Source organism: Amblyomma maculatum, chromosome 1 (genome assembly GCF_055883805.1).
Source record: "Amblyomma maculatum isolate TAMU_Amacu chromosome 1, ASM5588380v1, whole genome shotgun sequence".
Taxonomy (NCBI): domain Eukaryota; kingdom Metazoa; phylum Arthropoda; class Arachnida; order Ixodida; family Ixodidae; genus Amblyomma; species Amblyomma maculatum.
This window is the reverse complement of record NC_139344.1, coordinates 421,500,923-421,572,566: the sequence shown is the minus strand read 5'-3', so window position 1 is coordinate 421,572,566 and position 71,644 is coordinate 421,500,923. Positions and strand designations below refer to the sequence as shown.

General features: G+C 45.2%; 3 protein-coding genes across 5 annotated transcripts; 2 read left to right on the top strand and 1 right to left on the bottom strand.

The window, feature by feature from the left end:
• Positions 1–16,056: 16,056 nt before the first annotated feature.
• LOC146209237 (uncharacterized) lies at positions 16,057–31,283 on the bottom strand. The gene is made up of 4 exons (XM_084597770.1): positions 31,167–31,283; positions 23,176–23,449; positions 21,674–21,870; positions 16,057–16,477 (listed from the first exon to the last, which is right to left on the bottom strand). Exons 2-4 carry the CDS (start codon positions 23,360–23,362, stop codon positions 16,130–16,132), a joined length of 732 nt encoding a protein of 243 aa, XP_084453896.1. The 5' UTR covers positions 23,363–23,449; positions 31,167–31,283; the 3' UTR covers positions 16,057–16,129.
• LOC146209236 (E-selectin-like) lies at positions 23,463–38,676 on the top strand. The gene is made up of 6 exons (XM_084579858.1): positions 23,463–23,508; positions 24,771–24,971; positions 27,512–27,700; positions 28,074–28,262; positions 31,115–31,280; positions 38,488–38,676. The coding sequence occupies exons 1-6, from the start codon at positions 23,463–23,465 to the stop codon at positions 38,525–38,527; spliced, it is 831 nt and encodes a 276-aa protein (XP_084435984.1). The 3' UTR covers positions 38,528–38,676.
• On the top strand, positions 38,675–67,949 carry LOC146209235 (uncharacterized). Of its 3 annotated transcripts, XM_084597787.1 has the most exons (4): positions 38,675–39,679; positions 52,173–52,237; positions 58,623–58,674; positions 64,502–67,949. In XM_084597787.1, the coding sequence occupies exons 3-4, from the start codon at positions 58,646–58,648 to the stop codon at positions 64,689–64,691; spliced, it is 219 nt and encodes a 72-aa protein (XP_084453913.1). In that variant the 5' UTR covers positions 38,675–39,679; positions 52,173–52,237; positions 58,623–58,645; the 3' UTR covers positions 64,692–67,949. The 3 variants fall into 3 exon arrangements, with proteins under 3 accessions (XP_084453913.1, XP_084453920.1, XP_084453907.1); XM_084597794.1 differs by lacking the exon at positions 52,173–52,237; XM_084597781.1 differs by lacking the exons at positions 38,675–39,679; positions 52,173–52,237; positions 64,502–67,949 and adding exons at positions 41,362–41,438; positions 61,659–62,016.
• The last annotated feature ends 3,695 nt before the right edge of the window (positions 67,950–71,644 follow it).

Sequence of the window (71,644 nt, the reverse complement as noted above, 5' to 3'; positions counted from 1 at the left end):
GGACCGTACCTGATCATCTCTAGGTGTCGTTCCTCGCCTTATACTCGTTAAAGCGGTTTTGATTTCTCCGACGGTGAGTTCTGCATCTAATTGTAGGATTGTTTTCTTAAGTGTATGTTAAAAATTTCTTATCTTCGTCTACGGTCGTACGTAAATATTTCTCCTTTAGTTTGTCCGCGAGCTTATTTTCCTTGTCATCGAAGTCATTGAAGTGCCCTCCTTAATTTCCTGCTCTGTTCGCCTTTGGATTTATTAGGTTCAATGTGGCACCTGAAAAGCTTACATGTACTTTTCGTACTGAGGGTGCCTTGGAGGGAATCGCATATGGATGTGTAGTTGGTTTTAGCTTGAGACTATGCGTATGCTTACGCCTGTTCGTTTAGCTGGGCAATTCTTACTGTTGTGTTTTGTTTTCTTCACCTCTTAGTAAGAGATCTCCTGGCTTCCCAGAAATGTAGGAGGTGGTTGTCTATTGCCGGGGGGCAAACTCGAGACCACCGGCGGGCCTTCGGTGGTCTGGAGTTTGCACGTGCAACGGCATTGCTGCTTTGAATTAGCCCTTTGGCCCAATACTCATATTTTGATACGTCGGCGCCACATGCCGGCGTCGCCACTTCCCTGAACTTTGTACAATCGATGACCCAAGCTACTCCCCTCTTTACAAGAAGAGCGACAGGCTTTCGCAATTTAAGCTTTTACGCAGTCTTGACTGAACTCTTGTAATATTTCATGCGACATCGCTTCTGCAAAAAAAAAAAAAAACAAAAACAAAAAAAACGATGTTTGCTTCGTCACAGCCCATGAATAGCAATACTGCTGTTAATGCCTGGTATGTGCTGTGGAAACAGAATATGATACTTACGGAACATCCTTCCATCGTTTATGTTGGGTCGTTTTTTTCTTTTGCCGTGGTCTTTTTGCGCTCCCTAATAATACATTCAAGCTAGATAATTAAATGTATAAATTTATAATCTCCAGGGACCGTCCGTCGCTGTATAAAAACCCTCTGCATGGCAGTATCTATAGTTATATTCCTCTCTGCTTTGTTCCTCCGTCCGCGTATCTTTTTAAAACTAAATTTCTTACCGGAGAAAGATTTTCACCATTACGAGATCAATGTGTCCTTCTGTTTTTACATGTTGAAAATGGCACTAACTCAATTACACTCATCTGACGACGCGATGAAACTCAACAGTGCTGTCCGCTTCTCCGGCAATGGCCATTGACGGTGTTCCACACGCGAAGATAAGCCACCCTGCATTCAACTGGGGTGCAAGGAACAGAGCTGCATACACTTACCGCTCATGCGCGGCGTGCTCTTCGCATCATGCTGCTTCGTTGTGCGCTCATGATTCAGTTTCAGTCGCAGGCTTTAATTTTAATTTACTTCTTTCAGTTTTAAACCATTTTACCTTTCTAAGAATTTGTGTACATGCCTGTAGACTGTTGGTTGTCTATGTTGCAGAAATATTCAACTTTTTTTTTGGACCTACACATGCTTCTTTGAAAAGTATGCATTCATTTTTACTTGAAAAATCAAGTTGTTATAAGAGAGGCTGCACCAACTTCAGTTAGGTACAGCCAATATCTCCTGACCCTTATACATAACCGAACATTTTTATTTTTACTTCGCAGTTGCCTTCACAACAATGGCTCTGTTGCTGTTCGTCTCGCCATGTCATCCAAGTGAGAAACCATTTTCTTTTCATGTGGCCTCCATTGTGGCCATGTTGTTATTCTTTTTACCGTGAACTCACCATTATTGCTATCCTCCTCAGAAAACCTAGAGCACGGCAAATGAATATCACACAAGGCTCCACACAAACCTCACTATCTGCCTATCCTCGCGAACTAGCGAACTAAGTAAGGTGAAATTGTTTTACGGCTAGTCAGCAATAAAATCCGGGGGCGTGAATAAATGGCAACAGCACAACCTGCATTGGTCAAGGGCTGTGACGTTAGAATTAGGGGCAAAATTCCAACGGGTCTCCGGAACATTTAAATTTTGCCCTGCTTTGAAAAATTTCCTTGAAAGGTTTGTGAAACAAGAGGAGAGTACCTGAGCTGAAAAGAAATTAGAGTTAATTGTAAAAGGGTCAGAGATATGACAAGGCGTTCGAACTACGAAAAGTGTGCGCTACCTACAGGCTAAGAATTTTTGCTAATCCGCGCATGGGGCATCAAAGTACGCTTTGCGCATGCGCAAACGTCTCAGTAGTTGTGAACAAGGATGAGTGGTGAGAAAGAGCAAAAAGAAAATTGAAATAAAGGAAACAAGCGAAATAATAATAAGACAGTCATGCTTTCGCTTTCAGAGCAGACAAGCAATCTTGAGCGTCGTTTAAATTTTGACCCTCAACGGCCAATCAGGCTATCATCTGTATTCATTCACACCTTAGATATAAAAAAATTGCCAAACATTCTTAACAGAAGCGCTGTCTGCTTCCATTTTCTATCTGGGTTGAAGCAACGATGTTTATTCCCGTAACTATTCTAACTTCTGTTGTGTGTTCTGAACGAAGTGCTACGATTTCAGCAGGATATCGTTCAGGGCTCAGTTCTTTAGACAATCTAACGTATACTGTCGGTCCTCTGAGCGAAATTTTACGGCCTTGCCTCTGGAAGGCCGTAGTTTGCTAGCGGCATACCCGGTACTGATTTGTTATGGATTGTGTGACGCCAAAACGCTACGTGAGAGTGAGCTGAAAGTATTTACTGCGCTGTTGTAGCTACTTCGAGATGGGAGGGTGACAGCAATATTGATGTCACCGGGGCTCTTCGCTCCCCAATCAGAGCGCTATCACTAAGCCACCCAGGCACGTTTTTACCACATTAACTGAAGCTTGATTCTATGTGTATATGGAATGTTATATGCCATGGTATGATAGCTACTGTTTGCTAATAATATGTGTGAGATTAAGAAGGAAGAAATAAAAGGGTTGGTGGTGACTAAGCAAGTGGCACGCACGCAAACGAGGATACGTTGTGGGAGACAGGCGCAAATGACACTGTAGCACACTGAAAGGCACAGCTTAAGTGTGCGCCACATGTTCCCCCTCTTGTTAGGCTCTGCATTTCTTGGTCAAATAAAGCGCCGTAATACATGGTATGGGATTCTTTACCAAGTCCACACTACCTGTTTAGCCTAAAAATGGCAGCTGGTAGATACCGCTTGAACCTTTCACCTGTCTTTTATCCCTGTCCCTGCTAGCCGTAAGCCGTGGAACACGTACCCTCTAATCGTTTTGTGCCTCTTTTGAAGTCTGCATACTGTGAGAACTCGTAGTAGAAATATTTCAGTTGATATAGGCTTAAGATGTACAACCAAGAAAAGGTTAAGTGGCGCAATGTGATGCGCTGTTAACCTGAAAGAAGCGCGTTTCGACTGTGTAGAGGAAGCGGAAGGTACTGATTTTTGTGCCAGTGTTGCGTGCTGAGTCCGCACCTAGGCAGGTTTGAACACGAAAAGGTCGGTCTAGTGTCACGTGTGCATGCCTTGGAAAAAGAACTAAGCATTGTAATCCCAGAAAATGAGAAACTGGTGGAATAGTTTCCTCAAATGGAAGAACACAGCCGACATGTCTTTGCAAGCAACAAGGACTAACAATCCAATGTGGGCCACGTGGCTGGGACCGGTACTGGTATGGACAGCCAAGGCAAAGTAGGTCAGGACCAACCAACCATCGTCGTTGCGCTCGCCCCCGCTCACTTTACCAGCTGTGTCACATGCCTGATAACATATCGAAGGACCGAAATGGAGAGCTCACGTGCGCCGGAACCGCAGTTGAGGCAGTTCCGGCAGTTCCGGCGCAAGTGAGCCAATGAAACAATACGCTTCCTTCGCCGCACAGCTACCCGCCATCGTGGTATGCGCGAGCATGTCCTCAGACGCCTGGTACAGGCTTTTGTCCCGAGCCGTGTTGTATACTCCCTCCCCTACCTCTTCCTCACGCGGGTGGAGGAAGACGAGGTTAACACTCTCATCCGACAGGCGTAAAAGGCCGCCCTCAACTTACCCCGCTACACCTCAAATGAATGCCTTCTTCACATGGGCATCTATAACTCCCTGGATGAGGTCACGGAAGCCCACCGCTCAGCTCTGTTGGAGCGGCTATCATCTACCCTCACCGGCCGCAATACCTTTGCTCGCATCCATCTCTCACCACCCGGTCACTGCTCTACACAACATACACTTCCGCCAGGCATACACCACGTTTTTTAAGATGCATCCCCTACCTAAGAATATGCACCCAGAACACCATGTAGTTCGCCGCAAAGCACGCGCAGAAGCTCTTCACAAGCACTATTGCTTCCGGCCAGGGACTGTTCCCGCCCTGCGTTCGCTCTCAGTGCTGTTTCCAACCCTTTGCAACTGGTCGCGGCCCGTACAATTCTTGCTTCCTCTTCACTGGAGGCCGAGGAGGCGGCGGTTGCCCTCGCCATATCTACTACCCGAGCCACCACTATCTTTACGACCCTAAATTCACTGTGCGGAACTTTGCCTGAGTCGGATCTCTGGCCCAGCCGTCCGGTTCCTCGCCTTCCTTCCACCACCCGAACACCCCATTCCATAATTTTGGGTGCCCGCTCATACGGATCACCCAGGCAACTGAGCAGCTCACTCTTCTGCTCGAGGATACGTCAGGCGAGCAGGGAGCGATACCGCCTGGGGAGGTTCTCGCGAGCGCATGGTGTTGCATCAGAAAATCTCTCTCCCTCCCCGTGATCAATTAACCATCTACGCTCCTTCGCATGAATCTCTAAGCTTCAACAGATCACCTGGCGCCAGCTTCAGTACCGTTTAATCATATCCCCTGCTTTCTTAGCTTTCATTCACACGGGACTGTTTTCTCCACAGTGCATCCTGTGTGGGGCACATAGGCAGCGGAGGTGACTCATCTACTGAGCCAGTATCAGGCCCGTGCATTTTCGTTTCTTTCTTCCTACTGCATCACTGGGAAGCACCAGGTTCCGTCCACAACGCGTAGCCAAGAGCCGACCCGTCATTAGGATGTAACCACTTAAAGCTCCCAACATTGCATAACGTTTTTCACCACCACCATGAAGAGGAAACGAATCGCCCAGGGAACAGAGGAAGAGCACACCGAACGATTACTAAACGCCGTGAATATGCCTCCACGAGTCTCGCCTTTATTGCAACAGCATAGCTAGACAACCAGACTAACCTAAGCTTACAAAGTTAACCGGGCTAACCATTCTTTGCATTACTTTTAGCTACGTATATCCTGGCACAGCCGAGCTAAGCCACTGCCAATTTTATGGGTATGTAGGTGTTTGCAATGCACATTTATCAAGGCACTTTAACTGATAGGCTTCAAAATGATATAGCATATTCGGCCGCAATTTTGAAGCGAAAGCTTCACTCATGCTGTCAGCAAGGAAGCAAATTCAAGCTTGAAAAACGTTGAAGGTTAAAAAGAATTCCAGGACCACATTCTCTCCTTTCTGAAGTATAAGGAGAGAAAGGAATGCCATAGTCTTGGGGTCCGGTGTAATTTAGACCACCTGAGGATGTTTTACGTGCACTGACATCGCATAGCGCATGGGCTCTTCTTCGTTTCGCCTTCATCGAAACGCAGCCAAGTATTCAATAATAATAAAATTAGTAATTCGTTGACGGGAAATAAAGGGGAGTAGCCAGATTCTTTATTATTTGTACAGGTCGTCACTCAAATCATATTGCTCTGACCGGGCCTCTAAGAAAGCCATACTTGGCAAATATCATCTGTGTGTTAGCATCAGTTTCTAGAAGGGAACGGTAGTTCAGGCGGTAGGGTTCGATGTCGGAGCGTCCAGTAGAAAAAGCAGGGCAATCTCAGGGTAGATGAGATGCCGCCGCGCGTTAGAGTCGTACAGTGGGGCCACGGAATCTTTTCTTCTGTATACTGATACCAGCGGGCCATAATACGTGGCGTGTAAGCCTCATGGGCGATGAGCTTATTGGAGAAAACTGCTTGATTTCGGGTGAGGTGGGTTTTCGCGTAAGAGGTGGATCTGATGTGGCCACCTGCATGCGATGCTGACGGATGCTACGTAGACAGGTCCGTGTATAGTGCATAAGGGCAAGAGAAGGTGTGTGTTGCCCGCCCAACGTCAAGTAAAGATGAAGAAAGGGGGGGGGAGGGGGAAGTAAATGTGTACATCCCACCTGCCAAGGCAGGCGCGGCCTGTTGCCGCCGTATTGCCCCCTGGATTCGTCCAAAGGACCTGGGGTCCACTGAAGAACGACAGTTCTGGTCGCGGGTTGGTGGCGTTTAACGAGGCTCTGTATGGCCGATGCAGTTGCATCTGGCGAACCCGGAGTTGCGATTTTCTTGTAGGCTTGATAGGAATCAGAAGATTACGTATTGAATCAGTTCCGGTGCAAGGCACTCCTGACAAGGCTCCCCAAATCGCGCGTTCAGCATAAAGAGGGGTACCTTGAGGTAAGTGGCAAGCATAAGCGCCTGAAAAGGAAGGGTTATCATCGCATGACCAGCCCATCGATGCGAATTTTCTAGTAATCGAAGTGTCGGTGTATATGTCAGCCATTATAGAGATTCGCTCTTGTCGGTGATGGAAGTCCTCCACTACGGCGTCTCTCATAGCCGGAGTTGCTTTGGGACGTTAAACCACACAAAGCAGAACCAGAACCGGCAGCGAGGAGCTCCCGGGCAATGAAAAAATTGTGGTTTATAGGTCGGCGACAGAGTCGTGTGACCACTGGCATCTCCCGATGGGGAAGAGATGCATATAGGGCTGGTGCTTTGTCGTTACGCTGTCTATTCCAGGCCAGCAGGCGAGACCCTTGAACAGTGTTCTCTAAACGTATTCTATGACGGGACTATGACTCGGATTCCATGGTAGCGAGCGGTGGAAGAGCGGACAAACGCTCAAGTATAGCTATAGGAGTGTGCTTAGGTAAACCGGTAATAGTGCATAAAGTTGCGCGATGAAGGCGTTGGAGCATAGCGAAATCAGTCTTTGACAGTTGAAGGACGGGTGTGCCATTATCCATAGCCATGAGCCTTCCTATTCAATAAAGGACGTTCAATAAATAAACCAATCAATCAATCAATCAATCACGGGAAAAGAAATATAGATTATTCCACTTTTTCTGTGAACATCTGACTGCACTGGAAGGGAAGGGAAGAAGTTCGGAGCGAAAGTAGAAAGAGAGATAAAGAGGAGTCGTAGTGGAGGGCTACGGAGTAATTTAGGCCACGTGGGGATCTTCAACATGCACTGGCATCGCGGAGGAGATGCACTCCTCTCAATTTTGCCTCAATCGAAATGTAGCCGCCGGCGGTCGGGTTCGAACCCCGGTACTTCAGCAGAGTAGTCGAGAATTTTAACCACTGGACCACTGCGGTGGGGCTTTAGTAAAAATAACAATAATAATAATTGGTTCACAGAAAAGATCAGCACGTGTGTCACATGGCTTGATTGCTCTAGTGTGATTTGTTCTGGTGCTCCGTTTGCGTGGAGAGTGAATATATCTATCTTTCCTTATCTTTAAATGTCCTCGGAGTATCTGAAATGAAAACTTTAGTCTCGATTTGTGCCTTCAAACTTTAAGTAACTCGTGTTTACACGTGTTTAGTATTTCCGTCAGTGAGTCCATTCATCCGTATCTTGACAGAATAAAACGAGCGGCCATTCTTTGAACACGTTCCTGTTTATCTTTCAAAACTTTTTTTTTTTTTTTTGGGGGGGGGGGGGGTTCCAGATAATACAGGCGTACTCCAAATTATGGGCGTGGGAAAGTTTTTTAGGCGTATAATTTGACATCTTTTGTTGCAAATTCTATTTTTTTTCTCAGAAAGTAAAGTTTTTGTAAAGTTGTTGAGCACACAATAATAATATGCTTATGCCACTGGAGATTATTTCTATCTGTGACGCCTAAATATTTAAAGGTATCAACTTTTTTAGCTTCTTGTTTCACACATTCTAACTAAATAAGCTAACACTCTTATTTATTTCCAATATGCGTAAAAGTTGAATTTGTGTAGGTTATTTCTATGTCCCTATTTTCGCACGAAAGGTGCAAAGAATGAAGGACTCGGTTTATTCTGATCTGGTCGTCAGCTTAATTTATTCGATAATAAATTAAACAGTCGTCTGCAAAAAGCTTCAACTCTATAGGCGACTCAATAGCCTCGTTGTTATTATTAATATAAATTACAAAACAATAATGGAGCGAGTACGAATCCTTGAGGAACGCCGGAGAACACGTCTAATGTTGACGAAGAGAAGCAGTCACCTATACGCACAACCTGCCTGTGATTGTACAGATAGGCTTTTATTCATATATATAGACAGACTAAAATTCAAGCATAAACAACAAAGGCTCTATCTTGAGAGACACTCGGGAGGTCTTGCGGCAGCTTTCCGGATTACCAAAAACCTGTCCTTGCTTTCACAAAAATAAATTAGGGCAGGCCATGCGTCTTTATCACAATGGTAACCAGCCATTCTTGAGCGCCATTTACAGTGGAGGCCCATGAGCATAATTAAATCAAATGGTACCCCATCCTCACTTTCTACGCGTAAGTACCGGATACCATGCTGGTCTGGAGGAAAATCTTTCATTAGCGTTCTTTGCAATACATCCCAAAAATATACCCCTTCCCAACAGCGTAAAAAGACATGGTCTATTCTCTTTGGATTCCTGCATATAAACAGTGGGATCCCCGGGGTATAAATAATCCCTTTTCCTTCAAAATTGTTTTTACCGGCAACGTTCAAATTTAAAAACGTTTCTGCACCTGGCGTCACCTACATTCTTTTTAACATTTCAACACATCTGCACCTGGGCCTCCACTTAACCGAGCCCTGAGCAAAGGTGCTGGGAACATGATGTCGCACAATCCACAGTACAATTTTTTTCGTTTCAGTGTTCAGAAATAATCGCTAGAACACCGGGCTGAAAGAAGCCGCACACTTGTTACGACTTCTTTGTAAAAGCCAGCAGCGGAAAACTCCCTGCTGAAAAATCTTCAGTTGAAACAACGTACTCCGGATGCAGCCGCATCAGTCTGACTTGGCATACGGTGCATAAGAGATGGTCCGTCGTGTGTGAAAAACAAAAAAACAACTGCCCTGCGGTCGCAAAAACAGGGGGCCCAATCCTAGCCCGCCATGTTTTACTCGTCTGAACAAGTTGGTCCGGCTACAGCGCTCCGATTCCGACGCCCAGCCAGATACGGCGAACGTCCCGTGCAGCTTCTGAATATTTAACCGCGAACAGTACAACACCTGCAGAACATACCAGAGCTTGGTAATAAAAAAAACAAGTTGCAAACTGTGGCCCTGGCTAAAATAGATAGGTTGGTCCTTCTCCACTTTTCAGCTTTGCCCATTATTTGTTTCGCCTTCCCTCTCCAATACTGTGCATGGTCACCATAAGCCATAAGGTGAACTCCCAAGCACCCATCTTGGGTCGTCGTCCAAGGAACACCGGCAAACCATTCAGGCGTACACTGCCACCTTCCATGCCAAAGTTTGAGGCATTTCGACCGGTTAACTCTACCACTGTCGGGACGCGCACACACTTTACAGCTTGGCATACGCTAACAGCTTTACTTCGGGTACTTGGACCTTGAATTATTGAATGGTATTATTTTTAAGTATTAAAAAAAAAACTAAAGGGTGAAAGCGGACCTCGTGGAATCCGAAACGGAATTTCTATGGTTTTATCGTCAGTTGGTCTGAACGCAGAGCCTGTGGCACTATTCGCAATCAGTCCAGGTGGTCCTCAAAGCTAGCCGCAAAAATGACGATATCGTCGAGATACACTAAGCATGCTTGCCACTTCAGTATAGAGAGAATGGTGTCCATCATCCTTTGGAAGGTTGCTGGCGCAGAACAAGGACCGAAGGGAATCAATATTAATTAAAAAGGCCGTCGGGCTGACGAACGCTTTTTTCTCTCGGTCCCTTTCGTCCACTTCTATCTGCAAGTAAAAATTATTGATGTCCAGCGACAAGAAATATTTGGCACTGCGTAACAGATCCAATGCGTCGTCGATGTGCTGGAGCAGGTATACGTCCCGTTTTGTCACCTGATTTAACTTCCGATAATCGACGCAGAAACGCAAGGTGTTTTCTTTTTTCTTCGCCAGCACTACACACGAAGCCTGGTAGACAGCTGTACAACATCGTCGGTAAGCGTTTCTTGCACCTGGCTTCGAATAGCTCCTCGTTTCGTTGACAACACGCTGTATGGCTGCTCGGAAATCGGCTTGGTCTCCACGTCAAACATAATGCGGTGTTCGGGTACTGAAGTGCGCTATCTTTCGAAGACGTTGAAAAGCATCCAGCAAAATTCTGAAGGAGCTCGAGGAGTCGCAGCCGCTCAACCACCGACAAATTGGGAGTATTGTGTACGGTTTATAGAATGTCAGCTGCATCGCATGCGGCTAGCGATGGCGGCGCCAGTGTACAGATGTTCGCTTGCGCAATAAAGTCGGCAACATACGCGATGGCCGTTCTTTTCGCAATGTGCTGAAACTCGGTCCCGAAATTCATAATCATGAGTTTCGCACAACCGTCCCACAAGCGAACAAGTTCTCTTGCAGCGAAGATCCCTTTCTCAAGAAGCAGGTTCACGTTCATGTCTGATATTACGTCGCGGTTGCATAGTGAGTCGCTTTCTACCAAAATCATAATGATGCACCATGGCGGGACCGTAGCGTCAGCAGCTCTAATACGTAAAGCGAGCATTGTTGAACCATTGCCGCTAGATTTCGCAATGGCTTGGCTCGGCGACAACATCACATGAGATTCTTGCAAAATAATTATCGCACCGTTACCCTGTAAGAAGTCCAAGCCGAGTATGACGTCTCGCGAACAGTGGGGAAGAACAACAAAGTCGCCAACATAAACAAATCTGTCAATTGCCACTCTCGCAACGCATCTTCCAGCCGGGGTAATAAGGTGCCCCCCAGCCGTGCAAATCTGAAGTCTAGTCCACTCAGTTAAATCTTTCTTCAGTTGCTTGGCTAGTCAAGTGCCCATAACTGAATAGTTCGCTCCCGTATCAGCTAACGCGGTAATGAAAAAATCGTCGATATAAAGCGGTACGTTCTAAGCTGCGCACCTAGGCTCATCGTTACGTGACCCCGTCTGATAGCCGCTATCTTGTAGGAATCATGATGGAGGATGTATGGCAGTTCGCTCATCAGTGGCCTCACCTCCGTAGGTCGCTGTTCGTAGTTTTCCCGACGGCTCGGGGAGCGAGGGCTCGGCGAGCGGCCCGTGCGGTATGTTGAGGGACGCGGACTCGGGGAACTATATCGGGAAGAGGTAATGACGCAGGGTCCGTAGTGTGGGACATCTGGGGGATCAGTATGCTCCGACAGGTACTCCTCGATTTCGCGTAGTCGTTCAACACTCCGAGGACACCATACACGTGGATCAAAGTCTGGCGAAGTCTGGGGTGCGAAGTCTGGAGTGGCGATACGGGCAGAACCTCAGTATGTGACCGGCCTAACCACAGGGGTAACAAAGGGGCCGATGGTCAGGGGCACGCCAAAGGTTAGTCTTTCGAAACCGTGCCCCGGCTAGAAAAGGAGGACGACGCGGGCTTGGATCAAGCGTAGTGGTGTCCACTCTGGGTCTGGGAGAGTCGTACTAACTATGATGGTGGTTTGGATGAGGCACAGTGGTGTTCGCTCTTGGATAATCGCACAAGGTATGCTGCTAAAGCAAGGACGTGTACGGAGGTACACTCGATGGCGGTGGCTGCACACCAGGCACAGACGGCTCCGGGACGACTTGCCTAACTTCCTCACGAATGATCTCCGCGAGTGATGGAAGCCTCGGTGACGATGTTAGACCGTATAGCTGATTGTGTCTCAGCTCTTCTCTTACCACTGATCGAACATGCTCTCTTAAGCAATCACAAGAACCGTTAAAGCCGGAAGCATAGGCTGCCGGTGACATGGCGGACACGTCACGGTTATAGCACTGTGCCCTCTGCTGAAGTCTTTGTTACATCATAATGGCCACCGCTAGAAAATATGGTGTCGTGCCAGGTGCATTGCGCACGAGCCCAGCAAATAGTTCTTGTTTCACCCCGCGAATTAGGTGGCGCACTTTCTTCTAATCAGATCTATTTGGATGAGCACGCCTAAAAAGGCGGATCATGTCCGTATAATGCACTCCAACACTTTGGCCTTCGCACGCCTTTTTGCAACGTAACAATATTATATGAGAAACGTCTGAGGAAATTGGACAGTAACAGATGGGCAGCTAAAATATTTAATTACTTATACCTAAAACGCTTTGACTCACAATGGAGGAAATGAACTAGGAAACTAGCCAGTAAGTATGCCGGCCACAAGGACGAAGAAATAAAGAGCCTTAAGCAACAGGTGAAAAACACAGAAGGTAAAAATTGGATAAATTCAATGGAAAAGAAACAAAGTGTGGAACTATACTGAAAGTGGAAAAGGCAGATCAGGAAGGAAGCTTTCTGTGATAACTCAAGAGGCAGTCCCCTACTTTTTGAAGCTAGATCAGGGTGCCTTAGAACACGCAGCTACAAAAAGAAATTTAACAATGAAGATGACACATGTGAGTATGTGGTAAATCCACCGAAGCAATAAACCATATTATACTCGAACGTAATGGTATCCATCCGCAAGTCGATGCAGGCGCAGTCACTGTTCCTGAAGCTCTGGGGTGTAGAGATACCAGTATGCAAGTGAATGAACCTGTGGTGGAAGGTAGCAAAAAACGATTGGAAGATTGGTGGCTTAACAGCAGAAAAGTGACAATGTTAGTAATGTGGAAAGAAAAATTTATTAAATAGAATGATGGTAGAGTTAACCAATCTAAAAAAATAATTAAGTTATAATGGGGGAAAATGAGTATGATAGCACCTGCTACCACCCCGTTTCAAAGGGGATGCTCCTATATAACATCCATCCATCCACGAGTATAAGCATAGTATTGTGATACTATTAGATATTCAGCGTGTTATGTTTAAATGCTTGAACACCATATATCACTCATGGATGAAGTATAGAAAATCCGCGTGGGCTGTACCTTCATTTTGTCCTTATATGTGTCTAGCCGTTCACAGTTCCTTCTGTGTTGTTCTCACGGGTGATGTTTTGGAGGAAAACGCGAAGCGGGTATGCGCAATTTTTCTTTTTTTCGTGACACTATACAGCGTGCTTTACCATACCTTCTTTGTTATTGATTTTTGTAATTTTTTGCTTTTTATGAAGTGTGAGATCCAGTATTCGTTTTGTGAAATCCAATATAAAACAAGAGAAATAAACTTTTTGCGTGGAACCCATGCCTCCTATGTGTTCAACTGAAAAACACCGGCTAAATGACATTAAAAATTACAGTAAGAAACGTTTCGATCGTATTATTTCAACCTGCATAACCAAAGTAAACTGTGCATTGGTTCTTTGTGAACCTTGGTGGGTAATTCGTCTGTTTGCATGGCATCATTAAAGACCTTACGCGCCAGTATAGACGTTAGAGTTCACTATTTTAACAGCGAACGATAGATTAGAATCGAAAGCATTGTTATTGAAACCAAATCGAAACAGAAGCACGCGCCTCAAAAAATCGGAGGACGTAATTAGCGGTCTGACCAGCCGCTCGGGGTGTTGGCGGCAGTGCAGTACCTCGGCCGCCGGGCCCTATGGAAATGTCCGCACTTTTCGTAAGTATGTTTATCTGTGGGGCAGTCGGTGAAATTACCTGAACTTCCGGAACAAGCAGCGAAGATTACCTGTACAGAAAGCACAAGTAAGCGCATGGTGGAACGAGCAATGTCGTGTCCCAGTGAAAATGCCGGTGGTGGGCGTTAAAATTCGTTCGCTGTTGTTCCAGTAGATTCCGCTGTATTCCAACTTTACATGAAGACTAGGCTTTTTAGGTGTGGCGGAGAGGCGTGCAGTTCAGGCTTGTATGGTCCAGCAGATAAGGCGATGAAGGGAAGTCAATGAAATAACCCAAACGTGCGGAATAGGCAGCGAAGGGTACCTGTACGAAAAGCCCGAGTAAGCGTAAGGTGCGACGAGCGGTGTCGTTTCCCCTTAGAGAGATTACCTTTTGATAGTTTACGGGTATCCTGTGGAACTATCCTACCGCCTGCTTCTATCACGCACTCAATAATGACATCTCTGAGATAGTTGCTCATTACGTCTACGCTAAGGTCATCTTCCTCGTTAAAGCTCACTATTTATTCTATAGCGAGATCCTGAATCCTTTCCCACCCCCTATTAATTTGTTGATGGACTTCTTTCTTACCGTTCTCTCCACTCATCTACTCTAACTCGATACCTTATCATCCTATCGTCACCGCTACAAAACCTTCCGATTATCTCTATAATCCTGCATAATGCCGTGGTAGAACACAATATAAAGTATTTAATTTTGGGCTCTTCGTTCGGACATATCCGTGTCCACTTGCTGTGTCTCGATTTCCTCACGTAAGTATGCGTGATTATCAAGTTATTGCGCTCTGTACACGCATATTTTAATTCCTACTGAATATTCCTAGAGACAATGCCATACTCGCCCATTGCCTGGTCTCCAGCAGGTGGTTTTTCCTACCTTGGCGTCAGCCAATAGGAAAGTATACTGTGTGTTTACTTTCACTATTGCCAATTCTATATAGTCTTAGAAGATTTCGAATGCGTGATCATCAGGTCTACATGGGGGTGCGTAGGCCTGTACAACCTTCCGTCAATCTCGCTTATTAAGCATAACTACGATGCCTGTCGCCCTCTCATTAATTCTATATACATTCCTCCATATTACGAGCTATATCCTCATTGACAAGGAACCTTACCCCTAGTTCTCATCTCTGCGGTAAACCTCGGTAACACAATACCTGTCCGCCCTTCAATATATCAATGCCTCAATAGGCCTCCTCATCTCACTAAACCCTATCAAATCCCAATTCTTGCCCTCTAACAGGGTTCGCTAGGATTCTAGCCTTAAACGTTGTATGGTTCAGTTTCCAACGGTGACCTGTCCAGCGCCAGAGATTATTAGCACCCTCTGCTGCGTTGCAGGTCTGACCACTGTCGTGGTCAGTTGTTTCGCAGCAGCTGAAGACAGAAGGCCGGGGGTTTTCAGAGATTCATGGGGGGCTTTGGCCAGTTACTAGAAAAGAATGGCTAAATCCTGATCTGGTGAAGGAGGGCGCTTCCGGAGGTGTTCACCGGATAGGTCGCAGCCCATGTGTATTAATGCAATTCCATCGCCACGAATTGTTTTTGTCCAGGATATTGTGCGGCACCGGGATTAGGCCCGCAGTCCTCTTGCACGTGAGGCGGATGTTCTACCTCTACACCACCGCTGCACTCTACAAATGTAAAACATTATACTTTCCTCGATAACTACAGACCACCTAAAGAACGCGGAGACCATGGCGATTAGTTAGTTACCAGACACAGCAAAGGACTGGTCAATCGCTGCAATTTATTACTAACAGGAGGTCTCCGGTGTTTAAGCAGGCAAAATGCGGTCAGTACGGCTCCACCAAAACATCACCATGCAGCAGCATTACCCGGACCCCATGCCAAACAAGTCTGGAGGGCAATGAGGGGGGACCACTTAACCTGTGCACTGCCTAGACGCTAAAAGCCATCTGCGACAACATACGGAGAGGACAGAGCATCTATGAATAATGACGTACACTTCCCACCGCCCCGCAGACTTAGTACTGCGGAGGCAATACTGCTTTTCATTGCACAGCAAAGCAGCATATACTAAGATATGCCTTTCTGTGACAATGTTGTTAGTGAAATGTAAACATATCCTTGTACGGTATGGGACGATATGATAAGGCGTGTATATTGCCTTGTAATGTTATGTTATAGTTTTGAATGTTTGGATGCATATTATCAAGGCAGGGTATGACACAGCGAAGTATATAATTAAGTCGTTGCAGCTTCGAGAATTCTAGCATCTTCAGCCAGTGCAGTGCACAACATTTGAGGACCCGAATGATGCCATTTTTTTGCAATAAAAAACAAGACCACTGTATTTAGAACAGCATAACTAACGAGACAAATACAGAGAAAGAAAGCCTCACGGCGTTTGAATCCTTTAATAGACGTTTAAGGACAGTGATAAAGTTCATACCAGCTGCACTAGACTAGTCGCGGTACCCTTTTCCGTCTTGAAAAGGACCCCGCCGGAAGCCTCTGGTAAAGATGGAAGGCCCAGGCGAGAAGAAAAACGACGCTGCCAACGCCCAGCACGGCTAGCACTGGGTCCAGGCTCATGGCAGCGTCGGCGGTGGCTTCCGGCAGCCCTCCGCCGAGGTCCACTTCGCGCAGCCTGTCGTCAGCTCGGCTGCGCTGCACGTCAGTGCCCACTGTCTTGCTCTCGAGCACGGCGCACATCATAGGGCAGTTGTGGCATCCGGCAGCCACCGCGAGGCAGTAGCGATGCTCTGTTTTCAGGCCATGTACATGGAATACGCTGTTCCTCGTCACCTAGGGAGACGTATCGACATCAACTCTCTCCATAGGGTGGTCGTCATGAGTGAATAGGAGCCAGGAGCAAGTCATGAGTATAGGGTTGCAAGGTGAATGAGTTTGCTGTACACACGCCAAAAGCACTTTAAATGCATTGTCATTGCCGTTCGTTTTGATTTGCGTTGTTCCCAACAAATATGCTGCAGTAGCTCGCAGTTTCCATAGCTCCCACTGCACCTTGGGGGATTCCCCTAAATATTCGACCACCATTCCCAGTTCCAGATATTGATCAGTTCACTGTCGCCCTGCCATCTGATCGGCTGACCATCCTGTTTAGCTCAGGTGGTAGAGCGACTTTCAAGGAAAGGCGGTGGTCTGAGGTTTGATCCCTGAATCAGGACAAATGCTTTCTCAAAGCTAAGCTGAAACATTTTTCGCAGAAAATGAATTGTGCGGCATTTTAGTTTTTTTTTTCGCTGAACAGGTCTATCATATTTGAAGATGGCAGAAATGAACGCAAATGGCACTTCTTACAAGTGAACGAGCACCAGAGGCTCCGCCCTCCGAACAAACGCCGCCGTTGTCCGTAATTGGCCGGGCCCTTCATGACGTCATTCTCGGTATGCCAGGTCGGCGCCGGCGGTGTTGCTGCGTGCGCGCTGCTTTAGGCGACTTGACAGCTCGATTTAATAGGTTATTAATAATTTCAACATTGTAAAACGCCTTGGACACATACCGTACGCGTTTGAGCAGCCAGAAGTTTCAAAACGTGGCGCTATGAAAGACGCTGTAGACGTAAGCGAAGTTAGCATGTTTGCGTGAGCCTAAAATCGGCCCCTGATTGCGAAAGCGCTCGAGCTGGCCAGCTTTACCAACTGCACTTTGCACACTAAATCACGTTTCAATAGCAACCAATCATATAGGCATTGTATTGGGCGCAATACTAGTCGACAGCGCGTTAATACAACCTTCGAGTATAGCCCAACCGAGCAACGATAAACGCACACATACTGCAGCTGCTGCCCGTCCCGTCTTTGCAGCTTAGTTTGCGCGGTGCTCTGTTCAACGTAACACCTAAAATGATTCTGCTTCAGCCGCATCAAGAAGTCAGACAAGTTCAGAGCACCTCCAGCGCCAGATGAAGCGACCTTACCACAACGGTGTCGGCAGCGAGAGCGGCGGACGGGCGCTTTGGCCAAGCGCACTCGTTAGTCGTCGCTAAGCCTACACTCTAGGAAAGGACTAAAAAGGGTAGCTAGGTTGGTCCTTTTGGGGACCACCTCGTTTGCCCCAACCATCAGTCCTTTTAGGGACCAACTGCAAGGAGATAAACACTTAGTCTCCAAAGGGTGAGCTGTAGAAGGAGGAACGGTTGCTCCTTACAGATGCTCCTCAAGAGACTAACATTTGATCCTTGAAAATGGCCCCCGCCATACCCGATTATGAGCCCAGTATGACGCTGGAGACTGGGCGTACTGGGACGCGGCATACTGGCATGCTCCGTACTGGTGGCACTGTTCGCCCGGAGAAAAGGAGGCCTCAGATAAAAAATAAAACCTAAAAAGTAACGAACCACTTAAAGTACATAAAAAAATTAATTAGAAAATGCAAAAAAAAAAAGTGTCTGCACTAGAGCGCTTTGAACTCAGTACCCCATAACTCGTAGTTGCTACGCTAACCACTCGCCCACGCCGAGCACTGGGAGCGTTTGAAATATTTTTGCATGTTATGACATGACCGTGTTTATAAGGTTGGGACTTCATGTTTAGAAGTGTGCAGGCCATTGCTGCTGCTTTAAGAATTACAACTCCTTGCCTATTGGAGCTTGCTGCCTGCTCTCACGACTTCAAATAATATTCTAGATGCCTATATACACTATTTTGTACACTGTAATCAATTTACCAGATGAGTTTGACATCCCTGGAAAATTTACCAGCGCCGGCTCTTCGGTGATGCTCTGTTACCTTGGGCGTAATTTTCGCTGAACACGGAGATTTAGCACAAACCTTCAAAGAAAAAAGTTCGACCCAGCTTCAATATCGGCAAGCGCAGCTGCGACGACACTATTTTGCTGGTAGCCAAATATTATTTGTTTGTAAATATTTCGAAAAACATTGCGATGACCGAGGGCTTGACTGGTTTATACACAGAGCAAGAAGGGGCGCGAAAGCTTGAGAAACGCGCAAAATAATATGCATTACAAGCGCGGTATGTATTTTGTTTTCTCTCATGGGCCATCCTTTGGTAAACTGCTCCCTTGCCCGCTTTAGTTGTTTTTTTTTTCTGCTCTTTATACTGGGCCGCGGTGCAGGCTACGCTCGCTAATGCGTAGGCCCTGTTTGGAGCCTGCGATTGAGCTCGCATTGAACATTTTGGCAGTAATCAGCTATGAGGTTTGTTACGTATGGTAGCCCACATTATTCATTTCCAGTTTTAGTGGTACGTTAATCGTCATTTTATAATGAGATATCAGAGGTGCGGCGATCGTGGTCTCTCTCAAAACGCTCAAAACGACCTAGAAACATGGAAACTCTAGAAAGTTACTGCTTTTGTTTTCTTACAGGTGCTCAGCGACTTCATAGCAAAAAAAGTTACTTGAACCATATTTTTGATATGCGCATTGTTTCTCGCCTCCCAGTTTCCGAACATCCGACTATTTCCAAAGCGATACTGGGACCAGTGCGGCCCATGCGCACATACAGCACTTCTCCTAGTGCACCGCGGATGCCAGCGACACACCCAGCATCAAAACGCTATTTCCAGCACATAGTATGCAATTCCAGCAACATAGTATGCACATTATGTCCATCGAGCCAGAAACACATTATCTGCACCTGAAACGCGCGACGACAGAGGCGGGAAGGGAGGCCAGGGATCAAGTGAACGATTCGTCTTTCCATTCCTCCACTTTTTAGTCTTTTTCGAGTCAGGACTAAACATTAATCCTCCAAATTTGCATACGGCACGCTTCTCGCCGCGTTTGCCCCTCTCGCGAAGTAACGGCTCGATTTGGGGACCAAAGTGGACGTTACTCCCTCCTTCAGTCGTATTTGTTTGAGTGTATAATATAGCTCCACGGCAGACAACGCTTGGGGATTGAGCAGCGCTGTAGTGAACAGGTTACTCATAAAACTGTCTACTGTAAATCATTTTGTCTCGCAACTAAATGAAGATATTGTTACAGGGGCCCCCTCAGACGTAGCCGCAACAGTTCGCTGCCAGGAACACACTCGCAGGACCAATGGAGCCTGGATTCAGCGTCGTCGTAGTTCACTACTCCAGCACTTCGTCGTATCTTTATTTGCTGCCCCGCCTTAGCAGAGGAGGCAATGTGTACAAGAAGATCAGATGAGCCGCGATGCACGGGTGACGGCCGCTATACAGCTGTGAAGAGAAACTTGCTTGTGTCGCGATTATCCTACCAGCAGCCCGGTACGGGTCAGCGATCATCAATATGGTTCATTTTTGATATTCCGTTCTCCCTTCGCTTTTTATTTAGGATAACAATAAATTTGAGCACGCTTTCTTGACTCTAGCGCCTCCACGGACAGCTTGCGGGAGGCGCGGCCGGCGTGGCATATATAGAGGCAGTGCTGCCTCCGTCCGGGCAATCCCGGAGCGCGCTGTTGCCTCGCGAGCAGCACGGCATTGTGGGCACTGCGTTTGAAATAACTACTGCTAATGGAGCTTCGTTCTACCGATCCTACATTTAGTTTGCTTGTGGTAAATATTTAGGGTTGTGGTCATTGTTGACGTATCCGAGAACGGGGGCGAGCTGTGTAACAGCAGTGGGCGGCGAATCGCGATTCAAGATCGGTATCCTCGGGTAAGGGTAACGACGGTGAAGCCAGCCATGCAACAACGCTATTAACTTAATTAGGTGCAGGAACAATGAGAGAACGGCACCTGACGTTAGCTGCGCTGATATAATGGGAATCCCAAGTGGCAGCAATCTTTGGTACGGTTTGATTATTGCCATCGGCACGAAAATCATCAGTACAAATCACAGCTCATTCCAAAGGCAATATTTTTTCTCCTTTTTCTTACAGAGACCCATGCGTCGAAATTTTGTTATCTTTTGGGAAACTATAAACAGCATGCCACCTGGACTGCCGATGTTCGTATAAAGGAAAGCCGCGCTGACAGCCACCAGTCGCTTCACGTTAGCGGAGAAGCATGTTTGTTTTCTAATGATACGAGGAATATACTTTTCGAACATCGAACGACGTTTATTTTACAACTGGGGAAAAAATGTTCCCTAGTCGGAGGGCGCGGAAGCGCGCGGCACGCCACTCCGCTACAGCTGCGTTACTGCTTGCTGGTTAACCCCGTGAAATCTTTGAACATGCAGAACCTTTAGCACATAACGATAGAACTGGAGAAAAGAAATAACACGAGCCGCAGATTGTGCTGATCCGTCGATCACCAAACACCGGGATGGACAGAAGCAAGTCTGCAAAATGCGGGGCAAGTCTAGCTGACCGGCAAGCATTACAAAATTGACGTCACATCCGCCTATTCCCAAGGTTCGGTACCCCGACCCCGCCGTTCCGTCAGCGATGAGGGCGTGACAGCAGCGCGTTTTTAAAGAACGATTTCTGTTTTCTTATTGACAGAATTAGGAAAATATTAATGCACATGAATACGAAAGCACCTTCAATTTCCAGCCACCGAATTGTATGTGATTTGAAAACCGGTTCAGCTTCCCTTTAACTACGAAGTTTCTGACAATGCTGTGTAGCTTTCCTTTGTAACCGTATGGCGGCGCTTGGGTCGATGTCAGTGAGTAAGTAATCCCTTATTACTAATCTACTCCACCTCAGGAGATTCACCTAAATATTCGAACAAGTACTACTTGCGGGAAACTTATAATGAAAGCAAACCATATAGTTTGTCTGTGAGTATTCGAGTCATATTCAAGCAATTTAGGCGACATATCCTCTCGCCTCAATCTCCTCACTGTAGTCAGTCGTGCCCGCTCACTGGACGCTCCAAAGGCACGCGGTGAGATGTCTTCTAAATTATTTTCTTCATTTATTTCTTGCGCTCTACCATGGGCTTATTTGAGGGCGTAGCTGAGGAGTCTGATTTCCGTACCGCCCATAGGGTCGGTGCTTTTTTTCGTGAGCGTTTTATACTTTTAGTGAATACGTTTTTATGGGCCCTTTAAATGCCAAAACCCGGCACCATCGCTTAGATCATCCGTTCTCGTACCTGATAGCGGGCGATGAGCCGCGGTCCCTTTCCCAGTTCCTGGCATTCGCCTTCGTAGAGACTCGCCATGAACAGCTGGCACGGCGGCTCTAAGCTGTTCACGCTCATGGAGGCGCTCAGCGTGCCGTCATGTGCCATGTTCCAGAGAAGGTGCTGTTCTGCCGCATGTTCACAACACCGATCTCTGGGTCCTTGGCCTGTGCAGTACGAAAATGCGCCTGAAATAAATCTTCTTCCATTTCGTGCGCGACTCTAAACAGAGACGTGAGATGTGGCGAGAGAATGAATCAAGTGTCCGTGAGATGAACAGTGACATCAAGACGCGTGCCATCACCAGCCTTTTTTTCACCAAAATCTGCTGTTATTTTTGTGCGCAAAGGCAGCATTCGTCCTCTATATAATCGGACATAGATTCGTGCACTGTATTTCCTGAATAACATATTACCTTAATTACATAAACGAGAGAACACAGAAAGACGTCCAACTCGAAGTGGTGTGTAAGGGTGGTATTTTAAGCGGTGACGGTCCTTCTTAGTTCTCCCGTGTGTGTATTTTATAATGCAACGCCAGCACTTGACATTTTTTTCGTGTAACCAACTGGCCCGCACGCAAGATTTACTACGCGGATGATTCCGAGTGTATTCAGGGACCAGCGCAATGCAGCCTGCTATTGAGCCTCAGGTTCTGAATCAGAATAACTTGAGCATTAACGCTGAAATGTGGCATTGGATGTGGGGAAATATAATATACAGCGTGATTTGGCTACGAAGAGAGGCGCAAGATAGGAAGACTAAACTAGGCTTTTCCTTTACTCCGAGATCACGTCAATGTACGAAAACGTGTGAAAACGACTAAATGTTAGTGAAAAATTATTACACGTCTTGGTAACAAAACATCCAAGCATAAAGAGCGTAGGCTGATGTCAAGAAATGGTTAGCACTTTCTGCCTCAATCACATGAATAATCGTCGAGCTTCTCCTCGCCTCTCTGGAGCCACTATAAGATCAGGCCACCGCATGCTGGCCTATTCTCCGCTAACGTGATCGCGTTGCTTCACTCTTTCAGGAGCTGCAAATACGCGAATATATTTTGTGGCGGCTTTTGTTTGCGGGCAAAGTCGTGCGTTGAGCACCATCAATGCCGGTACAGCGTCGGCAGATCCCTCAGGAAGGAAATTTTTGTTAGCAGCTGGCAAGTTTGTGGCGACGGCTGTCATACAAGAAAAAACTTGACCGATATTTTTAAGGCACATGCTCAGCGCTTACTTTAGGCAACCTCCCTTTGCTAATAGGGATAATGGGGAACATGAAGACAGTCGTGATCTCATCGGTAAAACCTAAGAAAGGAATGCTATCAAGCTGGCGTGCTCGTTTTCTTTTCGACTGTGGTCTCACGTTCGTGCCGACTATAGCAGCTATTAGTACCGGTTCTCCGGAGTGCTCTAGGGGAACTTCCGACCGTTGGAGACTATACCGACGGAGTGTTTTAAGCGTTAACGATACCTGTTAGCACGGCAACTGGTGATTGAACGGACCGTGTGCCCGTTCCTTTTGTCGCCAAAGAGAAACAGTAGAATCCCTGTGGCAGGCGTCGGAATCGCACGGGGGCGTCATGTCGCATCGGCGGCAGGCTTCGGTTGGCCACGGCCACCCGGCGGCCGACGGCGCATGAGTGCGAGTAGCGCCGCATACGCCACAGCACCAACTCCAGCTCGCGTTCCCCCGCGAAGCTGCTCTCCACCTGCAGGAGTTCTACGTGGCCTGACCAGCTCTCCAGCTGCACCAGGAAGATGACCGTAGCCACGGCCAGCGAGCCCATTGTGAACAGGACAGGCGGCAAGGCAGAACACTGTCTTCTCCTTTGTCGTTTTTGTCGCGTGAAGAGAAGCACGAGGAGAACCACGCTCTTACTGATGGCGATACCGCTGGTGGTGCTGCAAGTCCTTGGCTAACAATCTATCAAACTTCAGTTAACTTCAAGGTCATTTGCTTACAAGATACATTTGAAATGGTATTGCGTAAAGTGTGATGATCGCACTAGTAATGAATCCTCTTTACATATAATGAAAGGTGTCGTGATTGCATCTAGCTAGGTCAAGGATCATTGTTCTTATTTCTAAAATAATACGTATCTACAACGCAGCATTGACAAACATACAGGTGGCGACCGAAAATTGCCCTAAACTCTATAAGAAATGAAGATATGCGCTAATTGGAATATTCCCTCTTCGACCATCCTTAAAAACGGAATTCATCGCATGGCAATGAGCGTGTAGTGTCTCGATTTTGCCGTTTTTGCACGCAGTATATGGCATGACCTCACTTCTATACAAAACTGTTATAGCCTTTTACGTCTTCTACCGTCTTTCGCAGATTTTATTGGAAGGAGACTAAGAGTTTGCTAAGCGTCTGGAGCAATTAGAAAAAGAGTTGTTAAGAGTGCTGCTAGGAAGATGATGCATAAAATGTGGCAGCTATTTCTGCTCGGTAAATTCATAACATTACAAATGGTCCCAGAGATAACCGTCTAACTTGCTCTAGGCTGGTAAGCGAAAACTGGTTTTAAATCTGAGATTCTTTTTTTCTCTTTTCCGAGAAAGCTTAGGCGTAGAGCACTAACTAATCACACCGTATAGTACCACAAACATAGCATACCACACACAAGAACTTAACGTGTAAGTCAGTCGATACGGGAGTTTAAAGAAATAACTACCACTTTGGACAGTTTGCTCGATGTAGTCTCGGCATAATACTTATTTGTGGAAGGCAGCAACTGGGCTTGTTAAATATATTTATGAAATATTAAGATGAGTATGATTCCCGCTCTAAGATAACAAAAGAAATGTTTATTTTTGGGTAACGGCGATGCTTTCGAAGAGCACATAGAATATTGTATTTTATGTCATTCATATTCAGCTACAGAACGCTTGCTGCTAGGAATTCCGAAAGTTCTGCCAACGAGCTTCTGCCTGCTTCAAACACAATCATGTCTCTAACAGTGCAGAAAGTGTTTTTGGAGAGCATACGCAAGAAATCGAATGCGAAATTTACTTTTCACATGCCGCTGAGGTCTTTTATTTCTCTTTGTTGCCCTCCAGACAGCTACTGCCCAGACCCAGGCATCGGTAAAAGAAGTCAGCGCATCATTACCCTTAACGGTAAAGAGTACGAAGGGGAATGCTGCCCTCCGGAGACTAGAATCGTCTACCTCTGCAAAGGCGATTACGATCTGGAGGGTGAGATGGAGATCCGCTGCGGCTATGATAGAACCTGGAGCCATGCCAGGCCCATATGCCGACGTAAGTTTTTTTTTTTTTTTACTAAACTCTTATTGGAAGCCCTAATTTAGGCGTCAAATGCATAAATGACCGTAGAAATGATGGCTACCTGTAGGTGCTCGTTGATATTCAATAATCCTAAGTTAGATGTTGTAGTTAGATATAATCATGAATTCTAACCAGATGTTAAAAGAAACTTTTGAAACAAGCCGTGGCAAAAGTTGTCATGCTCAATAGGATGGCCTTGGCTTTTAGGCTCAGTGCTGTTGGAAAAGAAAATTGAAAGTTCGGTGACTGCAACTGAATTAAGAGCAACGTGTCCGTAATAATAAAACACCCGTGGTAAGTAACACTGTAAAAAACAGGGTCAATAGCCCTCTAATTCACCTCGCCTCGATATAAGGCATGGTGCTCGAGCAGCGTTTCAGTAACGACTTAAGTGGCTGCCTAAGTACGGGTACAAATCGAACATTTTCTTTAAAAACTTATGTTCGCTAGTCCCGTGGAAATTATTCTTGGTGCAGAAGCAGAAAATCATCCTTTTAGCTGATAACTCATCCTGTCATCCGATGGAGCTTATAAATCCGTTCCTCGAGGCAACTGTATGTCTGTGTACATACGCAGTAAGCAAAAAAGGACAGGCGAAGGCGTTTTCCTAATTTTAGTTTGGCGCCACGATCGACATATAGAACATGTGCACTGTGTTTTCAGATGACACAACGGCAAAATTTATCAACAACCGTAATTATTAACGACGCAAACGATGTTAAGTAACCAATCGGCGCACAGAAAGGAAACAAGATATTCTTTCCATTTCTCTATCGCACCGCAGGAAACAATAGCGGTAAGCTCGTATGCAACTTCTCTAGAAATCATCCACGCTCTTCACAGCGAAAGCGTAGTAATACAGCAATGTTTCCACACGGAAGCACAGTTAGTGCACGTGCATATTGTATACGGTGGCCCCATCGTTGCAGTTCAATCACTGTAGCTTTCGGATGCTCAAACGTGAATGTGTGCGTGTAAGGATAATTATATAATACCAAAGTCTACGACTTGTATCAAACAAACTAAAACTGAAAATGCCAAAGAAACAAAATCTGTCATACGGTGAATAAACCACATTTAAAGCCTTGTTTCCCTGCATCTACTGGGCGTCCGTGTTGGACGAGTTATATTGTAGGAAACTTCTTCATTCTCTTTGTCTTCCATTGAATCACACGTCAGGCGCAGTACGTTGCGAGATGGGCAAATGTCGCCTTTTCCTTGGTTAAAGTGAGCGAGAATATTGCGTGCAAAAAAGTAAGCACGCCGGTGATTTGTGAAATGTGTTCAAATTGAAGTAGTGGGGAGCATAAAATTATTCGAGTCCTCCGAATATTCGCCTCAACAGTAGACGTGATGGCGCAGCTGACAGGGACACACACACGCACACGCACACGCACACGCACGCACGCACACACACACACACACACACACACACACACACACACACACACACACACACACACACACACACACACACACACACACACACACACACACACACACACACACACACACACACACACACACACACACACACACACACACACACACACACACACACACACACACACACACACACACACACACACACACACACACACACTTTTAAATCTACGCCTGACGACCACTCGCAGCCCATTAGGCTGAAAGTTCTCGCGCGCCACCCTACCGTTGATGTCGACTGGGTGCGCCCACTCATTCGGCGCTCCCAAGTGACGCATGCGGCGCGCCGTTGAGACTTGTTTTCCTTTGTACGAAGAGTTGGGAGGAGGAGCGCCGTCCTGAATAGCCGATATGTTCGGTGCTATTGAGGGCAGCTTAAACATTGTTGTCATGCTTTTCACCAGCTGTCTACACGCGGATTGAATACCGCAAAGGGAGCTTGCAAACAGAGAGCTCAGGTCTACGACCGCTATTCATGGCGTCGGTGTTTCGACAAAACAAGCTATTACGCTCTCGCGTGATACACATTTCTGCGCTTTTCGCGCTCAAAGTTGTGGTTTAATGAGGTCAGTAAGTACGCATTGTGTCGAGCCTCTGGATATAAACTCAGAGGCGGACCATTTTTAGACGCCATATTTCACAACATGCTTACCGTGACTAAATTAGCCTCAAAGCAAATATTATTTCCTTGGAAGGGGTGATAAGCCAAGTTACTACAGACTGCGAGACGCGCAAGTTGAGGTCACAAGTGATAATAATTCCAATTTGAATAAAGTTGGACTTGTTGAATGCGCGCCTCAGTCAGCTGCTGTCTTGGCCAGTTATTGTGTAGAAAATGAAGAAACAAAAGAAAATAATAAAAAAAAAACAAAGATGAGCCATTCATGTCTTCACAGAACGCCAGTAATCTTAATGGCCGCCAGCAACTTTTCAGAAACCACTTGAGGAAACATTATTATTGACATGGCGTCCCCTTTAAAAGCAGAAATATTTTCCTAGTCTTCCGCAGCACTTCAGCGAAGAAATGAGTGAGCCTGTCACCTGCTTTGCCGATGGTACTTTTGTTGCAGCCATGGATGCCTGTGACAATTTTGAAGTGTCTCATGGTCGAGTGTCCGGCAAAAAATCAGGCGGCGATTTCTTCACTCCGGGCGACAGCGCGTTGATTACTTGTGACCGACGCTTCTGTGTTAACGGCACTGTCAAGCTGTACTGCCAAGAGGATGGCCAATGGGATGGCGATGAGCCCTCATGCACTGGTGAGTGACGTGTGGTTTTGAACCATCACCTGTTTTCTTCTCAGTCCATTTAACTCTTGAGCTGCCTGCCCTATGCTTCACCTTAGGGCTGATGCCTTGGGGCGCTAATTCTCCGTCGCTAAAATAGTCTTTAACATGGATTACCAGTGTCTAATACGTTTGCCTTGCTACGATTTTCGCTGCCAGAGTTGGGACATATACTTCTTTCATGTGAGCTTTAAGATACGAGTCTACTAATGCAGTTATTTCACGCCGAATACGCTGCAGTCATATTTCCTCTGCACTTAATTTTCTATAGAAGCAGCTTTCAGAAATTCAATACTAGCATAAGTGAATTTTAAGCATATTTAATTTGCCACGTCATTTTGCGCAGAGTGCAACTGCATGCGCTTCGAGCCCGGAGCGCACCTTCAAGTTGACGAATTCAGAAATTCGAACAAGGCTGCATTCACAGCGGGGACCTACATCAACTTCAGATGCGACGACGACTACAGCCTTGAGGGCGCGTTCAGCACCGTTTGTCAGAACGGTGACAGGGTGGGATGGATGCCCAAATGCCACCGTAAGTACTCTTTCGTGCGGGGTTACGGCAAAAAAAAAATATTGAACGTTATTGTCAGTGTTTTGAAACGTAATCAAGCGGCAATGTTTTGTTGTCGTTCTGGAGTTTAGTCACCATGAAAGTTGTAAGGAAATACATATTGGAGGTCGGTAATATTTTTGCCATATTAGACCAACATCGCTGTATGGAAAGCTGAGTCCAAGTCTACAGAATGAAACGCAAATAACGAAGGTGCGTTAGACATCGTAGTAAATTCCACCGCTTCATTATAAATTTGAACTTAATTTCAAGTCGTCTCAAGTGTTCAAATACGAGCTTTCGTACGTCGGGCCGCATTTTAGCAAACTTGGACGACATTTAATTCAGAATAACGAACAGGAGTTTTAAATTGGTGGGTAGGGTGAAAATGAGCTAAACGTTCGATAATCATAAAGTAAAAATAAGGCACACGTGTGCTCATGAAGATAGAGTATCGCCCATTATTCCCTCGCTGAGTGCTTGAATATCACAGGACGAGATTGATGAGAGGCTTGATCACGTCAGTCTTTAAGAGATTTTACGCCTGCGAAAGACGTCAGCTTTGAGAAACTGAGCGTTTATGGTGGTGAAATCTTCCATCGACTAGAGAAGGCTCTTTAGAAAGTATTTCATTCAATTCTATAGACTGTTTTTTAAAGCTAAGAGTTGAGAATTACTAATTGCTGTAGTTTGCTACAATATATTTCATGCTCACGTTACAGTATCAATAATATTTACACGTGATCTTGATTCACGTTTTACTGCCAACGTTTAGGCCATTGCTCTCTCTTTATTTTGCTGGCTATTTTCACATCCTCTGGGTCCGCTTTCTGTAACACAAAGGCCGTAATATTTTTTGTTCGCTTGCGTATCCTACGTAATTCACTGTTACCGCTTATGGTAATGCTCAAGGCGCTACTTTTAGTGCTTGAATACCTATCGTGTAGCCTTCACTCCTTCCTTACCTGATTTCTAGTAGTTCTAGTTCTCTCTCTTGACACGTGTACTCGGTTCTCGTCGTAGTTTGATATTATGCAGTAGCATCTATGTATGTGTGTGCTGTTCTCCAACTTGTAACGCCAGTGCAGGTACCGTCTTTTAATTTGGGTAGAGTAGAGGGCACCAATATCGTAACCATTATCTGTTTAATGTACGTGTAACAAAAGTGCGTATGGAGAATATTTTGTAGTCTGCGACCTCTTGGATCTAGAATAGAAGAGAAATTGAAAAGGTCGTACAGAATCAGTAAGGCAATTAAATGCGAAGAGAAATCTTGACACACATATGTTTGCAAAAAGCAACATCGAAATACATTCTTCGACATGGCTCCAACTTTTCTTTTTTCACTGTAATTTATAAAGAGCGGATTAGTGAACAACTACTTTGAATGATTTCGCATATATTTTGTTTCTCTGAAACATAATTTTTTATACTTTAAATGCCGGCACATGTTTAAGCTCTTTAAAGACTAACGTTTCGCGACTGCCATGATGACGACGCTGGATATTTCTCTTTGGTGAAGAAAAGGCTGTACTTATGGCCGCATTTGCTCTCAACATAGGAAGAATGATTAAAAACTGGGAAATTTCGTTTCAGCGCTAATATGGGGAGGCATTTAGGGCCTCTCTTCTTTTGGGGTCAAGCTCACAATCTTCAGGTGAACGTAGGAAGATAGCGGAAGCTAGCTGTGGCTTATAGAGCATATGTAAATTTAAAAACAAACGTAGCGAAAGCGTTACTGAATTGAACTGAACTTTTATTTCGAAGGAGAACAGAGATGAAAAGCTCTGTTCGTTGTTTCAATAAACCTTTTACTGTTTTTCTGCTCACAGTGACGCAGCATAGAAAACTAGCATGAATATAATAACAATGAGCTATAGGTCATGTCGTTCAGCTGTCCAGCGCGGAAAAGCTAGCACCTATGTCAGATATAAGTATATTTTCAAAATGTATGAAAACGCAGAAATGCTGTAAGGATTACCGCACCACAGGGTCTCACATTCTTCCTGCAGGCAGGCATTGCTATTTACGGTATTTGAATGCCTGCTGATACCACATGGAAATTTATTCCCACAGAAGTATCTTAGGCGGATAATTCATTTTGATTGTGTAGATGCAGCGCTGATTTTATGAAAAAAAGCACATTCCCAACCACAGCCTTTACACATAGCAAGTATCGGAGTGTTTGAAAAGAAAAACAAATTGTCATGAAAACTCGAGATTAATTTGAATGAATTCGTGCGCTGAAACGTAAATGTTCAGAATGAAAATCCAAACTGAAGCGCTGTTTTTCAATAACGCTGCATCATTGTAATCAACACAAAATGCCTCATGCCTTTGACAAAATGCCTCATGTCTAACATTATAGTACGTAAAGTTTCAAAAACTTACCCTTATTTAAAAATCTTACTCGTCTTTTTAGGTATGATTTAAAGTCTTCATGCGAAATATAGTACCTTGCACTCATATTACGTTTTTATCTTTTATGTTTCGGGCCGAATTTCACTGGGAATTATGATCCCCTCTATGTTATAGCAAACTTGGTGATGTTACCTACTTGGGCGCAGATTTATGTAAAATATATGCTATTAGATACCTAAGTCGAAAATTCCTAGAGGTCCCACGCACCACATTGCATTTTGAATTGGCCCAAAGTATAAAAATTAGCACGTTACGGCTAGGCGAAAAGCACATACGATTTAAAAAAAAAAAGAAGCAGGAAGTTTGTAGTTCCATTGTAGCTGAACACAAAAACGCAACTGCTACCATTTGGCTGTTTGGTAGCCGCTGCTACCGTGCACTTTTATTTCAATTGTTAGTTGCTTTCTGTGCAGAAATTCGCTGCGAGAACTTGAGGGCTCCCGAAAACGGCTGGATGTTCGGTACCTCGACTGATGTGGGCGCTACAGCGAGCTTCGACTGCTTCCAGGGCTACGTGTTGCTTGGTTCACCCGAGAGGCAGTGTGACTCTGATGGCCAGTGGGATGGAGCACCAGCACGGTGCGTGACAAAAGGTAAATTAGGTGGTGGTACTCGGCAAAAGCTATCACTCTAGACCACTGTAGTTTCAGGTAGATAGAAAACTGAGCACAAGCTGCATACTCTATGTAATACGGCACACGTGAGGTTTGCAGTTTTACATTCAGGGCCAATAGATATTGCAACGGAATGCAGCGGATTTTGGTGACGTTTTTGATTTTCGGTCCAATTTTGACCTACCAAAGGTGCCGTGCCTGGCATGCGTTATGGTGTTATCTACCGCGCTTGATGTAATTACTAAGTTTGCACGATAAACATTTGCTTTGCCATGTGTATTGTGGTGGTAGTATGAATTCGACGACCAGCACAGAGGGCTAGGGCACTGGATGCAAGGTTACCGTCAGTTCCCGCCATTTAAGCGTTTACCTCTCTCTACCTCTCATATCCACCATGTCATATCTGGACCCAAATTCGTGAGTAGCAACGGCGTGCAAGCTTTCTCCGCAGCAGCGTCAGAGAGAGCTGTTAACTGCTTCGTGGTGACTCTTAGCTGCATAGCTGCCGCAGAGCTCGCTAGGAGCGCTGCGAAAACGCTAGCTTTCTACGAGGGGTGGTTGCACACGTTCTCGAAACATGCGCACAAACAGGAATACTGCCCACGGCAAGTGTATAAAGTGCACTTAAATGAAGAGTCACATCGGAGACGCAAAAGAAACGTAATTTAGCCTTCCACACCCAGCCTAGTGGATTTTAAATCTCTAAACATAAAGCGCCTCAGAACTTTCCACTTTACTTGACAAGGATTTTTATATTACTGTCGTTTGGAGAATGCAACTACCCCAGGATATTTATAACAGTTACATTAGTTCCTAAAGGTGGGCAAGATAACTGCCATTTTAATTGTAAAAAAAGGCAACACAGAGGACGTCACAATTATTTTCTTTTTCTATGTGCAGCTGTTAAATGCAATGAAGTAATATGGTTCAGATCGAGACGTGTGAATCTTTGTGGGGGGAAATTGAGGCCAACGCGACGTAAAACAAAAGGGAATTTGTTTCAAACAGTCTTCAATAAAAACATACATAGCAGAAAAAAGCCTCCTTGGCCAAACCCAATGGCGATGCAATTCGTTTGTGAGCAGGTTTTGATCTACGTCGACCTAAAAAGTTTTTGCAGTTTTATGCATTGAAAAATGAAAAATAAACATGTGAATGTCAAGCATACCAAAGGCAGTTGATAAGCCTGCATGAGAATTTATGCAGCGGGTGAAAGAAAAATAACAAGTTGACTTCCAAAAGAAAAGAAATTAACATTGTTAAGCTTGTCCGCATTGCTAAGCTTAACCGCTTATTGTTAAGCATCGCAGCTTACCGTAAGCGACACTATAGGTGCCGATTTTTCTGCACGATGTTCACAGCTAGCAAAGACAGAGAGCAGGCCTTTCATTTGTGCTTTTTGATCCAGCGGGTTTGATGGAATACATAAAAAGGGAATCTTTATTGAGGACACTTCGACATAAAGAAAATCTTGAGACAAATAAAATGAGAGATGTACCCACATAATAAAGTTCACATTGCTTGCGAAAAAGGCGAAAATCGCAGTAGAATGGGTATCTTGATGTGAATAAAATGATAACTTCTTATGTCACAACTGCTTGTAAATTCTTACTCATTTTAGGAATTATATCATAGTTCCTAAAATAAACCTGAAATGAACGTTGCCGGAAGCATTTTAGGTTATAAACGCAATTACGCACTAGGACCACTGCTTTTAAAATAGGTGCATTGTTGTATGCACTGATGGCCAGGCGTTAGTCGATTGCTGCTCATAAAGGTCGTGATGACCGTACAGAATGACACGACGTGCCAAGCCAAAATGACAAAACGAACCGTTTTTTGTTTCTACGCTCTCCACTTGCTCAGTGGCCAACGTGACCAGCGCTACACAAGAATATATGTGATGTGTGGGGAGTGTGAGGGGGATAAGTACAAAAGCTAGCTGCTCCCCTCTTAAGATATAACTATGGGGATTACTGCGTCACATGCTGCTTATTCCTTGTGCTACGTATAAATATTGGTGTCCTAGGCTTAGCCACAACAGAGTCACTCTTCACGCGCACACGAAAACCACTTTTTATCGCAGTCACGTTGCTCTCTATACGGCACAGTCACTTGTAGTTTAAGGTTTCTCATAGCGCGTCCGAAAGAGATGCTGTTGAAGTGGCTGATGTTCGAGTGGAGTTTTGATGGTTGGTATTTTAATAACGTTGTAAACGGCTAGGCGCGAAAGTCGTCTTCTAGCACTAGTGTGCCATCCCAGTCAGAGCTGTGACCCTCAACACGTGGTGCAATAAGTCACCGCTACGGCGGAATCGGGCCAGAGGGGACGGACACGTAGTTGTATACTCGGAGATTTTATTTTGTCCGAGTTGTTATACCGCAAATACAACGATTAAATAGTACCGCCATATTGAGCGAACATCACAGCTCGCGAACAGGGCTTAAACAATTTGGCTATAGAGTGACACATGATACACAATGGTTACGACTGTTCTTCCAGCGATTCTTCGGACGAACTGTATAACGGAACCTTTTGCTCCCTCAGGCTTGGTCGGTATGTGTTACATACCTTAGCATTACCGTAGCAATCATCCCACTCTGTGTAAGCTAACAGCTGTTCATCAGTCTCTTGAGCCCGTTGCCGTTTTCTGGGAGCGGCGCATCGCCGATGCTTCTCCTTGTAAGACAGCATAGCAACTGATTTACCCAGGCGCGAACTCCTATTAAGAGCTCGCGTGGTGGCTGATCAGTTATTTCAGGCGTAACAGTCCTTTTGGTGAGGCATCAGTGAGCCTCTACTAAGTGGTGCAAATGGAAATGCACCATGGGCATTTCTGCCGTTTGTTGGTTTACGTGCCATAATTTAGTTGATTGCATAAGACGCGCGACAAAGGTAGCAGTGAAAGCTATAAGTGAAATAAGGATAAAAAAAGAGAAATTTTCTTTCTTTGTGCGGGAATGAGGGAGGATGAGGCAGAACCTTCAAAAGCAGGCAGAAGAACCGGCTCAAGGTGAACCGAAGAGACATTAAGAAAGAAAAAGCGATGAAGACGAAACGGTAGTAATAGTACAATCGGTAAACTATAAAGTTATAAAATAGGAAACGATAACCATCCAGCTAACCGTTCGGCCTTGATTAGTTCTTTTCAACTTAAAGCTTGGCATATTTGATACATAATAAAGTGTTCACTCGGTCTCCTAGCGTTGAAGCCTATTTATTATTGGCACCAACACACGTAGCAAACAGAAGAACAACCGAGCTGGCCCTTTTAATGCCAAACCAGTGTCCATTTTCAGGCGCCACCAAGTGGTCGATTGTCCTGGCCTGTTTGGTGGAAATCCTCGAAACCTATTCTCCGGTATGGGCAATTGTGAAGTATGTGGCCAGGTCATCGTAGTTATAACAGAGCGGCCGTCTGTTGGGCGTGCGCCACAAGTGCGCTTTGCTAATAGCGGGACGCTGGTCTTGCTGCGGCTCGATGGGGCGCATTACTTGTTGCTGCTCAACGGAGCGCAGGTAGCGAGGCGGTGGTCCGGCAACGGGGCGGAATGAATGTGGCTCGGGGGCAGGTCGACGTAGGGCATCACTATAAGTCATAATGCATGGCTCTGAATGTGGTGCTGGTGGTGCACCGCTCGCCAGATTTCATCACGAATGACGTCCCCGGTAGAATATTCACTGCAGGAGGTGCATCCAAGTAGAGGTTCTGCTGCTCTTCGCAGAAAATGCTCCTTACGAGCTCCCGCAAAGCCTCGTCCCTGGCTGCTGGCACTGACGCGCAGCAGGGTGTGGCCGCTACGCTTGCCTAACGGCCGTATAGAGTATAACGTTTCTGCAGTGAACGTTCCATGCTGGTAGCTTCTCTCGCAAAATCTGCGACAGTTCTGGAGGGTCGCGAATGAGGCCAGCGAACAATTATTACTTCACCCCCCCATGAGGTGCCGTACTTTCGTTGCTTCGAGCATGGTAGGGTCGGCCCGATTGAAAAGGCGCGTCATGTCCTCGACAAATATGCCTACGCTTTCATTTGACTGCTGAGACCTCGAACGAATTACAATCTCTGCGTTTTCTTTGCGCCCACTCGAGCTGAATGTTGTAAGCAACTCACGGCGATAAACTGCCCAGTTGACAAAGGACGCCTCATGGTTCTCAAACCACATCAATGCCGACTCTTGCAGCTCGAAGTACACATTCATTAGCTCCCACTCGTCGTCCCATTGCTTGAATGCGGCAACACGACCAAATCTGGTCAACCAGTCTTCGACGTCCTCGAACGGGTCACGGTGGAATTATGGCGGTGATCGAGGTGCGAGAAGGATGTTGCTGGAATGCTGACCTGTCTGGCTGCCTGTCGTGTGGTCGCAGCGGTGTGGTCAGTGGTTCGAACTCAGGTTGTAGGCTCGGAGGCGACGGCTCGCTTTATAGACTGGCGTGGTGTCGGCGCGTCGATGAGCAGCGTCACTTATGTCTTCGGGGGCAACGTACATGGGATTCTACCCCGCACCTCCACCAAATGTCACCAACACACGTAGCAAACAGAATAACAACCGAGCTGGCCCTTTTAATGAAGCGGAGCTTGAGACAGACGAGGACGACGCTCAGCCACTAGCCAAGATAATTGGCCACTTGGTGGCGCCAGAAGATGGACAGCGGTGTGGCAATAATTGAAAGTCGAGTATGAGACTAGAATTAGTACGTGTCGGGAGATGATCTCGAGAGCAGCAAATCTGTCCAGAAAATGTGTTTTTCTTTGTTCGAAAGTGCGCCCCCAGCAGGTAGCAAGGGCTTTTTTTTTCGTTTCGACTCTTGTGCCACTTTTATCTGAATAAAAGTGGTACAAGAGTCAAAACGAAAAAAAAAAGGCTTTGCTAACTGCTGGGGGAGCAATTTCGAACAAAGAAAAACACATTTTCTGGACAGATTTGCTGCTCTCGAGATCATCTCCCGACACGTACTATTTCTAGTCTAATACTCGTCTTTAAATTATTCCAAAGAATATCAGAAGAAATGGACCCGTATTTAAACTAAAATAAAATGAAATAGTGTAACCTAAAATGAAATTATAAAAATGAAATTTGCGTGAGGTGGGGTTGGCGGCTGTACCATGATGCAGGCCTCTAATCCTCCTCTGTTCCTAATGCAGGCTCTCGCAATTTTTTGCACACGCTACTTGCCGCCCCGTTTCCAACTGGGGTGGGAGTAGCGCCATCCTATCTAACAGAGTATCACGGCGGTGATAAGTATGCCCATCTACTCACCGCCGTCAACGCATAAAACCTGACAGCATCATCTCTGCAACACTGGGCCCTCCTGAAATCTTGGACATTCCCATCGTCATCGACGGCATCGGACATATACTTCATATAAAAGAGCAGCGTTCATCGGAAACTTCCCTCTATTTTCTCTTCTGTCGGCACGAGGCAGCGGAGGTTGCTCAGCTACAGAGCCAGTAGCAGGCCCGTGTATTTTCTTTTCCTTCTTCCTACAGCCACAACAACAACAACAACAACAAGCTTCCCCTGGAGGTGGTGAAAGGTGGCTGTTCCTGGCCCTGCGGGGCTGGGATGAAAGGTCAACGCCGCTTGCGGCGGGGGCTAGCTAACTACCGAATTTTTATCTGTTGTAGGCCGTCATTGCACCCACCACCGCTTAGGTGGTGGACGACGGCTGTTGCGGCGCGCGTCTTTCTCGCCCACATCTTTTTCTTTCCTTCTCTGGACCGTGGACCGTGGAGCAGGGATGTGCCATTTCGACCCGAAACTATCCCCCCTGAGCTAACCCAAATTTCTATATTCCGTCGTTATGCATATCAGCTATATATATCTACCAAATGAGTGAGTGTATTTCTCAGTTCTATTTTAAATGTTACATTTGGTATGCACATTCATGGCGAAAAATTTATGCAAAAAATAATTTATTCCGCTTAGTCTACAAAGCTGCACAGAAGTTCGCTTTTTATTTCAGCAGATGAAACTATAATTTTTATTTATTTAGTTCTGCTCATGATTAAACTGCCTAATCCTCCAGGAACAGTCTTTTTCTTTGATGATCCCGAGCATATCCGAAAATTTTTTTGCATGAAGTTGTAAATATTCTCTCAGCTGAATTCGCAAAAATTTTCCAAGGGGAGATCCTCATAAATATTTGCTTCTACTAACTTTTCGTGCTCCAGGCTCGCCTACACAATGGCTGGGAGGCCGCATACAAAAGCAGGCGATCTTAAGTTAACATGATGCAGGTATTCTTACTTTTCTTTGTTACTGTGTGAAGCGGTAGATGGTGATTGTTTACATAAAATACTATTGTGTGGATCTATGTACACCTATTCATACTTCACTTCAGCTTATGCCAGTTCTGCTTTTTTTATTGGCCAACGCTTGTACCTTTAATTCGTTGGCGTTTTCGCTTATTTAAAGCGTAACTGTCATCCAATGCCTCTTAGCAGCGAAGCTCTCTGAGTGTACATCTTCTCCATGAAACTACACAATAACTATTCCTCCTAGGACCTCTTAACGTGTTTTATTACCGTAAATACAATGTCACTTTTGAGGTAAGCTGCTCTATAGCTGATGGGCCGCTGTATACTTGAGTTCATCCTCCATAAACAATGCTCATCTGAGGGCGGTAGGCTGCTTTTAAGAGGACAGCTGTCTCTGCACATGAAATTTTCCATGAGGCTGAAATAAATTACGTCAACGTGCCCTGCCTTTTGCTCGTGCTAATTGCTTGCGGTAGCACGAGGCTCCATATGGCTTCATCTTTTGGATTAGCGCTCCACCTTTTGAATTAGCGGACATAAAGCAGGAATGTGACCTGCGGTGTGTTTACGAAAGTCGGCACAAGCATGAATTTCATATTCCTCACAAAGGTCATTTTTTGCAAGAAAGAACTTCCCTTGATGCTTGCCGAACTGCGAGCTTTTCATATTTCTGTCATAATTGCAATGCAGTGCTAGCCTATGACGCCCAAACGTAAAATATTTGTTGTCAGTATGACAATCAATTTAGAAACTTCGCTCCGAAAGATAATGAATGAATATATTACCCGTTCCGCAAGGTTTTGGTAGGTAGACAGCTGCTGCGATCTTACTGACGGTGCTGTGACACACATAACGAGCGTAGTGAACCCCGCAAAAGTATTTTTTTTTATTTTCTCTTTGCTTCTGCAGATGCCATATCTATTACAAGGACGACATCTACATCTCCTAAATACAGAGGCTCATCATTGCGTGACTGCTCGGAGCAAACCACCGCGGGAGTGGACGAAAGAGACACATGCCTGAGGCTTGAGCTGCGTTTTCAGCTGGCATCTTCAACTGCCAACAAGTTGACGCGTTGCCCTGCTCTGTAGTATAGCGCCACCTTTCTGGAACCCCACAATGACTACGACGTAAATACCGGTGCTTCTTCCACTACATTGCCGCTGGCTCTTCCAGTGAGCCTGGAACCAGCCACTACTTCCGCACCGTATCTCACTCAAACCTCTGAGTGATATGCGCGCTCATTTATTACTTCAAAAAGAAATCTCAGTCACAATACATATTTCTGGTTTAGTGATCTTCAGTGTATTTTCCCAATAAGTTGCACACACAGCTCTCTGCATGAACATGCCTCAAAAGCAATCGATTAGCAAGAAAACATGGAACGATTATATAAATCTCGACACTAATATTATGAATGGCAGTAGGTAGGCTCTGCTTGTGGCGCCAAGAAATTTGGGCGCACGAGAATATTTAGAAGCCAGTGAACAGCATCTAATGGCAAATTTTAGGCTAGCCGACAAATAATTCGGTCTGCCAATTTAGAAGAGCCAGTCTATAGTAATATATGTAATAACGATTTTGACAGTGGAAGATCAGCATTCCAGGTATACTGGTTTATCATTGGCTACATATATGTGCTACATCGGTTTTTAGACTGTTTATATATTGCCACGCATAGCGCTCGGGCCAAATGCTAATAAAGATACGATGTTTTTGCCATTCTGCCGATGCTGAGTAGAGAGCAGAGCGAATTTTATACCCATAAGACGAAATGTCGCGACCCGGGAAGAGGCGCCTCATTTAAATTCCATAGAATAATCATAAACTCACATGTATGATATTGGCACATTAGAGTATACAATTATGAACGCCTTTACATATTAACTTCGGACCTTGACATTTGAAGCTGGTTCGCTTTCTTTGTTCACTTTACTGCAACAGGTTCGTTCGTATGAGCAGAACGTTTTGCGGTCAAAAGATATTTGCTGCAGTTTTCGCTAGAGCATGAATAATTGTTTTCCATAGCTACCTTTATTAAAAAAATAGAAATGATATTTATTATGCTCCTCTTTTTTACTGCATCACCAATCGGCATAAAGTAAGTGACCACTATTTTATTATAAATTTTGTCCTCTTGTTTAGTTAAAGTGCCCAAGTCATGACACTGACCACCAAGATACAATGCCATCGCTGAAGAACAATCTTAACTGTGGAATAGTTTCAGAATCTTCATTCTGTTAGCTCTCTGGGGCGCTGTGGGAAGAAACCTGCCTATCTCGGCCTTTACAAACTTGTAAGAAACAACAATTTTTCAGCGGCCGTTTGTTTCGATATTATGAATTCGTTTCCAAAACATGTGGGCAAATCTTCTCTGCGTAGTTTAAGGGTGGACGGCGCTGCGTTCATGAAGGGTGTACTGCCATAAGATGTTAAAATATGTTAAAGCATATAAAGATTATCTATGTTATGGTGCCATAAATAACCACATTAAATAAATTTAAATTCTTTGAATGCGTTTTCAAACTCTAAGCTCGAATGACATCGTTTTTCTGATGATTAGGAGTCCTAACGATATTGTATTACTGCAGTCAAGCACCGCTTGGCCTTTATCTTTGAACCTCTTTCCTCATTCTGTATTTCGCTATTGCTGTCCCAGACGCGCTTCGCTCTGTAGGCGCCGTGCTTTCTACGTACAGACCCCTACAATGCTTACTGCTGTCTAGAATCCTCGGTAAAGCTACGGGAGAGCTCCACACACCGCTCGCGTCGCGGCTGCCTCACTGCGGCGCCACTGAACACAGCAGGGCGTCGTTCGAGGAGCTTGGCGCTGACGAAACCGCGAAGGAAGCCTCTCAGTCGTTTGCTTGAGGGCGAAATTTGTTGATTACTATACTTTTGTGCGTACAGATAACCTAATTTGTCTGTGTGGGATCGTAACGGTTACTTTTTCAGTGGCAAATACAGTTCCGGCTACAGAGGCGCAATCGAGAGCCGTAGTGCTGGTTCCCTGTCCTATTGAAGCGCACGACCAGGCTGTTAGTGGGGCAAAAAGTAGGTGATTCACATCTGCCTTGAGATATATGCACGTTTGTGAAGAACACGTAATGCGTTCACACCCAAATAGCAAATGTCGGCCTCCTTCGCAAAGGGCAGATAACACATGGTGCCAGTATGTTTTCTGCGAATGTATATGTTTCATCGCCCCTGCTGGCAGCTTTTAGAGTGGTGTGAAAAATAAGTGAGGCCATCGGCACAGCAGGTGAGGGTTATATAATATTAGGATAGCTCAGCTTGAATTTTACGCATGTAAACAGCAATACCTGTTTTTACATAGCTAGCAAACATTCGCAGCTCCGAAGTGCAGTAGTCGCCATTGGCGCATTCCTGCAAAAATACTGCTCACACTGGGAAAGTGTTTAAGGGCGCGCCTTTATCCTGAAACACACGTTTAGCGAATTTTCTATAAAGTTGTGAAACAAGCGGGAGAAAAAGCTTGAAACAAATATCAAAGTCACCGCCACAGACGCCATAGCCGACGCCCGTGGGGGTGGTGGGCGGGTCAAATAGAAAATTCAGGGATTACTTTGACTGTCTAAAGTGGTGAGAGCCGAAATCTTTTTTCACCGCAACTGCTACGAATTATCTCGAGATTGTTCGTGGTTGGCCCCGAAGACTACTGGTGGCACCCAGTAGCAGCCGTCACAATTGCTCAGTAGACGTAGTAATTGCGACGACTGCTACTGGGTGCCACCACCACTCTTCCGTGTGGTGTGACCGAACGGAGCAGAATATTTGATGGTTGTATCAGACGCGAACCCTTGCAACGGCTGCTACTGGATGCCGCCACAAGCAGTGCGGTGAGCAGTTGTAATTAATGATGGATACTTAATTTACTAACCATTGTTTCGTCATGAAATTTGGTAGGTAGGTTCATTATTACCACCATTACCACTCCTTGTCATTAGACCTGCCTGATTGGTGTTAGGCTTCGCGACACGCGGACACTTCTGTTCAGACACCTCCGTTAACAGACACTTTTGTTGACGAACCCTTCCGTTCACGGGCACGACCGATTAGGCATTAGAGGCTTTCACCTCAAAACGGGGCCGGCTACTATTTCGTCCGGACAGCAGGTCATCGTTATGGCGTGTAGGCAGACCGCCGCCCGACTGCTCCGGTCTCGACTACGTGTTGCCACGATGGTGCCCTACGCTAACATCGGCCTCCCGCTGATCACCATCATTAGGCGAGAAATTCAATGACGGCACAGAAAATGTGAGAAAAGATTAGTAGCGTTCACGCCTCAGGAGGAGGAGGAGAAGAGGAGGGCGGAAGGAAGGGATTTTAGCCAGAAAGAATGAATTTCGGTTGGCTACACTGCACTAGGGAAGGGGAATAGGGATTAAATGGGGAGGGTAGAAGATGCGAGATGAGAAAATCACAGTCCGTCAATCAGGCTAGTCTCTTAAAAGACCAAGAAGTGCCAGATGACGTTTCTGGCTATGGTCCCAAGATCTTCCCTTCCGTTAAAAGGTGGGCATCCAGACGATCCAATGCAGTACGTTGCGTATGTTGTTCAGTTGCAAAAACTGGACAATCACAAAGGAGGTGCTGAATCGTTTCATCAACGCAACATCGTTCACAAGCAGGGCTGTCAGCCTTCGCGATCTAGATGTTACGTACTGACTGCGGGGGCGTTTTCGCTTGCGTGTTGTATGGTTCGCGCTAGTAGATAATATACTGTAGCTAGCAGACAAGTAAACATCTTTGCACATTGTCTCTAAGGGGCTCTAAGCGCGCTCAGCATCTCTATAAATGTCATTTACAGCAGGTTCTAAACTGCGCGGTTAGCCTGACCTTTTCTGTGGTGAGCATATTTATATCGTTAGCATTGTCGTCATCTCCCCTGTAATTGGCTAATATTTATCATATTCTAACATGGCACAATATGGCAATCGCGAGAGATTTTGAAAGTTAATGAGCCAATGAAGTTCTAAATATAACGCGGTGGCTCGATGTCCTGTAGAGTTACGAGTCTTTGCTGACCCTACATCAAAATTCGATGGCGGTTTCGTGACCAAAAAGAGCATAGTGACTCAGCCCACATTGTCGTCTGCTCCGACTAACTGGAAGCAACACGTCTACACCAATGTATCAGTCGCAGCCCTGAAATATGCCCGAACATCACCCTTCTGATGAATCTCATTCGACAACTTATTCAACTGGAGTGGCTCCCAGGATACGTGCTCAGTTAACAGGGCGCTGTAGATTCTGCAACCCACCTCTACACCCGACTTTCATGAATGGCTGGGTTCCTCAGGTGGAAGAGAATGATGCGGCCATGCATGCGTCTGTCACAAAGATAGGGAAGCGATAGGATGGGGACAGGTGTCGAGAGTAGAAGTTGCAGTAATAACGGCGATAAATAAATCCGATTTCTTTATTTGAACAGACTGAAGCTGTGTTATATCGCTTGGATGATAGCGGGGCCAAACGTCCGATTCATATACAAGAAGTGGTCGAAAAAAAGATTTACACGTCGTAATCTTGCACTCTTTTGGAACTATTTTCAAGCTGCGTTTCAGAAATACCACTTTTCTAAACGCTTTTGCGCTAATCATTTCTATATGCCTGTGCCACTTGAATTTAGGTTGAAACGTACTTCGAGATATTTAAACTAAGTTACCTGTTTTAGCCTATATTGGCTATTATTATAAATATACTTAAGTGCTTCTTGTTTGTTCGTAAACGTCATAAAAACAGTATTGTTGGAATTAATCGACATTAACCACTTCTCACTCTAGTCGCACATCTTCTTTTGATCAGTAATTCAGGAGCTTTTAGAATAAAGGATGCAGTTGTCGGCATATATAATCATATTTCTTCTGCAAGGTCACCAATAGCTGCAATATCATCATTGATGTATAATGAATAAAAGTGACCGTAGAACAGACCCTTGAAGCACCCCGGAAGTTGCCCTTAAACTAGATGATTTCGACTGGTTATAGGAAACGAACTGCGAGCGTAAGTACAAGTAATCAGCCATCAAACAAGGACAGAATCATTAACAAAAGTGTTAAGTTCAAAAAATTAAAGAGCACTGCAGGAGGAGGTCAGTTTACATCCCCATTACAAAGAAAGGCAGTGACAAAGATTGTTCCAACTACCGCACGATTGCGCTTATTTCGCATGCTAGCAAGGTGATGTTGAAAATCCTCCAAGGAAGGCTGCAGCAGTATGTGGATCGGGGGCTTCCGGACGTGCAAGCTGGGTTTCGCAAGGGCAGAGGAACTAGAGACCAAATTGCCAACCTTCGCTGGATCATGGAAAAAGCAAGAGAGTTCCAGAAACCCATCTACTTCTGCTTTATTGATTATGCGAAAGCGTTTGACTGCGTAGATCACAGCAGATTGTGGCAAGCTCTCCAAGAGATGGGAGTTCGAATTCACCTCATCTGTCTCCTCAGGAACCTGTATGAAGAACAAGAGGCCACAGTCAGAACTGGGCATGGTCTTACTGATTGGTTTCCGATTGAGAAAGGAGTGAGGCAAGGCTGCATACTGTCGCCCTGCCTATTTAACCTATATGCAGAGTGCATCATGAGGAAGGCCGGTCTGGAGGAGTCTTCAGCTGGAGTGAAGATTGCTGGAAAACGTATCAACAACCTTAGATATGCGGATGATACCACCTTAATGGCAGAAAGTGAAGTGGAACTCAAGAGACTTCTGATGCGCGTACAAGAAGAGAGTGAGAAGTTTGGGCTTAAACTGAACATTAAAAAGACAAAGATCATGGCGTCTTGCCCTATCAAGTCCTGGAGCATCAATGGACAAGAAGTGGAAGCTGTGACAGATTTTCTCTTCTTGGGCTCCAAGATTACCTCGGAAGGAGACTGCAGCCATGAAATTAGGAGACGACTGCTTCTGGGAAAGAGAGCAATGGTTAGCCTTGACCGCCTAGTAAAGAGCAGAGACATTAGTCTGCCAACCAAGATCCGTATAACTCGTGCTATGGTCTTTCCAGTTGTGATGTATGGATGCGAGAGTTGGACTGTGAAAAAGGCTGACCGCCGAAGAATTGACGCGTTTGAATTGTGGTAATGGCGAAGACTCTTGAGAGTTCCATGGACTGCCAAAAGATCAAATCAGTCGATATTGTCGACCATAAACCCTGACTGCTCATTGGAGGGTCAAATTCTAAAGTTAAAGCTCAGCTACTTTGGTCATCTGATGAGAAGAGAGGAGTCGCTGGAGAAAGATTTGATGTTGGGAAAGGTTGAGGGTCGCCGGAGAAGGGGTAGGCAGACAACGCGATGGTTAGATGGCATCCTCGAGGCACTGCAGATGAAGTTATGTGATGTTAGGAAGATAGTGAGAGACCGGAAAGCGTGGCGTGACATGGTCCATAGGGTCACCAAGAGTCGGACACGACTGAACGACTGAACTGAACTGCAGAATCTGCATTGGAGTAATGCGAAAGCGCTGATGCTGCTGTTGGTTGGTTCTAGTTGCTTAATTCACGTCTTTTTTATCAATTTTAGTCTTTGGTGCGTTCAGCTTGCACATCACTCCTTTCCTATGCCCTTTTTCGGCTCTACTTCCGGTCGCGTGACGTCACATCCTATACGTCACTATAATTCACTTTTTGGTTTTTGTTTACCCATTTTAGTCCTTGGTACTTTCAAATTGCGCGCCAATCCCTTCCTATGCCCTCTTTCGACTCTACTTTCGGTTGCGTGACGTCACATCCTTGACGTCACATTAATTCACTTTTTGTTTACCCATTTTCGTCTTCGGTACTTTGAAATTGCGCGTCAATCCCTTCCTATGCCCTTTTTCTGCTCTACCGTGACGTCCCGATTGCGTGAGGTCACGTTCTTGACGTCACCCTAACTGACTGCCTTGGTACTTTCAAACTGCGCGCTAATCCATTCCTATGCCCTTTTTTGGCTCAACCTCAGGTTGCGTGGCTTCACATCTTTAACGTCACCTCAACTGACTGATTTCATTAACTATTTTAGTAATTGATAGGTCCAAAAGTGGCGCCACGCCACTGGCTAATGACACCATTTTTGCCTTTACTTTAATATTTTTGTCTCTAAATAATTACCTGATTAACGTATTGGCCTAATTATTTTTTCGGACACAACAATACGTCACCCTCTAGAGTATTATCACTCCCTGAAAACTGCAGCAACCGAAGTGACAGGTGGCCGTCACTAAAAAAATAAAACACTACAAAAAGGAAGTCAATAAAGCTTATACGTTTTTTGAGTGTACATTGCAGTGCATAAACTAAAATGTATACGAAATAAAATAGTTTGCTGGATTAAAATTGCTTGCAGTAATCCTCTGATCATGACAGTTGCGTTTGTCGTGCCATCTTTAGTGCGTTGAATCAAAACGAATAAGAGCGCAATTAAAGACCGCACTACCCGTCGCTTCTGTGGCGCGATGGATTAACACCACGTACCTGATTGTAAGCCATCTATTCGATTCCTGTAGGTACAGTTCTTTGTTGTTGTTTTTAATTCGCAACATTCAAATAAATTACGACCGTATTTCCTGGGGTATGTTCCCCCTTTAGGTTGAATATTAAGATGTTTTTGTACTTAACAGCAGCAAAACCAGCCGCGAACTCTGCCAGGATGTGACGGTATGACAACGGTTACACTATTCATTTCGCTTCACCATAATCAATTTCTGTCTTCAGTGAGTGTGTTACTTATAGGTTGCGTTCAGAGACAGCTCTCAGCAACAATCGGCTTTTAGCATGCTTTAATTTAAAGTCTCACAAATTTATTCAGCGGCGGTTTTTCAAGTTAACTTACTCATCGTCGAAAAGATACCGATGTATTACGCTCCTTAAAGTAAGCAAAATTTAAAAATTTAATCCATAAAACTGTTTTATTAATATTGCATTTTAGTTTGCATCCTGCGCTTCATGCTCGAACAAAACGTAAGGTTGTGTTTTATTTTTGAGTGACCCACCTGGCACTTCCGTTGCTGCAGTTTTCGGGGAATGGCAATACGCCATCCTCTTTCGATTGACACCACTCATTAACCTCTTCCACTTCTCAATTACAACTGATACGGATACGATCTTGCTGACGCGGTCTGCGGGCATGGTCTGCGGACAGACATCTGTGAACATTGCGAAGTAATGCTTTCTCATTAATAAAAGCTTTTCGTGGCACATGGTATCAAATGCTTTCCATAGTTCCTAAAAATGGCGTCAATCTGTCCGGGCGCATTAAGTGTTGCAGCGATATCATGCGAAAACTCCGTGAGTTGTGAAATAGTGGAAAAATCAGCGCTCTCACTGTGCGTTGGACAATATGGTATTCTCGGTTAAATACTCAGAAATGCACTTATGAAGGATATGTTCTAGGAGTTTGCTACAAGGATTGTTACAAGGCGGCTAGCCGACGAACACGAATAGCAGACAACAGAGATAAGAAGATTATGTCCGATGATCGTGAGATTAACTTAATAAGTCCCTGTTATACGTGCTCTAGGAGCACTATATCCCAGCGGGCCTAGCGCGAGCTCTCCTGCCCGCGCCACTACCCGCTTCTTCCTCATCAGTAACATTACCCGGGCCCACCGAGCTATCGTCTCGATCGTGGACGAGGAAATTTGTGAGTTTCGATGAGATCCGTGGCATGAAGATTGGCGTGACTGGATGGCTGAAGATGAAGCGGAATAAGGAAGAAGACAACGGCTTGCCAATCCCCGCCGTGGCTATGTGCCATTTTGTCTCGGGTCAGCATCATCATCACGATGATTCTCGGATGAGACAGACTTAATTCGTTGAGCCACGGTGGTCGATTTGCCGATTTCTTGAAGCCAGAACGTGCACCGCTACGGGCAGAAGGCGTGATTTGGCTAAGTATTGGGCGGCTGGTCCTCTTTTCCCGTTTTCCCCTGCGCATTTGCGCTTTTCACTATGTTGATAACACTCGCAGAGAGATTATAACTGTAAAGTGATGTCTACGCAGTCTCCCGGCCAGGGGGCTCCCCCTGGTCGGCTTTCATTATGCCTCACGATCTACCTCTGGAAGCCTTCCAAAGATCTGACGTTCCAAACATTGTTGTGGCGCTGGTGCCCAAGGTTGGCGGATTTATCAAAATCAATAAGTCTGGGACTGTTCGAGCTGCTCTCCAGGCAGCCTCTTCCCTGTATGACTCGATCACAGACGTGAGGCAGTTTGGGCGTGGCAGGATACTGTGCCGATCTCCAGACCTCAATTGCGTTGAGGTTCTGCTTAAATGCAATTCGTTTGGATCGCTTCAGGGGAGCAGCTTTATCCCTATTCATCTTGCATGCACAAAAGGATTGGTCTGAGGAGTAAACTCTTCTTGAACTCCAGCTGAGATTCTCAACCTTCTTTCGGCGACTGGTGTGGTAGCGGTGTATTGTTGCAGCCGGGAGGTTAATAATACGCGGGTACCAACAGAGTCAGTGATTGCCACATTTGCGAGAACTTCCTGCCCGTCAGAGATAAAAGCATGACCATTGATCTCTCGTGTGGATCCTCTTGAATCTAAGCCACTGCAGTGTACTAATTGCTGGCGATATGGTCACAGTGCTCGCGGCTGTAAGTCCTCCGTGCGGTGTTGCAAATGTAGCGATGGTCATCATTCGTTATCATGTTCACAACAAACCGACGAATGCTGCCTTTGCGGTGGAGCCCATGCTGCAAACACCGTGGAGTGTCCATCTCGAAAACAAGAGCTTCAAATTCTAGAAGTAATACATAGAAAACGCTGTTCGCGTCATGACGCTGTAACAGAAGTTAAAGAGCGATTGCACGGTTATACAGGTGTGTTAGCCCGATCAGGTGTGTCTCTGGATGCATCAATCTCAAAGGCGATAATGACTACAGTGGAAGCCTCAATGACTAAAATGGTCGACCGAATGGTTGCTACTGTCACAGACTATTTTTCTAACGTTCTGGCAGTTCAGCTAACGCAAGCCCTGCAATCAGGAACAGCCCCTTTCATAGCAAACATGTCCTCGGAAAGGTCTCAACTGCTTGAAAGCCCTACTCTTGCTTCGCTTCACAGGACTACTCCTCCAGATAAGGATGGAGACATTAATGACACAGAGATGGTGGAATCAGATGTAAGAATTCTAAAATGGTGTAGGTCTCCCATGTCCAACCATTCTTCTCCGCGGTCCCAACCAAAATCAAAGAAACATTAGCATGCATCAAAGCCAAGGGAGAATATTTTGGGGCAGACAGTTGGTGGCTGCCCAGATTTCGCAATCATAGGGGCACTAAAAGTTATCCAGAGGAACTGTCGTTCAATTCTAACAGCTTCAACAGATTTAGTTTACATTTCTTCTCAGTATAATCCACATATAATCATCTTGCAAGAAACTTTTGCTAACAGCCGAAAAGCATTTGTATTTACAAAATTATGTGTAGTGAACTATGCGAAGATATTATGAAGACGAGGATGAACTAGGCGAGGATATCACGAAGACCAGAAAAAGAACGACGAAGTTCCGGTGCGCTGCTCGAGCTCGCTTCTGGAGGCCTAGACTGGCTGTGCTCTTGTGTGGTTCTCTGTGCAACATAGAGAGGACTATTATCCCTGTTAAAAGACAGTAAACACTCCCTTTCACTTGGTGGAGGAGAGGATTTCCTGCCATCCTGGAGCTTCGAAGCCGCACACTCCCGACAACAGTCATGACCGACGCCAGCACCCCTAGTCCAACCGGGCACTCGTACGTCGTCTTCTGCGCTGGAGGTTTGCGCCAGCGGGATCCTCCTATATTCAGCGGAATTGGCGATCATGACGTGGAAGACTGGCTGGCTTCATATGAGAGGGTTAGTACTCACAACCAATGGTACGACGCCCGAAAATTCAATAATGTCATATTCTACCTAACGGACGTGGCCAACCCGCGGTTTCGCAACCACGAGGCCGACATCACTTCGTGGTCTGCTTTCAAGACCAGTTTTGCAGATATCTTCGGCCGACCTGCAGTGCGCAAGCTGCGTGCTGAGCAACGCCTGCGCGGCCGTGCACAGCTTCATGGCGAGAATTTCACCAGTTATATTGAAGATGTTGTAGACCTTTGCAAGCGCGTGGACGCTTCAATGCCAGAGCATGCCAATATTGGTCACATTATGCAAGGAATTGATGATGCTTCTGGCCAGAAATCCAGCAACCGTTGTCGATGTTATAATGCATGCCAAAACTTTGATGAATTACGCAAGCGCCGCGACATCACTCGTTCTTCGCTCTCACACCAGGAACCTCTTGCAGCAGTAACACCTGAGGCAGACCAGTTGTCCTTGCTGCAACAAATAAATAGTTTGTTCGAGAAGAAGTTGCTGTCAGCTATCACTCGTTCACCAACGTCCTGACGCTCCATCTCCTTTGGTGCCGAAGTTGCAGCAAGTCATCCGCGAGCAAGTCGCAGAAGCACTTCCCACGCTTCCTGAAGCTCCTTGTGTTGCTCCTTTGACATACGTCGGAGCACCAGTATAGTATAGTCAACCTGCAGGGAGTGTTTACTGTCTTTTAACAGGGATAATAGCCCTCTATATGTTGCACAGAGAACCACACAAGAACACAGCCAGTCTAGGCCTCCACAAGGGAGCTCGAGCAGCGCAGCGGCACTTCGTCGTTCTTCTCCTAGTCTTCGTGATATCCTCGCCTAGTTCATCCTCGCCTTCATAATATCTTCGCAGTGTTCACTACAATTTCCCCCGGAGCGAAGAGGAGCCATCCTGGCGACTTATGGTGAGGGCAAGAGGAGCGGATCGTGGTACGTTTTGAGGCGGCTCACGTGCACAGTTTCGCGGCCGCGATGACGCATGTTCGAAGATGGAGTGAATGGCTCCACGATGTAATTCACAGGGGAGGTTTGGCGGAAAATGCGGTAGGGGCCGTGGTACTCGGTTCGAAATTTTGATGACAGTCCCGGTGGGGTGCCAGGAACCCAGAGCCAAACGAGGGATCCTGTAGGAAAAACGTGCGGCGTCTGATCTTTGTCGTGACGATACTTTTGGTGGCCTTGCGATTCCAATGTTAAACTGTGGGCTAGCTGGTGGTCCGCGTGTTTGGCTACGTCTGAAAGGAGAGTCCACTCGGAGGAGTCGGGACGATATGGTAAAATAGTGTCCATCATGGACGATGCCTCACGCCCATAAAGCAGGAAGAAAGGGCTAAATCCAGTGGTTGACTACGTGGGATATTGTATGCGTACGTCACGAAAGGAAGAACAGCGTCCCAGTTGGTCTGATCAGCGGCAACGTACATTGTGAGCATGTCTCCAAGAGTACGATTGAAGCGCTCAGTCAGCCCATTAGTTTGAGGGTGGTAGGCTGTTGTGGTCCGATGTATGATGCGACAATGGGCCAGTAGAACTTCAACGACGTTGGATGGAAGACGCGTCCTCGGTAACTCAACAGCTCTAGCGGAGCGCCGTGGCGAAGAACAAAACTATGTAGCAAGAACAGGGCAGCTTCACGGGCAGTAGCGGCGGGTAAAGCGGCGGTCTTGGCATACCGGATGAGGTGGTCAGTCCACCGGTTCCCAGAGACCATGCAGGGAAGTGGCCCGTAAAGGTCAACGCCAATGCGGTCAGAAGGGCGGGCCGGGCATGGAAGTGGTTGTAAGGGGCCAGAAGCACGAGGTATGGATGACTTCTGGCGCTGACAGGCGATGCAGGAGCGGACGTATTTGCGAATAACCGTACATGCCGCGCCAATAGTAGCGTTGAGAAATTATTTGAAACGTCTTGACTACACCAGGACGGGCACACTGAGGGTCGGCATGGAAAGAGGCACAAATTTCTTGTCGTAAATGGCGGGGAATGACGAGAAGCCACCACCGAATATCAGGCATATAATTGCGGCGGTAGAGAAGACCATCTCGTAGGGCAAAGTGTGGTGCTTGACAGCGTTAAGTCCGAGAAGGCGCAGCGTTTGGAGAAGTGGACACGATGTCGATAATAGATGCGAGCCACGGGTCTTTGCGCTTCTCCGCAGAATGTTAGAGACGAGAGGACGGAATCACCCGCCGTGGAGTAAGAGGGTTCGATGGATAGGGGAGAACGAGACAGAGCGTCGGCGTCCATGTATTTACGGCCAGAGCGATATATAACGCGGATGTCAAATTCCTGAAGGCGGAGAGCCCATCGTGCGAGGCGGCCGAACGGGTCTTCAAGAGAGGACAGCCAACATATCATTCATTCCGACAAGATCGCCAATCAAAACGAGGAGTTTTAATTATATTTGTCTATATAAAATCCTGTCGCAGGGCTAAGGTTTTGTTACAGCTATCTTCTATGGATTGTGAGTTATTGGCCATAGACTTTGAAATTCCAGGGAACTGTCCGTTTTCCTTAGTGAATAATTACTTCCCTAGCAATGTACAAGGTACAAAACCTCTAGATCTGCTATTAGCTAATTGTCGAAACTCAGTTCTTCTGGCCGGTGATTTTAATTCGCATCATGTGTCATGGGGCTACAAGACAGATAGTTGTGGCAAGGGTTTGAGTTATTGCTCTGACCCACTCTGCACGCTTCCTATCTCTTAATGTTACCCCTACCATTTTTTGTTCCATAGCCCTCTGGGTTGTCCTCACCTTAAGTAGAACTCTCTTGGTTAGCCTCCACGTTTCAGCCCCATAGGTGAGTACAGGTAAGATGCAACTGTTGTATACTTTCCTCTTGAGCGATACCGGTAAGCTGCTAGTCATAATCTGCGAGTGCTTGCCAAATGCGCTCCATCCAAATCTTATTCTTCTTGTTATTTCCTTTTCATGGTCCGGATCTGCGGTTACTACCTGTCCTAAGTAGACATATTCGCCTACTACTTCCAGTACTTCGCTACCTATAATGTAAACTGCTGTTCCGTCCCGAGGCTGTTGAACATTACCTTAGTCTTCTGCATTTTGATTTTCAAGCCTAGCTTTCTACATTTCCTGTCTAGGTCATCAATCATTATTTGCAGTTCATCCCCCGAGTTGCTTAGCAAGGCAATGTCATCAGCAAATCGCAGATTACTGAGGTATTCTCCACCTACCCTGATCCCTAACTGCTCCAATTCCAAATCTTTGAATACTTCCTCTAAGCAAGCTGTGAATAGTACTGGGGAGATTGTGTCTCCTTGCCTAACACCTTTCTTTATGGGAATTTTGTTACTTTCTTTATGCAGAACTATGGTTGCTGTGCAGCCACTTTATATATCTTTCAGCACTTTCACGTACGGCTCGTCTACCCCCTGATTTCGCAATGCCTGCATCTCCGCCGAGGTTTCAACTGAGTCAAATGCTTTTTCGTAATTAATGAATGCTATGTATAAGAGCTGATTATATTCTGAGCTTTTTTATATCACCTGATTCATGGTATGGATATGATCGATAGTATAGTACCGTTTCCGAAACCCTGCTTGATTCTTTACTTCATTGCAGTCTAAGGTCGCCCTGATTCTATTAGCGATTACCATAGTAAATACCTTATACGTAACAGGCAGTAAGCTGATTGGTCTGTAAATTTTAAGGTCCTTAGAGTCCCCTTTCTTATGAATGAGGATAATGTTTGCATTCTTCCATGCTTCCGGTACCGTCGATGACACCAGGCACTGCGTATACAGGGTGGCCAGTTTTTCTAGCACGATATCCCCCCCGTCCTTCAGCAAATCTGTAGTTTTCTGATCCTCTCCAGCTGATTTCCCCCTCTACATAGTTTCTAGTGCTTTCCTGACGTCGTCCTTCGTCACTGGTGGAACATCTGACTGTTTTTCCCTACCGCCAATCTCATTACGGTCCTGACTACTTTGGCTACTGTGGAGATCTGTATAGAACTTCTCGGCTACTTTGACTATCTTCTCCACATTCGTGATGACGTTGACCGCCTTGTCCATTATCGCATACATCTGGTTTTTGCCTATGCCCAATTTCTTCTTTGCCGCTTTAAGGCTTCCCCCGTTCTTTACATCATGCTCAATTTTCTCCATGTTATACTTCCTTATATCGGCCACCTTGCGCTTATTGATTAGCTTTGATATCTCGGCCAATTCGATCTGGCCTGTTGGATTGGAAGCTTTCATACTATGGCGTTTCTTAATCAAATATTTCGTCTCCTGAGAGAGCTTACCGGTATCCTCTCTAACTACCCTACCCCGTACTTCTACCGCGCACTCAGTAATGATATCTCAGAAATCATTGTTCCTTGCTTCTAGAGCAATGTCGCCATCCTCGGTTAGAGCTGAATACCTATTCTGTAACGAGATCCTGAACTCTTCTGTCCTTCCCCTCACCCCTAATTCGTTGATGGGTTTCTTTCTTACTAATCTGTTGCGTTCCTTCTTCAGATTTAGGCGGATTCGGGGCCTCACCATCCTGTGGTCACTGCGTCGCACTTTCCTGATTACCTCTACATCTTGCATAATGGCGGGAGTTAAATACATAATGAAGTCGATTTCTATTTTAGTCTCCCCGTTAGGACTTTTCCACGTCAATTTCCGGTTCTTCCGTTTGCGGAAGAAGGTATTCATGATTCGTAAGTTATTGCGTTCTGCAAACTCAACTAGTAACTCCCCCTTGCTATTCCTAGAACCAATGCCATAGTCACCTACTGCCTTGTCTCCTGCCTGCTTTTTCCCTACCTTGACATTGAAGTCTCCCATTAGTACAGTATACTGCGTCATTATTTTTCGCATTGCCGATTCTACATCTTCGTAGAAGCTTTCAACTACTGCCTGGTCATCATAACTACATTTGGGTGCATAGGCCTGTACAACCTTCAGTTTATACCGCTTATTAAGCCTAATTACGATGCCTGCAACCATCTCATTAATACTATAGAATTAATCTATATTACCCGCTTATTGACAAGGAAACCTACGCCTAGTTCTCGCCTCTCCGGTAATCGCGATAACACAGTACATGCCCATCCTTCAGTACAGTATATGCCTCATTCGGCCTCCTAACCTCACTAAGCCCTATGACATCCCATTCCATACCCTCTAGTTCCTCTAACAGCACTGCTAAACTAGCTTCACTAGCTAGGGGTCTAACATTAAACGTTACCAGGGTCGCTTTCCAATGGCGGCCTGTCCAGCGGAGCCAGAAATTCTTAGCACCCCCTGCTGCGTCACAGGTCTGACCGCCGCCGTGGTCAGTTGTTCCGCAGCCACTGGTGACTGCTGAGGGCCGGAGTTTTGTGGAGCTTATCATGAGAGGTTGCGGCCAATTACTGCACCAGGGTGGCCAACTCCTGTTCTGGTGAGGGAGAGCGTTGCCGGAGGTGTTATCGGCATCAGGTCGCACCCCAAACCTGTTTATGCAATTCCATCGACACGTGATTTTTTTTTTCATTTAATGCGGTGGAGAATTGCGCGGCACCGGGATTTGTGCCCCGGTCCTCTTGCATGCGAGGCGGATGTTCTACCGCTACGCCACCGCTGCACTTGGTACGGAGCGCATGGTACGGAGCTCAAAGGGGAGTACTTCAGCTGTTTGGTGGAATGCTTATTGTTCCCGAGTTTACAGACGTAGAAAGGCGGCATGGAAAAAGCTTCTCCACAACCAGTGCCCGAAAAACTGGCATAATTATAAGTTCATTGCAGCTACTTTTAAACGTACAGTTGCAAAAGTTGCACAGGTTAAATCATTAAAGTATTTAGGGGTCACGTATGATGATAATCTTTCATGGCAGCCCCACATTAACCATACTGCTACGAAAGGGGCTCGGGCCGTGAAAATGTTGCGCCGAAATAGTCGTCCCGTTCTGGAATGCGGAGAGATGTGCTTTTAATGATGTCTGTTATGTATGTGCGTCTAATATTAGAGTTCGGCTCAGTCTTGTTTTCTGGTTCAGCAGCTTATAAATTCAACCGCTTGTTCTCTTAGAGCGAGAAGTGCTTCGGTTGTGTCTTGGACATCGAAAATGTGTTGCCAACAATGTGCTCTACCTTGAAGCCCGGATTCCTCCCTTGATATGTAGATTACAAATTCTAACTGTTCAGACGTACCTAAGAATATATGAAACAGATTTTCACCGATCTATGTCTATTTTTTTCTGTCAACCGACCTCCTTTTTCGGTGTCCATTGGCCTAAATTCCACACCCCGCAGGTTGTTAGGGTCAAAACTTTGCTGGACCCTTTAAATGTTTCCCTTCCTAGCATTGTACCCATAGAAACCATCGGTTCATCTGTTGACATTGTCTTTGACGACATATTCCCTAATAATGCTAAAGACTTATCATCCTTTATTCTAAACGGATTATTAGAAGATCATTTAAGAAGCCTTTCTGCTAGTTAAGTAGTAATATACTGACGCATATCAACGTAATGAAAAGGCGGGTGTCGATATATTATTCTCCGCATTTAGACTGGTCTTTTTCTGTCCAGCTTTCAAACTTCACCCCAATTTTTGAAGCGAAGTTTCTGGCGGTGGTACTCGCTTTACGGAAATTAGGCTCCTCTTTTTCTAAAGTGGCTGTAATTTCCGACTCTCTATCCTTGTGTTCATCCCTTTCTTCGTCGGCGGATTCTGAAATTCTAAAAACCTTTGTCTCCCTGATACCTAGAGATTTGAAAATTGTACATATGGTATGGGTACCAGGCCCCAGCAATGTGACTTTAAATCAATATGCTGACAGTTTGGCAAAAGAGTCCCTCAATGTCCCCGTATTATCTATCCTTCCGGCGACAGCGTACATCACCTAAAATCTGATGACTTCCTGCATCTAAATTATTCTTGGAATAGAAAATTATGTCATTCACGGCAACTTGAGATTTCTATAACAAGGCTGCAATGCCGTATCCCACCTTTAAACTTCTATCTTTACAGGTCTGGTTTGGCACTTTCTCTAGTCTGCGCATTTCGCGGTGAACAGGAATCATTAGATCACTTTTTATTGTTTTGCCGCCACCACTTCACTACATTGAGAAAACAGTTCATTGAAAAGCCATTGCAACAGCTTGGCCTCAGTTTAAGTAGCCCTATATTGTTATCATTTGGCGCCACTATCCTTAGCCACAGTCACAGGTCTGTATTCACCGCCATGCAAAATTTTTTACTCGAATCAAATCGTTTGCCTTGCTAAATATATAAACATCACTTGTTCTACAATTGCAGTGTCAATCTCCCGTGTGTGTTACCACTTTTCATTTTATATTTTACTTATTTCCCGTTTTGTTTCCTTTCCTCTACCCCTCAAATCACTTTTTTGTATGCAAGTATACTTTAAAAACTTTCTTTGCTACCCAATTCTTGTCCGATCCGATCCCCCTCAGTGGGTATGTGCCATAAGTTATTTGGTCAACAACAACAACAAGACTGGTCCAGACGCTTTCGGGCCACAGGTCACCAAAATCCGATGGTCCAGCCGCAGGAATGCACCGCATGGCATGGAAGGGGTGATATCCTCATATGTGGTATGGTCTTTGGTCGGTGGGACCTACTGGTGAGCGTCTCGGCTGTGAGGTCATCGTGTCGGTCGGTTCTTTTTTGGCGGCATATGGTCGTGTGGCTGGAGTCTCGGGTCATTGGATAACTTGGTCGTCGTGTCTTGTGCTCGGGGCGGGAGACGAGGCGCAAGAGCGGCAGTCACTTTGGGTCCGGTAGGCTGGGGACCAGCCATGCGATCCCTGCTAACCTTCTGCCGACGGCACAAGAAGACGCTGGGCGCCGAAGCTCAGGGGCAGGATGAGGACTGATTATGACGTACCCCGAAACATGCAACAGGGGTGGCAAGCCGCTGACCACAAAGAACTGAGAACAGAAAGGTGACGTCCGATGACCGTGAGATAAATTTAGTGAGTCCCAGCGGACCTAGCGCGAGCCCTCCTACCCGCGCCATTGCTCGCTTTTCCTCGTCCATGAAAATAATAAAACAAAATTGGCATATAATTGGTGCCCAGAAGCTTGTGACCCTACTTATGCACCGGAATAATTGTCTCGGTTTTCCAGAGCGACAGTAAAGTGTCAGACACTAACACTTTTTGGAACAGTAGTAATACGTAGGGAGAAAGCCATTTAGAATACCGTTTAAGGAATTTGTTCGGCACATAATTAGGCCCAGCAATTTTGCTTGTGTTCAAGTTTAATCGCAGATTATGCACACCAGCAACATTCATATCAATGCTAGAAAAGCGGCAAACGCTGTATTGGAAATAAATTTAGTTGCGGTTCCATCATCACCAGTGAATACCTATTGAAAGTGATTATTGAAAGCTTAAATGATGTGAAAGGAATCAGCACAAGCCACACCACTGATGATGGATGCAAACGGACTGTAGGATTGCGGAAGTACCCATTTCCAAAATTTCTCTGGGCTGTCCTTCATAATGGCTGCCAGAGGTTTGCTGAAATAAAATTTTCTAGCTGCTGTCATTTTTAACTTAGGTACACTTTTCAAAGAACTAAACTAGGAGCAATTCTGGCTATTGGAATTGTGATAATTACGCAATCGCCTGATGCGCCGTATAAGCCGGATGATTTTCCTTGGGTACCAGGGGTATCTCGCATTACGCGTTATAGTTTTAGCAGGTAGCAACTGAGAAATGCAGCTATGAACAATGTCATGGAAGCTTTTGAGGCAGTACGTCAAGTGCAAAAAAGGAAGTGCGCAAATAAAAAGCGTCAAAGAGGAATTCAAGCACGTGAATAATTGAGTTGTCATCAGCACGGGGAAAATCGAGAATAGTGTGGTGGCTAGGGGCATCAGGTTTACACATTACACTTAATGTAGTAAATACTGCATTGTGGTCAGACATTTCTTAAACTATTGTTAAACAATAGTCATTACGTAAGTGCCACTTCTTTATTATTGAATACTGGATTTTGTTGTCATGCTTTTGACCCCGATAGCTTTTTGTTCAATCATATACATTCCTAAATCCATAAAGTAACAGCACAGAATTTCTGTTTTACCCAGCAGAACATTTCCTACAATACCAACAAAAAAGGAATGCATTGCAGTCACTACTTCGTCTAAGACCCGACTAAAAATTGGACTAAGCTTCATCAATAGAAACAAACTCCTCTCATGGTTCTTTTATGCAGCGCTGGCCTTGCTTACCCGGCCTATGGAGCACACAGGAGCTGCATGGCAAAGGTATGTGTAAAACATTTGCCCTCCCTAAACACATTTGAAAATGCCTACATTCCAGCATGCCTGAAATCCCAGAAATAGCATTTGAAAAAGTGCCATAATGTTTATCAATAATAAATATTTATAGCAGTTGGCCCAGGTTTAGTGAACCCAGATATCTCACATGAAACGATGATGAAATCTCTTTGAAAGTGGTATGTAAATATGTATGAACATCTCCCAGTGCAATGAACTCACCAAACTTAGATTGACGTGGCGGTTGCGATAGAGCTACGCAGTTTACATTCAGTATATCAACGAGCGCTTCGCGCTCAGGAAGTTTTTTCTTTTGAAACAGGACTGTCAGATATATAATTTTTCCCACACTAGGACGTATAGGCACGCATAAACTGGAACCGCTTAAAGAGATTAAGGTGTTCTATACAATAAATCTGCCTTTGTCTTTTCCTACTCATTTCCTACCGCTCGTCCGAGCACAAGACAACAGCTTGCGTTACCTAGCGTCCTTTGCTTGCGGCGGTACCGAACTCGTTGCTAGTTTACTTATATCAGCAATTATTCTATTTAAAACGTACTGCCAACGAGATTTGTCCTCTTTTTATAGGTGGTGACCAGTACAAATTTATTGTTCCTATTGACTATGATGCGAAGCAGGCAATGCCTAGTAACTCAAGCTGCCAGAAGGAGCACCGCTGCAGGAGCCACACCACTGGAGCTAATTTATCGATATAGGGAAACATTTTCTGACTCTTTCAGAGAAAGATGATCCACTTTCAACTCAATATCTTGAATAAGATATAGGTGCGAATTTCCTATCGCTGTCACTTATTTCTAATAATTGTGGGGCTATGATACAGGTAGGAATCGAAATAATATACACGTGAATGAAAACGAAAGCAGACTACAAACAAAAAAAAAAGAGAAGTTGTTCAGACGGGAAGAACTCCGAGCAGTACAATTCGGAAAGAATATATAGCCGAATATGAACGGACTGCAAGTATGGAAAGCATTAATAAAAGAAAATGCTCAAGCAAGCGCCTACTAAGAGGCATTTTTTTCTAAAGTAAACTCACACAAAACTAAACAGACAACGATGTAAAAGATACCTGTAGCGTGCGAATAGACCTTTTTACAAATTGCAGAGCCGCTCCTACCACTTGCGGAGCCGCGCAAAGCATGATGGGAGAACGGAGCGATCACCTCCTGCATCATCTGCTGGTAAACCTATTGGCGTGCTCTGCCGCTGCTTTCTGCCGTCATGCTCGTGCGCGTTGTTGGTGAACCCTTGCAAAATGCAGCAAGAGCATGAGTGTTTTGATGGTTAGCTGCTTGGCTTTGTTTAACGTTTTCGTGATTTTTGAAGCCAAGGCGTCACCGCGTTATGTAAAGCCAAGATCGCCGCGCGTCGCACACGCCGCTACAGCGGACGCCCCTTAAATGGCAACAAGCTGCTCCCTTCCAGTGTTCCGCCGCTGGGTTCCAGATGCGCGCGTTGGCGTGGAGACGAGAACGGTTGTTTCCGCACTACGGATGCGCGCCCCGCCACGGAGAGCTACATGGGCGAACGCCAGACTTTACGTGTCGGCTGATGATGCACTGATTTATAACGCAACATCCAACTGTGCAGCAGGGTGCAAAGGAATGGTGGGCACAACATAAAATAAACAAAACAGCGGAAGCAGCAGCCCAGCAATTACGCCGAGATCGCAGGTTAGACTTCGCCTTAGAATCGGCAGAGTTGAAGAGACGTGAGCGCAGTGGTTCTCAGTTTTCCCTAGGGGTTTTGCGCGGCCGCTCGATGAAGCGGCGGAATTACTGGAAAGGTCTATTCAGCGAACATTGAAAGTACGCTGGCATAAGCAGGTGCCACTGAGAATTACTGTCTGGAATTAAATAACAGATTTTGACCACACCAGTGTTTAGAACATATTGTTTACACAAATAAGGCATTTCTGCCTGCAATTTCCCTAGGCATGATTGAAATCTTTTTTCACGGGTTCCTCTGCGCCGCTCAAGGGCTTTGCCTGCAGAACTCACTGCTTGCTGAAGTGTTTTCTGCTTTCCAATTATGCTAATTCCGCTTTTGCTAAATTCTTTACTTCTTCAGCAGTCATCGTTGATATTTCAAAAGAGGAAGCATATCTTTGTCAACGCTAATACCGAAAGCATTCTGTTAAAGCAGGTTAGCTTCAGCGGGATTTCATATCAATGTGTGGTGCGGCCAAGACTCAGGATACGCACAAGTGCGGAAATGCTCGTGTGGTTAACGAAATGTGTTAAGAATAGAAGCTAGTAATTGTTTAAAGTTCAAAACGAGCTTAGAAACTTACGTTCCAATGAAAGGCTATAAATTATAGTTTTCAAAATGTTAACAATTATTTCTGCTCTAAGCGAGGTTCGCATATCGAAATATTATCTTACTGTTATAAGTAGCACTGCAGGCCTGCTAAATTTATAACGTAAATCATTCTAGTGACAAGGGCAGAAGGAAGAATACATCACCTTGATTTCTGGCAGCCCTATATTGTGGTGCTTTCCTATACCATAAAAGAGACCATCTTTTTACAAGCCGACTCCGCAAACCCACTCAGCTACAAGGCTTTAAGGCTGGATATTGCCTAAAACAAGTTGAAGTCGGCTTGAAGAAGCACTGGGGCAGCATTTTTGTGCAATAGCTGCCTAGCCTACGCTCGGGGGACGCGCCTCGGTCTGCCATCTAGAAGCTAATTGTATTTGCAGACATGGCATCATAGTGAAAAGGCAGCTAGAACAGGCTTGCGGACATCTGCAAGTACTGAACACCTTAATGATAAACTATTAAAAAGATGGGCATGAATGATGCGTTCTTGTATTATTTTTCTGGAGGCAGTCCGCTTCTTCTGCAGACGTTGTTGTCGTACTTATTTTGCATTATATTGTCAACTATGTCAGTTTCATTGCCCTACTCAAATAGTGAATTTCTCTTATTTTATTTTTATTCTTCCCAGTGTTGGAGGGGTATGCCAGGAGGAGGCTGTTCTATCGGCTGCTATTGCCACTTCCAAAGTAGGATCCAGCAACATGGAATTTGCTTGAGCGCCCGCAGCGCTGTTCCCCCCGTTCTGCAAAAAAATCCCTTTGCGGATTCACAACCCGAGAACAGCTTCGAACGTGCCCCAAGCAGGCGGAGGAGGCAGTAAAGTGCAACAAAAATTGCTCAAGGTGTAAACATCGGCGCTCCTAGGATCAACACAAGCCCTCAATACTGCGTCGCATACTTTAAACTCAAGTCCCATCTTGTACAGAGGTAGTAAATTAAAAATAAATTGCAAAATGAAAATATACCCGTTGTTCACATAATTTAGGCAACTGTACTGCATTCGTCAGTTTTGTTTTGAACACTAGGTTCAGAAGATTTCCAACTCATTTTAAAAGCAGCGCTATATGCAAAGCGCACAAAAAAAGGTATTGTAGGACGATTGCTCTTGTACTCCAGGTACACATATCCAGGGGACGCCTTCCTGTGTCTGTATGACTTTGAAGTTTTTCCAAGCACAAATGAATCCGCCCGCCTAGCGACAAGTCTCGCTTACCATATAAGAGCACGAACGTCGTGTCGTTAGATAGCTTATAGAAAGCGTTTGTATGGGACAAATTATAGTTCCTAATTAATTGCCGTTAAGTACTTACAATGGTCACGTATTGACGTTTGCGCCAAAGCATGAATGCATGTATCGTTGAAGAGCTTATATTCGTATACTTACACTGGTTTGTCGCTACGTAACATATTACCAATAACTAAAATACGCAGAACATTTACCGCAACACTAGATTATCCAGTCATATATTCGTAGACAGCTTACACTGGACGCTAATTGTGCATACCATTTTCATTACAGCTAATATGTTCAGTGAAATTTGCGCTATAACGTCCTCATATATATTAGAAGCGTTTTCGACACTAGGATCCCAAAATATGTCATCCTGCAGGTATTGCGTGATCGTCGGCACAACGAGGGATAAAGATGTATCATTTTTTTTTTTTACTTTTGTTTCGACGAGTAGGTACTTTTCTCAAATCGGCTCCTACATTACCATCGGAGATTAGACAAGCAAAGTAACATGAAACAGGAGACATGTACAGAGTGCATTACTACATCCCTTGAAGTGTTACCTTTTTTTGTCGCTGACCTCGGCGCACAAGTAGGTGCCCTTAAGTAAAATGTTAAGTAGATAATATTGGCCCCCTCACTGCTCACAGTACAAATCTTAAGGACAAACTCTGCGCTTCCTGCCAACTACGCGTTTTCTGCAAACCTTATAGGAGAGCGCTCAAAAAAACTTCTCTTTCCACTTCAAATTGATATGCGAAAGCATATCGCACAGATAACTAGAACGCATATTTGGGCAATGTTCAGTGCCTATTGTCTGAAGCCAACGCTACAACACATTCGCCCTGAATTGAACTGGCTCTGAAGAAAAACCGAATCTAACATGCGTCCCCTCACTTGTAATAAAAGTTGGACCACTCCAAACAAAACTCCAAGTGCAACAACAAATGAAGCACGTGCGTGGGAAACACGTCAGATAGAAAAGTGAAATGTGCGCCTTGTGCAGCAATTTTCTAATTATTCAAGAGCCGAACTTCCACCTCCAAAATTTAAAACTTCGGCAACCAGCCGATTTCGCCAGTGAAATGTGCTAGCCGAGCTAGCTGCATTTTATTCACAGAGGGATAATTCCACCCTTTATACAAATCACCAGCAACTGCCATCACCCAACTTTTCGAGGAAATGTTCGCGTCGAGCTCTCTTTTTCTAATCATTCCAAGAGGCGAAATCCCACCCCTTCAGATAACCCATCGGCAACCGCCACCGGAACATTTGAAACGGGCGCGTCGACCAGTTTAGTTCTAATTACAGAGGCGAAATTCCTCCTTCACTTATATCTTCAGCACTGGCTACCGGCCAACTTCACAATCTAAATGTGCGAATTGAGCTTGCTGCCTTTAATTCCTTGAGGCGATATTCCACTCTTTCACAAAAAATATCCGTCAAAAGCCACCGACCAACTTCACAGGGAAATTGCCGCCTCCAGCTGCTGTTTTTTAATCACTGCCCGAGGCGAAATCCTATCCTTTCACATAAACTTTAGAGAAACGTCACCGGCCTATTTGAAATGGGCACATCGACCAGCTTTTCCTAATTATTCCGATGAGCTAAATTATTCCTTCACCTACTACTACTTCGGAAGTCAACTGTCCGCGTCGTACTATAAGCTTTTTATAATTAGACATCCGAAATGAAGTTCCATCACTCCACCACACTCGGGCAAATGCCACCAACAAATTTCGGAAATGAAACGTCTAAGTCGAGCTATCGGCCTGTTTATGTTTATCCCCAGAGGCGAAATTTCACTCCCTCCGGCGACAGCCACCGGCCTATTTCGAAAGTGAATTGTTTCCTTCGAGCTGTCAGCTTTTTGTAGTGAAAGCTACACTACGCTAGTAGAAGCGCATGTGTGGGCTCGGCGATTACCCAGCGAAGGCTTCTAACCATGCGACTAATCCTTGTGATGCAGATCCTGCTCCTACCTTCTGGCAAAGCTACTCCGACGCATCACGACTCGCCGATTCCAAATTTGATGATTTCTTCAAGCAGCGCAGAATTAAAGTTATAAAAAGTAAAGCAAAAAATTTATCAATGGAGCTCGCTATTCAATGGTCTACGGCTTTTTGACACCTAAGGACACTTAGGCTATAAATGTCGCACCAAATTCAAGCATGGAAAGTGAGCTCGGCAATGTTATCCAGCAAAAGCCTCTAACCATGAAACTGTACTTTTCGATTCAGATCCTACTTGGGCAAAGCGGCTCCGACACCAGATGACTCGCCGATTGCAAATGATTTCCTCAAGCTGCGCAGAAGTGACGTTATCATTGGAGCAGACCACGTAACGGTCTACGGATTTCTGACATCTACGGCCACCTATTCTATAAATTCACCACTGCACCCAAGCGTCGCCAGTGGGCTCGCAATGTGACCTAGCGAAGCCTCTAACTTGCGACTATTCCTTGTAATACAAGTTAGTTAATATCACAATAATTGATGATTGATATTTAGTTGTTCTGATTCGCCAAAATGCATGCTCAAGCAAGCTTGTGTTTGTTTTTGCTGTACCCTGCGGCTTATTTCTGGCAATAGTGAAGGGAATCTAAGACCCTCAATGGAAGAAATGTTTCAGAAGCTCATGAATGGGCGGCAGACAATACAGGCTGACATCTCTGAATTAAAACTCGCATTGAGACCACAGAAAAGACAGTATGTAGCTTTTATGACCATTTGTTCAAAGTGTAGCGGAGTTCAACTGATGTAAAAGTGACGGCTACTAACATTGCGGACCTACCTACGAGGTACTGTGGCAGGTATTCAAGTTACATGGAGAAAAAATCAATCGAAGATTGTTAACTTAGGAGATTTCAGCCGCGAATCTAACCTAGTTCTGTTTGGTATACAGAATATTCCTAAAGGATCAGAATCTAACGCGTGAAAAGGTTATAAAAGAAATATTTGAAGGTAAAATAGGCACCAGCTGCATATCCGTCAATCGCGTTCTCTGGTTTGGCATACCTTCCCTGAAACAGCTCGTAATTTTCCGCTTTTAAGATTTCAGCAAGAAAGAAGCGGTGTTGCGCAATTACAAACTGAAAAAGAAAACAAATATCTCTATCTGAGACGACTACTGCACTCTCACGCTTAGAGGACGCAAATTGTTATGGAACAGAGGAAAACGACAAAAAAAGAAAAAAGTTCGTCTAATGCACAAGAAACTGTTCATAGATCGCCAGTTTTATATGTGGGATGGCTAACGTATGTCCTGCGTACCCTTTCGAAAAGGTGATAGTCATTCTTCTTTGGAAGAAAGTAAGCAGTTAAAAAGTACTCATCTACGCCTTCTTTCTTTGAATGCTCAAATTTTTTTAAATACAGCAGTTGCCTCAGAAGCACTTCTTGATTTGTACGATCTTCATTTCAGTGTCATTAATGAAACTTGGATGCACGATTCTAACGTTATGTTGAAATTGTGACACACGGGTACAACCTTTACCGACGTGATAGTGATCCACTAGGTTGTGGTTTGTCAGTTATTGTAAAAACAGACATTGATGTTCTTCCCAGTGAAAAAATCACTGGATGTGAACGTTTATTTTTGAAATACAGACTTTCAGAGGTCACATTTTCTATTTCCGTTGTATAACTCCCCCAAACACATATATGTTTTGGTTTGGGGGGTTTAGCGTCCCAGAACGACTCATGCTATCAGAGACGCCCCAGTGGAGGACTTTTTAAATTTTGGTTACCTGGGGTTCTTTAACGTGCACTGAGATCGCACAAGAGACACGCGCCTTGCTTTTCGCCTCCATCGAAAAGCAACCCGCATTCTTGAGAACAGTAGTCGAGTGCCGCAACCACTGCGCCACCCCGGGGGTGCGCCTGATGTGATGATGTGTAATCTATATGACAATGTTCTTAGGCTACAAGGTAAAAACGTTTTTATAACTGGCAACTTTAACTTTCCTTCACTGAATTGAAATATAAATTATGGTACCTCCTTAGAGATGGATATTGTTTCAGATATTAGGTTCACAGTAAGCATGGAACAAACGGTACACGAACCTACACGAGGTAACTCCATTTCGGATCTTTTATTTACTACTGCAATGTTTCAAGGAGCATCCGTGAGAGTTTGAAATGGAATACCGGACCATAAGTTAATATTGTTTCCTTCTATATTAGCATCTAAACAATCTAAGCCAGCTGAAAATGTGGCTTTTAGGAAAGATTTCCCTAGGGGAGATGACACTACGATTATTGACTACCAGCACGTGCTTCTTAAAGTAGCTTAAAACGATAGGAAAGTTTGGAGGGAAAGGTTTTTGGGTGTAGTCAGATTTTGTATCTATTGGTCGCTCGCCTCAAAACAAATTTGCAAGCGAAGCCACGGCACATGAATAATCAGATAAACTATTCATATTAGCTCAAAAATTAGGAGGCTGAAGAAGCAAAACAAGGCGTCAACACGACTTTTTGTCGAAATAAAAAAAAAAACCTCCTATGTAAAATAAGCGAAGCAAGAAGTAGTTATTTCTCCCATTGTCTTAACAAATTTATTTGTAGCGATTTTCAAAAGTCTTCGCGCTATTGGAAACAGGAAAATCCTGACATAGAGAAAATAAATATTGGCAACGCTTTAACCACTGCCACTTGGGAGATCGCGGAACACTTAAACACGTATTTTCAGACTTTTTTGTCTGGAAAGTTCTGAACACTACGGGAATTAGAGTTCAAACTGCACAGAATCACAAAGCATTACAATCAGCCTTGAAGGAATAGTAGCCATTGTTTTTAAAATTAACAATAGCATGTCACCAGGGCCGGCTGAATTACCAAATGCTTTCATAAAGAACTGCACCGAACAAACAGCTCCATTTCTGACTAACCTTTTTCAGTCATCACTTGACACAGGTGTACTACCAGCAAGACAGGCGCAAAGCACGTGTTATAGCACTTTATAAAAAAGCGAAATTTTAACTGCTGCCAACTATCGACCAATCTCGATCAGAAGCACCTGCTATAAAATGTTGGAGCAGGTTATAGCATCGTATATTCCGCAACATTTAGACTATCAAAAACATTGTTGGAATTACAACACGGATTTTGAAAAGGCTTCTCACCTTTCACACAAAAGCTTTCAACTTTGCGGAACTTTAATTTGTGTTAGACGGGAACGGTCAACTAAATGTGCTTTTTATTGACTTCTCGGCGGTTTGACCTAGTTTCACATGAAGAACTATTGTTTAAACTGAAGCGTGCTAGTCTTCCACTAAGTATTTTTCACTGGATGAAAGCCTATCTTTGTGATAGGAAACAGTTCGTCACCATTAGGAACTGTTGTCGTTCGTTAGACGTTACGTCTAGTGTTCCCCAGGGAATGACTTAGGCCCGCTTCTTAGTTTTGATAAATGACTTGTTAGATGTTATCACCTCGCAAGTTTCTGCCAATGATTTTGTGTGTTTAAAGAAATTACTTGAGCAAAAGAAAAAAAAACATTACAGTACACTTTGGAAGCTAATTCCCACTGGTGTACAATTTGGGGTATGCAGCTAAACTTTAACAAAACGGTGCTATTAGGAGTAACAAGGAAACTACACTTTGCATTATTGCATATAAACTTCAATAGAATAACATTTTAGAGGTGGATTCATGTATATACCTTGGAGTTATGCTTACAAATAAATTAACCTGGTCGAAACACATGTCACAAACTTCTGCGAAAAGTTGCAGAAATTGTGGTTCCTGAAGCGAAAACATAACGCTGCTCCTACCAGTAATAAGCAAGTTGATTAACAAGTTCTGCAGAAGCTACGAATCTGGTGATTCATCTTACAGGCTCTATAACTAGTTGTTTTTTGTTTTTTATCCTTTGGTATTATATCTACTATTGCACATACCTTTCCAAGTTATTTTCAGGGTTGAGAATAACAATTGAATATATTTATTTATTTGAAAATACTGCAGTCTTTAATCTACGTTCTTTATACTATGGGACAACTGATAAACATATGGAATAACCGAATTTTATTTCATACCGGGCAGCTGTGATGGAAGGCACTTCCTAAAATACTTAAGTTATTTCAACATTTTATTACATGTAATCACGATTACGTCTTCCAGAGAAGCTGCTGGCTTTAAACTTTGAACCTGCTGATGTAAACAGTGGTTGGAAAATAGTTGTCAGCAGGTTTTGAGGCTAAAATCAGCAGCTTTTCCGGCAGAAGATATCTTGGACAATTGATGTGCTGGCCGTGCGTTAAAAATGACCGCCCACATTTCTCTGTCATTTGAGTGTGTAAAATTGATGTGATCGAGGAGAGTTTTCTCCAAACTTAACCAGGGATCCCCAGGCAGCACAAGAGCCTAGGCCAATATTGTCAGTAAGCTGGCAAAGATCAACCCTATGTAGGCCCAGCGCTGGCATTCTATCGCTGATATTGGCTGTGACATTCTGGAACACGTCTAACACTAGGCCTGAGCCTTCAATTGGTAACCAATAGTGGGCAGGGCTAAGCGTAATGGCACCAACAGTGGCCCGGCTGTCACCCGTTTATAATTAAGGGGGTATTATTAACGATGCGCCCTTAACGGTGCGCACACTCCCAGACACCCTTTGAGTGAGTGGGGGTAGCTGTTCCGGTCGCAAAGGAGATGCCCTCGACCTGCGTGGCAAGCTCAGCCGGAATTCAACTACCTTGTGGTGACAGAAGGGGGTGGTCGTTTGGTGCCCAGCGGTCGCCTGTTAAAACCAGAGAAAGGATCGGAGTCAGAAGTAACAAACAAAACACAATTTATGCACAGCAAGAGACGATACAAAGGAATACACAAGATCACTTGAAATACATAGACGAGATGTTCACAGAATACAAACGCTAAGCATGCAATTACACAGGTATCCAATAACGTAGAGGCTTTACAACAGATGAAACACGAGAGAGTTACATAAACAAACACCAAATTGTTCACCGGGCACTGTTGCAGTCCGACGCCTCAAGAGTCACGATGTGGCCGCCATACGAGACGAGCGCCGCTCCCTTGAAAGTCCGTGGGCTTGCCAGCAGCGGGTGATCCCCGGGAGTCCAGCCGAAGCACACTGACGAACTGACTGACGACTGACTGACTGACTGACTGCCTCAACAAGCGGCGCGGTCGCTTTCAATAGGGCGCGCCGCGCCTGTTTGTTAACATGCGCCAAAGCTAGCGCGCACACACACATAGCTTCGCTGGATATAGCTCCCTCTTCTCCTCCCGTCGAGCCGCGCGTCGTCATTGGCTAGGTCCCATAGAAGATGCTGGAAATTTCTGGCTGATTCCAGTCCGATGAACCACCGTCCTCCCCGGGCAATGGGAAAGAGGGTCACGGCAACGCGTACAAAGCTACGCGCCCTCCCGCGCGGGGAAGGGGGCTTTTCTCTCTATGTCTTCCACGCGACGCCGCGCGGGCCTCGCGCCGTGCCGACTTGATGAATATGTGCGCCGATTTCGTGACTCTGCCCCTCCCTTAAAGAATATTGTCCCACAATATTCACAACAACCACGAACATCGCGCGCACATGCATGCGCTCACAAATATATGGGGTAAATGACCATATCACACACATTGCACAAATTTCACAAACTGTAATAACCCCATTACAAAATTTACACATCAATGCCATGAAATTCACAAACATAGCAACACACTGTCGTCAGATACACATAAGAATCAACAACACAGAAACACAGCTATTCAAATGTGAAGCGCACAAACCCAGGGCATGCTTTCGCCTATATTTCCAAAAACGGCTTGTGGCTCTTCCTTCGAACAGGTGAGCTCCTCTCAAACTACCTAGCGCGCCAGTTCTCTTTCTTACGAAGCACTGGTACTTCTTTCTGACGCGTGTCCTGCTGTTCTTCCTCATTCGCGCTTTGAGCTTCCTTTTCTTTCTTCTTGACTTTTCCGGCTCCATTTCACCTGACTTGGCAGGTCTGAAGTTGTTTCTTTTCATTTTCACTTTTATTCGCACCTTTGGCCGAGGAACGTTTGATCCGGTTTTACCCGCATAATCAGAACATTGTTGTCTGTAAGGAGCGTCTTTTTGATAACTTTGTTCTCCCTTAATCCTTTTAATTTTCTTTCTTTTCTTTACGACCTTCAGTCGTACTTTCTCAAAGCAGGACTCAGTTGCAACTGGAGACTCATCCTCCTCACTTTCAGTCACATCCCGTTCCTTAAAATGTTTCTTGAACCTTTTCATTGCAGTGCAGTCTTCGCTTTCTTCCATTTCTGAATCCTCAAGGTTAGGATCTGCACTGCCACCTTTATCCCAGCTTTCGTGCTCACTGCAATTTGAAATCTCCTCATCCCGGTCACTCATGCACTCAGCCATGGTGTCATTTAATGAGGAGCTACAATCCTGCCCTTCTTCATCTTCAGGCTTTGAAAACACCGAGGTTTCTGGCTCGACATCGGCCGTTGCAGCTTCTCTGCAACCTGTCGTCTCGGAGGGCACAATCTCATTTTTCTGATAATTCTGAACTCCAGTTAGGTCATCTGAAGTTTCTGTTGCAGGAACACGCTGATCCACAACCTCATTCTGGCTGCTGGAGCCAGTTTCTACAGTACCTGTGGCTGTCAATGTATCGCTTGGTTCGCTGTACTTTCTAATATAAAGAAAGGTAACCTCCGGAGGCTCGGTAATACCTTTCAAACGCCGAACTTCAGCTAGCTTCTTAAGAAGGATATCTCTCTCTTTTAAGAATTCCTTTTCTTTTTCTGCCTGCTTCCTCAGCCATTCTTTTTCTCTTTCGGCTCTCTTCCTGAGCTATTCTTTTTCCCTTTCTTCTTCTTGTCTCTTTGCCTCTGCTTGTTTCCTCTGCCATTCTCTCTCTCGTTCTTCTCTTTGCCTCTCTCTTTCTTTCTCAGCTTCTTCTAGAACCTCCCTTTCTTTTCGGTCCACCCATTCTCGCAGTTCAGCTCCTTTAAGACCTTCCTCTAGGCCCAACGCAATAATCTCTTTGAGATTCATCTTCGATCTGAACTGCTTAATGCTAATACATAGCACTATCAATGGACCTTACACAACCGCTTCAGCGCGGTACCTCACGCTATCGCTCTGCTGTTACACCGTTTACGACCTCTTCGCAAACTCTTCCAACTCGTTCTCCGTCATCTGAGCTTGAGTGCACCAAACGTCCTGTCGCGGACGCCAGAATAATTGTCACCCGTTAATAATTAAGGGGGTATTATTAACTATGCGCCCTTAACGGTGCGCACACTCCCAGACACCCTTTGAGTGAGTGGGGGTAGCTGTTCCGGTCGCAAAGGAGATGCCCTCGACCTGCGTGGCAAGCTCAGCCGGAATTCAACTACCTTGTGGTCACAGAAGGGGGTGGTCGTT

Coding starts and splice junctions, on each gene's coding strand:
- LOC146209237 (XM_084597770.1), bottom strand. CDS start 23,362: ATGCGGCGCTACTCGCACTCATGCGCCGTCGGCCGCCGGGTGGCCGTG. Junction 21,871..23,175: donor ACCAGTTGCCGTGCTAACAG/GTATCGTTAACG, acceptor CGTACTGCACAG/GCCAAGGACCCAGAGATCGG. Junction 16,478..21,673: donor GGCTCATCGCCCGCTATCAG/GTACGAGAACGG, acceptor ACGTCTCCCTAG/GTGACGAGGAACAGCGTATT.
- LOC146209236 (XM_084579858.1), top strand. CDS start 23,463: ATGACCGTAGCCACGGCCAGCGAGCCCATTGTGAACAGGACAGGCG. Junction 28,263..31,114: donor ATGGATGCCCAAATGCCACC/GTAAGTACTCTT, acceptor CTTTCTGTGCAG/AAATTCGCTGCGAGAACTTG. Junction 31,281..38,487: donor TGGGATGGAGCACCAGCACG/GTGCGTGACAAA, acceptor TTGCTTCTGCAG/ATGCCATATCTATTACAAGG.
- LOC146209235 (XM_084597781.1), top strand. CDS start 41,377: ATGGTTGTATCAGACGCGAACCCTTGCAACGGCTGCTACTGGATGCCG. Junction 41,439..58,622: donor ATGCCGCCACAAGCAGTGCG/GTGAGCAGTTGT, acceptor TCTTTTATGCAG/CGCTGGCCTTGCTTACCCGG. Junction 58,675..61,658: donor ACAGGAGCTGCATGGCAAAG/GTATGTGTAAAA, acceptor TATTCTTCCCAG/TGTTGGAGGGGTATGCCAGG.